At 38.4% G+C, this 72,089-nt stretch overlaps 1 long non-coding RNA gene across 1 annotated transcript; it reads left to right on the top strand.

The window, feature by feature from the left end:
• Positions 1 to 19,357: 19,357 nt before the first annotated feature.
• On the top strand, positions 19,358 to 48,198 carry LOC127528411 (uncharacterized). The gene is made up of 2 exons (XR_007935303.1): positions 19,358 to 19,461; positions 47,572 to 48,198. It is a non-coding gene; the product is annotated as an uncharacterized LOC127528411 (long non-coding RNA).
• Positions 48,199 to 72,089: the final 23,891 nt, after the last annotated feature.

Below are 72,089 nucleotides of genomic sequence, written 5' to 3'. Positions count from 1 at the left end.
TGTATGATCAGCAGCACTGGAGCAAAAGGCAATAAACCACCCTAGAAAGTATGCCAACCTGTCATACAGTATGATACGCTCCCCATGGTCACTTCAAACCCCAATCTTGTGCTCACTTTAACACAGTGAAGACACACTGTTAAAGAAATAGAGTCAAAGCAATATACAGAGAATTATGGGACAAGTGGAAGAAAGGGGAATCTCTTAGTGTGGAGTAAAGAGAATTTCTAGATGTGCAACATGCAGACAGCTGCAGCAATGTGCAAACTCTTCTGTGAAAGTGTGATTAAATTTAAATTAATATCTGAAAGTAAAAATGCATAAACTGCTTTTTACAATTTCATAGAGGATAACATTCCTTCTTTTATATATTATATGTCAGATAGGATTCCTACCCTGGCTTGAGATCAAGTTCTTGTTTTATATTTTCTGTTCATTTTTGAGTTTTTTGTTCATGTTACTGTTACTTTTGTTAATTATTTCCTATTACAGTAATGCCTTAGGTTCCTTGTGCTTTGTGGGTGGGTACCTTGCCATCACCGATAGGGACTACTCTCAGCCCTATCAAGGCATGGACAACCTGGCACTCCCTGGCAGTTCAATTGGCATACAGTTCAACCACCATAGACAGTATTAAAAGACATCTCAACATCAAATACTCAAAGCAGAAACGCAAATGAATATTCATGTATTTGTGATTTTTGTTGAATGAGCAAAGTGCTAAATTGTATTGTACACAAGTAATTGATGTGACTTTATAATAAAGATGACGATGATAGCAAAACAGCATAATGTGCACCCTTTAAATTTGGTCGTAAAAAACAACCAATGGGTTACTTTTCAAAGGAATGTAGCCTTCAGACCAAAGGAAAACTGTAACTGAAATGTTTAGGCTGCATATGCACACACAGTAGCAAAGGTATGCTGAGGACAATGCGGAGTCAAAGGACCTGCCCAAGCAAACTGGAAATAGGCTCATGCCAACAGGCACAAACAAAATGGAACATACACTGAAAAGAAATATTTCCTAGTTAGGCAATTGCACTGAGTATATCATGGAAAATTGGAAAAACTTGACTATAATGACAATGAATTTGCTTTAAACATATTTAATAATACATTTAATTTAAGATTAATAATCTAATTTTTGCACAGTAGCTTTATTTTCTGGGGAAGGAGGGCAATTCCTCTTTTGCCATTAATCCAGAGACACCAATGGTATTACATCACTCCAAATACATTGTGTCTGGAAAAATGGAACAACATACAGTATAATGTGAAGCAGATAAATCAGAGATACATGAAGCCTCTTCTAAAATAGACTGTATGTATTCCCAATTTTTCAACAAATGTTATTCCTTCCAGAGGGCCTCGAAGCATTTCACTCAGTTACAATTTATACCAGTGTGTGGTGACAGTCCATTTTTGCACTGACACATACACTTAATGTGGAGAAGTCATTAAAAGTAACTATACAAGAGAGAAGCAGGGAAACATCTATAGTATTTGTTTACAACATTTTTCCGGGGGGAAAGAATGTATGTATAAAAAAAACACACATGGACAAATGCTGTTGCCTCTTTTAAATGAACATGTAAATCTTGGGGTGAAATTCGAACAAAGTGCTTCTCTCTATACGCAGAACAAAAAAGCACAGTAAGCAGTTTGTCTTCTTTCAGTAACTGATGTTTTATTTTGTCACTTCATCTAGGAAACAAAAGTAATAGTGACCAAATTGTAGCTTGTCAACTTCAAAAACTTGCACATTGCTGCACTTCATTTGTGTTTATATTTGTTTGTCTACAGAATGCTGAATTGATGCTGGCTCAGTTTGTTGAAAAGGGTGTTACATTAAGTCCATTCAGAAAATGGATGGATGAAAATAAATACATTCAGTTTAAATATTCCTTCCCCATGACCCGGCACTGGACAGAAAAAGTTATATAATCGGTTTACTTAATTTATAATCTTAGCAACAGTATAAAAACACATGGACACAAAAAACAAAATAAGTTCACATTCTGAAGTTTCCCTGAAATGAGTTCTCACCCTTTCCTGGGCTGGTCACAGGCTCATGTCCAGTGCTGCCAGGATAGGCTCTAACCTGAAATAGCCTAGAATTGGATCAAGCAGCTTTGAGAATGTTATATTTTTTAGCTCTATTAATACTTGTTTAGAAAATTAACAATATTTAAATACATTTTCTTGTTTGTTAATGGTTCCCAATTTTTGTAGTTGACAGTGCCACATAAGAAATTGGCTGCAGTCTGTTATCTTAATGCAATTAGCACTCACTTTAAAAATGCTTAGGATATAATTTCCCACCCCCCTAAACACCACGTTATTGATTGATCAGTTGATTTAAGTGCTAGGTTCCTCTGCCATGGAGTGTTAAATTATAAGTAATGCTGCCTTAAAAAGGCATTGCTGGGATGCTGGGAATTTTCCTTAACATTTATAAAGAAAGCTTCTCTTCAGTTAAATCAAACAAAAGGTTTTATTTTCTTAAAAACAAAAAAAATCCTGTTCTTAGTTAATTTACTCATGTTTGAGAAACATAAGTGTTAGAGATCCCTCATAATTAAGCAGACAAATGTGTATGCCATGTGCAAAGCAGATGGCTCTGTCACAGGCCTTAAACAGCATTAATGTCTAGGTGTTTGTAAGTTACTTTCATGTAATTTTTTTCTTTTATCCTCTTTTGTCTTAAGCAGGTTTGTCACCTTGAAAGCACACTTGGTACAGCCAGTTGCAGGGGTTCCATTAGTTCACAGTTGTCTGAAGGCACTTTCACACCTAGTTTGCTTGGTGCTTTTTTAACTGTGGTGCAATTTCCTCCAAAGTCTGCTTTGTTTAGGTAGTTGTGAACACGTCAATCACACTCTGATGTAGACCAAAACATTCGTACTGAGACCCTTTGGAAAGTGTGGTCTCAATGCAGTACCAAGAATACCAAATACCTGGAGTGGCTCCCATTAGGTATGAATATGCTCCAAAATGTGACTGAACTACATACTGTGCATTGTGCATCAAACTGTACATAATGTGGTAGTCCCATTAAGCATCTGCTATCAGTAATTAGCAAATCTCATTCACAACATAATGATTCAAGGGCTAACATGGAGCATTAAAAGTATTAAAATGTTAAAAGTAAATATGCACATATGTACAAATGTAACAGAATTCGCATAAAAATATCAAACAATTAGCACTCAGTCAGTGTAAGCATAGCCCCAACATCAGAGCCTCCCTCGCATGTGGGTCTATCAAAATACATATAAAGAGAACCTAATGTTACACCATGAAAGTGATACATACCGGTGGGCCATCCTGTCAATGCACACAAACTTTGACCTCAAACATCAATCAAACATTCCAAAATTAACACATTTTAGTAAGAGTTAAGACAACAGCTAATATGTGATTTGAAAAAAAATAAATAAATTGAGTTTATGTTCATATGGCGGCCACTGGAGAGTAAATACAAAATATATTTAAGTAAAACTCACCTGACACGTATGCTGTCTTAAAACTGACACACATCAGTGTATGCCCTCAGCAGAACTCGCATTTTTCTGTACACTATTCTACTTCAATTATGCCTTTTCGTACCATGGGTAGAAGAGCATGACTTTCAAGTAATCTTCAAGTTCAACAGACATATTGCTCTTAAAGCTGTCTTTGGTAAATATATCACATAATTATGGAAAATTCAGCAGTGTGCAAACACAACTGTTGTCAGTCCTTCATGATATTTTTTTCCCAGGAAAAAAAAAATGTTTCTACCCAATGAAAAGGGTGTTTATTGGTATACTTAGTTCACTTCAAAATTTGCAGTGTGAAACAAGACCAAACTAACCAGAAATTGAAACAGTTTAATGTAACAAAACAAACAAATGTGAAAATGGCTTTAAAGATCAAACACACTTCAGAAAATGTGCACACCATGTGCCAAGGTTATGGTAGTCCTTTCATAGTTTAGTAATTGCCACACTGTTTGCATAAATGCTCTTTAGCTTTAGCTCAAATGTGTTTGTTTGTGGCATTTTTCAGTACATGGAGTTTACTTCCTTAACCTCCATTTACTTTATTATGGACAAACTCACTTACCTGTTCGAAGAAAAAGCACAAGTGATAATTAACAATCACACAGGCTCTGCTCATTTTGGACAACCTGATTAACTACTAAAACTTTCACTTGTACTTGTCTGAGCCAAATTTGAGAAATTCTCCATATGCCAATTTGTGCCCACATAAAAAAAGAATTGTGTATGTTTATTTATTTCCTTCTGGTGAAAATGTACTGCATTACTATCTTAGTGGGTTTACAAGTTTTCATTTTATCTCCCCAATAATAATAATAATAATAATACATTTTATTTATATAGCGCCTTTTCCATGCTCAAGACACTTACAGAATATAAGAAGAACGGCAGGGTATACAGTATATAGCATTGTACAAACCAGATAAATAAATAAAGAAGATTACGACAGTGAATTCAGAGAAAAAAGGCCTAACAGACAACATAATTGATGGTCTAGCACACACACATACAGGTTACATGAGCATCTTGACAGAGAAGTAAACTGAGAGAAGGGTAATAAAGTCAAGTAGAGCTAAAAGCCTTCCTGAACAGATGAGTTTTGAGTTGTTTTTTAAAAGAATTCATGGAGTCAGCTGACATGATTAATTTCGGTAGATCATTCCAGAGTCTGGGCGCTATACAGCTGAAGGGCTTGTCACCCATGGAGTGTAGATTAGCGTGGGGCACAACAAGATTGCCAGAATCAGAGGACCTTAGTGGACGGGCAGGCACATAGTGATGGAGAAGGTCACTGATGTAGTTTGGCGCGAGGTTATTTAAGGCTTTGTAGGTTATTAATAGGATTTTATATTCGAATCTGTAAGACACAGGGAGCCAGTGAAGATGGAGCAGGATGGGTGTGATGTGCTCACTGCTGCTGGTTCGAGTAAGGACTCTTGCAGCTGAGTTTTGAATCAGCTGAAGCTGTGATAGAAGATTAGAAGGGGCACCTGCCAGTAGGGAATTACAATAATCGATGGACAAGTTTCTCAGCATTAGAGAAGGAGAGGAAGGAGTGAACACGGGATATGTTATGGAGGTGAAAGTAAGAAAGTTTCTTAATGTGATTTATGTGGGTGGAATAAGACAGGGAGGAATCAAAAATGACACCAAGATTCTTTACAGTAGAGGCAGGTCTGATGAGATCACCGCCAAGATGGACTGGGAAGGAGCTCATTTTATTAAGTTGCATTTTAGTCCCAATTTAAAGGAGTTCAGTTTTGTTGCAATTTAATTTTAAAGAGTTCTGCTCCATCCAGGTTTTAATTTCACTAAGGCAGGTTGTGAGCTGAGAAAGCTCTGATGAAGTTCCACTTTTAACATTGAAGAAGAGTTGAGTATCATCTGCATAAAAATGATAACCCAATCCATAGCTACGGATAATATGGCCAAGGGGAAGCATGAAAATACAGAAGAGAAGAGGGCTGGGGACAGAGCCCTGAGGAACTCCTTGTGTAACTGGCGCTGAGCTGGATCTGCTGTTGCCAAGACTAACAAACTCTTGCCTATCAGTCAGATAGGACTTGAACCACTGGAAGGCAGTGAAGGAGATAACCAGCATGTTCTCCATTCTGGACAGTAGAATGTCATGTCTGACAGTGTTAAATGCTGCACTGAGGTCTAATAGAATTAATATGCTGGTTTGTCCAGAGTCTGCTGCCATAAGCAAATCATTGTTTACCCGTAGCAGAGCAGTTTCACAGCTGTGCCGTGCCCTTAAACCAGACTGAAAGGGTTCCATCAAGTTATTAGAGGTTAAGTAATTGATGAGTTGGGAAGCTACAACACGCTCAAGAACTTTTGACAGGAACGGTAAGTGGGAAATAGGCCGGAAATTGTCAGCATCAAGACCAGACTTTTTTAACATTGGGGTTACAGAAGCAATTTTAAAAGTGAGCGATATAAACAGATGATGTATATGTTAGTTGAATAATTTAGATCTTTAATTTTGTTATGGAAAAAGTGGAGGAATTCCTCACAGACTTCAGTAGAAGAGGTAGTTGGTAGTTGGGCCAGATGCGGGTTTGAGTAGTTTATTAACTACAGAGAACAAAACCCTTGGGTTATCGTGGCCATTTTCTATTATTCTGCCATAATGGGTGTTCTTGGCAGAAGTTAGTGCTTCTCTGTAAGCTCTTTGGTGGTCAGAGAAAGCCTGGATGTGCATGGTGACATTCTCTCAAGGTGTCGGCCAACTGCTTTCATAGATCTCAATTCTGAATTATACCAAGGAGCTGAATGTTTAAAGGAAACCTCCCTATGTCTTAAAGGAGCTGTTTTGTCTAGTGCTGAATGAAAGGCTGAGTTATAGTGGTCAACAAGACTATCTAGTGTTGACGGAATAGGTGCAGACAGTAAAAGATCAGAAATGGATCCAGAAAGAACAGAGGGACAGATATTTTTAAGGTTTCTGTAAGAAATTTGTCATTTACAGGTAAGGAGGGAAAGGCAGTGAGACAGTGAAAAATACTGCTTTATGGTCAGAGAGTCCCAAATCAGTGCTGTAAATGTTGGCAACAGATAGTCCAGAAGTGCAGATCAGATCCAATATATGACCACCAGAGTGGGTGGGAAAATCAACATGTTCTGTTAAGTCAAAACAGTCCAGTAAGGATAGGAATTAATTTCTCAGTGTGGGGATTTCAATGTGAATGTTGAAATCACCGAGAAGGATAATTCTCTCAGAGTAAGAGCATAGGTGGGTCAAGAGTTCAATCAGATCAGATAAGAAGGATGCATTGTATTTTGAAGGACGATAAAGAACAATGAGTGAGACAGGACCTGATTCCGTTATTAGTTTAAGAGCCAGGCACTCAAAAGACAATGGACAGTCAATTGGGATTTGTTTGATGTTTAAGTCTGCTCTGACAATTACTGCAAGCCCACCGCCTTGCCTTGAGCTGCAAGGCTCTGTATGGAAAGTGAAACCAGGTGGGGTAGCCTCAGTGAGAGACGTAAATTTGTTTGGTTTTTGCCAAGTCTCCGTTAAACACAGAATATAAAGTTTGGTGTCAGTGATGAGTTCTGACAGCACCAATGCCATTAAGAGATCTCGAGTTAAACAGTGCAATATTAGTTAAAGAGACTTCTTTTTGCAGAGAGCCGTGATCAGGGTTTATTTCCACATAATGTAAATTTGGCACACTGACACTTCTATTTCCAGTGCCATGAGGACGGCTTATTCCTGAGCAAATGCTGCCGGTGGTCTTTTCATTCACAGCCCAGTGGTGGCGGCGACCTGACCCGCGATGTACATATTTCGGGTGCTGCAAAATACCGGCATCCTTTAAGATGTTCCAGTCAGACCATTTGATCTGGACAAACTGTTTATTAAGAAGGAGTTTGTCATGAGAGTATTTTATTCTCCAGTTACTTTGCTCCTGTAATTAAAAGTGGCTGACAGTAAATGAGTGTTTTCTAATTTTATCCCCCTGCTTTCCTCACTTGAATTTGTTTGATAGTTATGTGGCAGATGACCGGGGACCTTGCCCCATCAGGATGCCTGGAGAAGGGAAGGACCAGGAGATGGGCAATATCTTCCCCAGGGCACAAGAGGGCAGCCCCCCTGGATTGTATGGGGCCACGGATTTGGAGCTTTGAAGCTCAACCCTGTTGGGGTCCATGGCCACTGCCAGGGGGCACCTGGATGATCCCGGAGCCCAGGACTGCCGCAATTCTGCCTCACCAGGAAGTGCAGCCGGAAGAGAATCTGGGCACACCTGGAGTGCTTCCGGGTGCACATGCAGCACTTCCGCCACACCAAGAAGTGCTGCAGGAAGGTCATCAGGGAGCATCTGGAGCACATCCGGGTGCATTATAAAAGGGGCCACCTCACTCCATTCAGAGAGCTGCAGGAGAGGAGTGGAGGTGGCAGAAGAAAAGAAGGAGAAAAGAAGGAAGGAAAGAAAGAAAAAGAAAAGGACTGTGAGCTTTATTGGTGATTTGTGCACTGTGTGCGTGCCATAAAACAGAGCAGAAATTAAACGTGTGTGTTCTTGGACTTGGGTGTCCTCTGTCTGTCTGTGATCTGGGCTGGTTCTTCACAGTTGATAATAGAGCGTAACACTTTTAATATAACACATGATTAAAAATGCTTGGTGAAGGGTGCTACGTATATTAATCATATATGTGATATTATAATAATTGAAAGACACACTATATCAAAGGTATTGGCTTTTGCCTACTGTACACTGCCATTGTGAATGACTATTTTAAATAATAATTTTGTATAATTTTGCTTTATGGAAAATTATTGTGGTTTCTTTGAAAGTAATACTGTATGAGTCAATAACAGTGAACGCCTGTGGGTGTAAGTATGCCCTGACATTGTACAGAGCCCTTTTTTCTATTGTGACGGGACGCCAACAAAATAGAAAGACCAGGGTAGAGAACATCGATGAGGCAATACCACCCTTGGGACTCTAGAAAGTGGCCCTCCTGGGTGGCTGTGGCACCACAGATTCCCACAGGGCACACTGGGAGCTGGAGTTTGGTACGACCCTGCTAGGTTCCAGGGGGAGCTGCAGAGCCCTATAAAGGACTTCTACCGCACTTAGGAGTGATTCCAGGTAATCTCCCAGGACTTATAAAAGATGGGAGGAAGTCGGCGAAGCTCGTGAGGAGGAGTGGAGGCAGAAGGACTGGCAAAGAGAAGGGACTGTGGTGCTATATGGACTTTGGGGGAGCGAAGAAGAAACGCTTCCCTGACTGTAAATAAATCATGTGCTGTGTGGTGAAACTTGTGTCCTGCCTGTCTGTGTCAGGTTAGGCCAGGTGTACGTGTCCTGGGCTTCATACTATCCAGGGCTAGATTGGCTTTTTATCCTTTACTGGAGTCAAGTAGTTGTGTTGCCTTATATTGGAGTTATGTGGATCAGAAAAAAAGTTAGATAAATTAAAAACACATTGAACTATTGCTGAAATCATTTGTCTCAAATGAAAAAGCATAAATAATGTACTAAGAAACAGAACCGGTTCAGCTATTCATTATCTCAGCAGCATAAGGCACAAGGCAGGAAATGTCCTTGGGACATCACAGCAATATAGCATTGTCAAACCCACTTAATAACTTTAAACGTTGAGGGGGCCCAGACCCTACCTAGAGTGCCGGATTAATTCTGGGTCCATTGATGTAAGTTATCCTAATCAGGTGCATGTCTTTTGATGTCAGGGGAAAACATAAAAACCTGGAAATTAAACCTTGTAATTCGCACAGATATTGGTCATGTGCAGAACTGAAATCCAGGACACTGAATCAGCGAGGGAACAGTAGTGTTGTGAAATTAATGCAGCAGCAATAAAACTGTAACTAATTTTTTTTTCATTTCTGTTTTTCTAGTTGGACAACAAAATAGATAAACATACTTAAAAGTTGAAGCTTAGTCAGGAATACATTTCAGACTATAAAACTTTAAAGTTTAACTTACATAGTACATTTATTTGTGTATAGTGCAGAAGGTTACACCGACCATTCCAAAATATTGTGTAATTTCACAAGTACAAAGCTTTCTTGCCATCAGTATCTGCAAAATAGCAGTTCTGACCCTGGAATGAAGGAGTGAGTTAGAAAATGGATGGTCAGGATTAGCCTAACATGTATGTCTTTAGGATGTGGTAGAAAAAAACACAGAAATAAGCCATAATACAAGGTAATAAAGACAAAATAAGAAATAAACCATGGGCAGATCAGTGATTGGGCTGTGTATTGACCCTTGTTTTCTGAAATTTGAAAGCAGCAGCACTAACACATGTATGATGAATTAGTTAATCAGTTCATGCTCACAAAGCATTTATTTGTTATATATTTAAGTATTTTTTATTTGCTGATCCTGAAAATGTCAAACCAGTGAACTTTCTATCTATTAATCCATCCATCCAAATTTGTCAGAAAAGTATTATATTTTTGTTGAACTGCATGAATTAAAGAAATGCATAATACATTGTGTCCATATATACTGCTGTTGTGCATGTTCTAAGAATCACCTTCCTGGCTCATCCTGGTATGAGAGGGGGTGCTGTCATTAATGGTATTGACTTTTTTTTGTTCCCACAGCACAGAGAATGAAGGCAACTGACTTTGCCCTTTCCAGTCGGGGAACTACATATTCAAAGCACTCGCTGAAGGTGGTGTCTCATTTTAGACTAATGCTTGACAGAGATGGAGCTCTACTCCAGATCTGAGAAAGTTTAAGAAGGCCCTTTGTTTTGCTTTGTATGCTCCATTGCACACTGTTTTTATTACACTTGCCTTTGTTATTTAAAAGTGACGACCCAGCTGGTACTCCAACATTTATTTTAGATCCCATGTTATACCTCGCATGACCACAGTGTATATGCAGTATATACTATATATATATATTGTCACAGGTGGCTGGGGGGGCGACCCGGCCGGGATGTCCCGGAGGAGATCTTACGCTTCCCCCAGACCACGTGGGCGCGACTGCCCTGGTGGCTATGGGGACCATGGGTACAGAGCTTTGAAGCTGAACCCTGTAGGGGCCCGTGGTCAAAGCCAGGGGGCACCCCAATGCCTACGGAGCCCTGGACCTCAGCACTTCTGCCACACCTGGAAGTGCTGGGGGGAAGAGGATCAGGGACACCCAGAGTGCTTCCGGGTGTGGAGCCGGTACTTCCGCCACACTAGGGAGTGCCGGCGGAAGCTCATCGGAAGACACCTGGAGCACATCCGAGTGTGTATAAAAGGGGCCGCCTCCCTCCATTCGATGGCTTGAGTCAGGTGGAAGAGGATGGAGCTCGGGAGGAGAGGAGTGGAGGCGGTCAGAGACAAAGAGGAGGCATTGGATAGAAAGGCCTGGACTTTGGGGGAGTTTTGGAGTTGTGTGGCACCTTGTATACAATAATCCCTCCTCCATCGCGGGGGTTGCGTTCCAGAGCCACCCGCGAAATAAGAAAATCCGCGAAGTAGAAACCATATGTTTATATGGTTATTTTTATATATTTTAAGTCCTTATAAACTCTCCCACATGGTTTATAAATATTCCCCGTACAGTTATACAGCATAAACCCTTTATATTCTCTTGGTTATTAGGTAAGATTCGTTGAAATTATGTATGTAAACACAGTTTATATACTACTCACAAACATACATATCGTATATCATTGAGGAGTTTTATTTAATACGTAATACAGTTTTAAACATATTGTAATTGAGTAGGTAATAAAAAAATACGTGAAAAATCTATAACATGTAAATGCTGTACATAAAACCAAAATGTTATTTTAAAGACACCGTAGAGCGTCTCCGATATCACATTTGTTACAGCCATTACGATAGACAGGCCACCGGCAATAAACACCAACAATGCAAGGAAAAAATTGTATAAAATGTGTGCACAGTTACGATAAACGTACATACATGTACTAAGTACGTAGAAAAATAGTTTTGGGTACTCACCAACTTGTCAGATAACGATGACATTTACTGCACTGTCACAGCTGTTCTAAAGGAGCCTCTTCAGGCGACTGTGTAGCACCGCCGTCGTCTTCTTCCACTGAAGGCGTACTAGGCAGTGTTTTGCGTGTAAGGAACATCGTGATGGGCAGTTGCTGGCGCTGCTTTTTCATTTGTGTAAAGAGGTTCCTATACACTTACGTGGCGCCGTCAAGAGCATTTTTAAATTGCAAAGAACAAATCATTTGCGGGTCCCATTCTTCAACTGATGTCTGGAGATCTTTTGCCATTCGTAGAATGGTCGCGAGACGTTCGAGAGTTAGCACAGCACCCAGGAGCTTAACCGCGTGCTCTGATTGGGTAGCTTCTCAGCCATCCGCCAATAGCGTCCCTTGTTTGAATTCAAATGCGTCCCTTGTTTGAATTCAAATGGGCAAATCAACTGAGGAAGCACACGTACTGTAGACCGCAGATATCCACGAAGCAGTGAAAAATCCGCGATATATATTCACATATGCTTTACATTTAAAATCCGCGATGGAGTGAAGCCGCGAAAGACGAAGCGCGATATAGCGAGGGATCACTGTATAATAGAAAATAATGTACTAAACGTGTGTTGGGTGAACCATCGCTGGCCGCCTGTCTGTGTCCGGGCTGCTTTCCACAACATATTTTTGTATAAGCCTATTTGTATCATACATATTATAGCATCTTGCACCACTAAATCAATAAACAATATGCAATTTAAATTCTATCAACTTTATGGCTCTGCATTATGTACACCTTTCTTACTATAAACATGTTCAAATATTTTTTTCTGTGTTCTCACAGAGCTACATTACAGCTTCTAACAATCAAATGGATACACACAATCAAGCAGGTTTTGCTTCCTGAAAGCCTTCTGGAATATATGTAGAGCCCATATCTGCAACATGAGACAAAAGGTAAGCATCAGTCCTCAGTCCCACAGTCATGCACACTCACTCTTAGCAGTCAATTTACTCAAATACAAAAAGTGTAATCAAATTAGAACTTAAACCTCACCCTATTTCAAATTATTATACAACATATATAGAAAATAAAACTAAACCTATACTTACATATTGATTTGTCTTTTTGTATTGCCTTCTAGATCGTTTCTTTCAATTTGTCACCAGAAAACAAAAATAACACATGTGGGCAGTACTACTGGTTGCAAGCAATACATTTTGAAAATACAGAATCATTTTGTAAAATGGTGCATTTAAAAAAATGAAGTTGTGAAAATAAGCTCCTATAGTATAGATGAAAAATTCAAACTCAGAAGAAAAAAAAATCAGAAGATATGAACCCAGTATGTCTATGCATGTGATCACAATGGGTTTAATAAGAAAAAATTGCTGTCTGGTAGTAGTTTCAGGGACTGAAAAGGTCTTCAAGAAATACTTCAAAGAATTAGGCAGCAGTATGGAATTTCATGGTAAAGAGCAACTAAATTGCTGCATCCTGATGTTGTATTTCTATGAGCTCAAGTGTAGGAAGTGAAGAAAGTATCAGTCACAACTTCCATTGTGGACAATGTGGAAAGGACACACCAATTCTGTTGTGCACTAACTGTCTTGTTCTAATTTCTAATGTCAAAGATAAATAGCAACATATACTTCTTCAGCATTCCTCTGATTAGTTGTACACAAAACAACTAATGGTGAGAAGATAGATTTAAATTAACACAAAGACGGCTATTTTTTAAACTGTTGACATTTGCAACTGTTAAAGGACGCTTTAGCGATCATTAGACAGGAAGCCAGAGCTTATTATTCATTTACGTAATGTGTTGGGTAAAGTTCTCCCATTTTCTGTGTGGCGTTGTCATGTTAACTTTTATTATCCCATATATCTTATGACAATGTTGGTTTTAGGTCAGATTCATTTATGTCTTTAAATCTACTGTCTGAAAAACTGTGTTCTATTCGGTATACTGGCAACCAGCAGTTTACTGAGATTGTGATCATTTTTTTATATTGCAGAAATTTTGTAAGTAGTTTTTGAATATGGCTATTTGGAGTGCCTACTCATGAAAATACATTCCATTCTCTATTAATTTCTTCCTTCCTCCTTCCCTACAGAAAGTTAAAGTCTAAAATCAGCTCTCTCAGAAAACTTCTTAAGGTTTTTTCTTTTATATTATCACACCATCCATTCATAAAATATATTGTAGTTTTTAGAAATATACAGTAAAACATCAAAAATATTAACTAACATTAAGTGTGTAAACACAGTTTGATAGCCAACATTTGTGTGTTTTCTGCTGAAAAATACAGTAAGTAAAAGTAAACTAGCAAACATCTTTGCAATTGAATTTTAAATGTAAAATCACCAGAAAGATGTTAGTGTGTATTATTTAAAGTAAAATCTAAATTATCTCTCACAAAGCTAGATTTTATTATGCAAACATTTCTTGCACTCCACGTATTTAAGTGTTTAAATAACTTTTCTTAATAGAACATTCAATGTTTTTTCAACAGACATTAGGATTAGAAGGAAATGACTGCTGCACATTTATTCTTATAGCAGTCCTTGATTACTGTTTTGATTCTAGCACCACATGATGGAAAAATCAATGAGTCCTTCAAAAAATATCCACAAAAAACAGGCCGGAAACCTAACTGACCTGTCCAAAAATGGTTCCCAACCCAGCAGAGCATAATCCTAGGAATGTGGGAGGCTTACGACTACACGGCCACATACAAGGAGAACTGGAAATAAATGAGTAAATATTTCAAAATATTGTATATGAAGAATATCAAAAAATATCAATAAATATACCTTACAAGAGGAAGAACCGTAAAGCTCTGGCTCAAAGAGACAAGTCCCCCAAGTGATGTTTATATATTAAAATATTTGTTGACATCAAAAAGAAAAAATGAAAGGTTCAAGAAAGGAGCAAAAATGAGTTGCCTAAGAGGCAATTCAGAACAAACAAGTCTCATAACAAAATTCATAAGAATAATCAAGTAAACAGAAAGGGCAAAAACCAAAGAAATAGAAATACTCATACAACCCTCCTCCAATGTGCATTTAATGAACCACAAACAACTCACTTTCCCAACCTCTTTGTAATGGCTTGGGGGGCAGTCCCTTCCTTAATGGTGAGGTAAAGGTGGTCCCAGTCACAGTCACACACATTGACAATAAATAATAAATAAATTACAAATAATTCATAAATATTAAAAACAAAAATAAATTAAATGTATCAACTAAATAAAAAATGGACAAAACAATATTAACAGAAATTACAGTAACAAACAATACTGGAAATTAAATGAAAAAGACGAAAACTATGACTAAAACATAACAGTTGCAGAGTGAATATGATTTTAATATAAACAGATATCTGAAGGTTTGAAATGTAAGAACAGAAAAATTTTACCTTACATAAAATATTGCAGAACACCCAAGAGAAAATGGGTATAAAACTGATCATGTAACCCTCAAGTTCTACTTCCTCCAAGAATGGTGTTGACTGGAGATTTTGTCTTTCTCTGCTCCATTTCTCAATTATGATATTACTAGATTTTAATTGTTCTGATTTGTTTATACAATTGACATTGAAATTACTCTTTTTTACTGCGTTTAACTTGATTTGAATGTTCATGCATTTAAAGAATGTACGTTTTTTATTATTTTCGTCATTGTGGTAGGTATACTGTATGTAGCCTCTATTCAGTGAATAGTGTCATTGTCACAGTAAATAGATAGAATTGAACTAAATAAACAGATTATGATATAAACGTTATTATTAATACTTTTCAGTCATCAAGGATACACAGCTTGTTATGCTAGCACTGAATTTGTAAAAAATCACAGAGATATGAATGAAGTTTGGGGCTCCATGTGGGAAACTCAGGTTATTGTTGGCTTCAATATGAAAACACTTCTGGACATGACCCACTACGGCTTTTTGCAGTGCTTTTATTAAGCATTACTGGAGTCATTACATGACATGGCATGGCAAGTCATGAAATGAAGGGTTTATGTGGAGAAGAGAGATGTAAAGACAGAAATTAGGGCAGAGGCAGGTTAGAATGGTAAGAATTGAATTTGAATCCTGGTCCTATGCGCACCTAGCATGTGTCTGAGTCTCATATCCTTCTGAGCTCATGCTTAAAAAGCTGATGCTGTTATTTTATTATTCGCTATGATAAATGCATTTCTTGTTATTTATATAACCCATTAAGAGAAAATGATGCATTTTACTGCATAATCATTTTCCTGTTTTTTTGCAAATACTAAGTTTCCTGTTTTTGTACCTAGCTTTATCATAAAGAATTAGGTCTTTATCTTATAGTTCAAAACTGGATGTACATGAAGAAACTCACACATCTCCTAAAATAAGAATATAAATAATACAATTAAAATGTCATTTACATCCTAAGCAAACAGGACTATCAATCAAATTGTAGTCACTTAAGGTATCAACATCTGCCATGTCCATTTCAGCTAGGTGTACCCAATCATGTTAAAAGTTTTTTGATTATGTAATGTATTCCTTTTTTGAGTAGTGACCTAATCAATGAATTGTATAAATATAGTGCAGAGGACACTTTTTTCTTTGTAACATGTGGCTAACATGTAATGCACTTGTTACCTCTCGCAAGATTTAGATAAAGAATAATGATTGACACTTTCTCCTGCCTGTGTTTTATTACTTAAATTGGGCCATTCCGGTGAGAGGGGTGTCTGTATTCATAATTTTCTTCCACAGAGTTAATCATCTTCTTTATGGTCAGGGACCTTCAGTCTGGAGAGAAAGCAGGCCAGTGAATTAATGTGCACCTGGAAAAAAACTTTCCTTTAGACTCTGTAAGACCAGCAGAATGGTTGTAACTTAGAATGAGGAACTCTATCAAAGATATGAAATACATGGACAGGTAGGTTGAAGTTTACATTAATGAGCTGAAGGCTATTTTTCCAGCAAGGTAAGGAATTACACCGCTTCTACTCTGTGATTGCTAGTCACTCAGCAGTGCTTATTCTTCAGAGATTACTCACCTTTTCTTTTGTGTTTCAGCCTTCACTCTCATGTACCTTTAAAAAGCCAAAATAAAATTCTCTATAGACCTAGCAAAAGCTGAGCTTAGAATTAAGTACCAAGCTTTCCACAGTACAGAGTTAAAAGAAATGCACTGGCTATTTAACCCAAAGGCTAAAACAGCCAAGAAAATGTAAAGACAGAGGAAGATAATTCTCATTATTTCAGCAATCTATCACTGACTCTAGTTAAAAATTAGTCTCAATGTAATAATTCCAAATAACATGAAGGAGTTAACTTTTAAATAGGGGAAAGAAAGAAGGGAAAAAATTAAAAATAGCAGATCCATTAGGGTAATCGTTTTGAATTTTTATGCATGTATCAAGTGGCATGACCCAAAAAGGGGAGTATAGTTCTCATATTGGATAAAATAAAGGGAAACATGAAGTCATTATTAGTTTCCATGTAATACGTAGATCAACGACCCTCACCAGAAATGTCCTGATAAGGATGGTGTACTGAAAGTGTGATTGTTTGAGATATGAAGGAATGGGTCTCTTTTGAAAATATGGCGTACTTTTTCAATCAATTTACTTTTTGAAAATCTGTGTATCGTGTTAATCAGGTTAACCAGTATACTAGTGGGAATATTCAAATACAGCATTAGAATTTAAACAACATGAAAAATACAAAACAACTTGTTGAATCAGGGGATGGTCTTGTCTTTGATCTGTGTCAGCACCTTTCCTTTTCAATATACAAGGTAGTCCTTGAGCCATGCTGAGTAAGATTTGAGACAAATAGACCATAAATCTCCTAAGACCCTCTCCCTTTCCAATAGCAAACTGTGACCCCTGGTTCTCTTTAGAAAAAAAGCAGGTTCATTTAAAGGAATACTGCACCCCAAAATATATTTTTGCATGTTTCTTACCCCATGTAGATCATAGTAATGACCAAGATATTTTTTTAATCTTGTGTTGTTGTGGAAAAAATCCATAACAATGTATCTTATGAACGAGATCCCGATGGTGCCCAACACTAGGCAACTGCAAATAATCACAGAAAAATATCACATTATTTGTGTTGCATAATCCACACATCAAGATATCCAGTCGTATGCTGACAAATATCGAAAAGCATGTATTTTTTGCTAAAATATAGTTAAATAAATAAACAAAAGTAATCCACAAACTGGAAGCCCCTTCATTCGAGGTTGTGCTTTTGATTTGCAGACCCATCTCTCCACCTCATTCAATAGTCCTGTCTTCAATAAAAATGTGCAACCCTGTGTGAAGGGGCTTCCTGTATGCAAAATGCTTTCATTTTCCAGAGTTATTTAACAGTATTTTAACAAAATAACATTGGTTTTACACTTTGTGAGCTAAACTGGATGACTTGACATGGATGATAAAATATGAGTGAAGTAACAATTTTTTTCAAGGACATTTTTGATTTTGTTTGCCATTGTATATCATCGGTCACTGTTGGGTTCTATTAAATCATTAACTATTTTCTCTCTGTTCTGCATTAAAACATGAGATTAAAAATTTTTCTCAGCCATCACTACAAACAGCTTGGGGTAAGTAACATATACAAAATATAATTTTTGGGTGGAATGTTCCTTTAAAAAACATTATTTGTCGTACGTATGCATTTGGAAGGTTAAAGAAATAAATGGATTTTTCCAAACATTGTGAATATTTTCATCATAAAGAACTATATTTAGAGGATGCAGTAATAATAGAATATGACAAGTTTCATAAAATAAAAAAAAATCTCAGAAGCTATGGCTGGAATAATGAAGAATTTATGTAAAGTGTGCACCATTCAGTGTATATTTCATATTAACTGAACAATTCACACTCAGCTGCAGAGACATTATTTTCAAGGATAAAATTATTGTTTGTATCTGTCTCAGATTTTTCTTTTGATCTACTGCTCTGATCATTCTCTGCACCTATCTAATTGGGTTTCTTATGTTTCTATCTATTTTCTGAAGCCTTTTTTCCCAGTATCATCATATTTTTGCCATGCTGTGCTAATTATTTTTAAAAGAACTGGCATGAATATTTGTTTACTTAAAACAGGAAGTGAATTTTCTTAAATTTAATTCTGGAACTTCCTGCTGCTATCTCAAAATTTGTAAAGGCAATGTGATTATGGATGTGTCTTTCACTGTGATAAAAAACTTTGTAGATTTTAGGAAGTATATCCCATGAGTGATAATCTAACAAGTCAGCTTCACTGAAAACAGACAAAGGACCCCACTTTCATCACAGAGCCCTCATGTAACTGTTTAAAAAATGTAATAGAAACAACCCAACAATTTTGAAAAATAAAATACTCTAATTTAATGTATTAATTTGTAAAGCACATTTAATTATTCAACCTCCGAATAAAGCAGCATAAGATTCTGAAATTTACATAAATTCAGGGTTGTCCCAAATGCAAGGCAGGGTTCAAACAGACAGGTCACCAATCCATTGCAGGACTCTCTCACACAGAAATGACACTTGCCTAACTTAGAGTTGCCAGTTAAATTAACTTGCACATGTGAAATACAAAATGCGAGAGGTTTGGCAGCCCAGTGTGGATGCCAGGAATTCTCCCCTGGCAGAAAAATAAAATAAAAAAAGACTGAGATGTGATTCTAATTCAGTCCTCCAATCCACTTGAGGGTATCTGCATTATGATGTGGCCATAATTAAAACTCCCAAAAGGTTGTCTACAAGCTATAGTCAGTGAATGCAGTGACAGTGATACTTCAGGGAAGTGGCCTTATTGCTGACTCTTTTGGAAATGCAAGTATGACACTTGGAGTATTCCAGGTCAGAGTTTTAAAGAGCCTCTGTACCCTCACAGGGAGGACTTAGAGTTAGGAAGCAGTTATGGACAAGGCCTACCCTGGTGTGATAGAAACAGAAGAGGCTAGAGTGAGAGGTGGACTGTTGGAGGTAAGAAAGAGAATTATAATCATAAGTTTATTGTAGTTTAGAGCAATTTAGACATATATTGAGGTCCAAGGGGCATAATCTTTATTTCTTTCTATTAGTTATTTTAAAAACTGTGTTATGTAGTTAATACATTTTTTTCTGGGACTTTCCTTTGTTTTTTGGGGGGTTTGAATGTCATGGATTATTTTACCTCAGCCACGGAAGGATGCATAAACCAGTGTGATTCTTTGTGCCGGTCCCAAGCCTGGATAAACTGGGAAGGTTACATCAGGAAGGGCATCCAGGGTAAAATTTTGCCAGATCAATATGTGGATAACAATATTGATTTCCATACCGGATCAGTTGAGGCCCAGGTTAACAACAGCTGCCACCAGTACTGTTAGCCAACAGGGTTCTAGCGGAAATTGGGCTACCGTTAGCTGAAGGAGAAGAAGAGGGGGAAGGCATGTACAGAGGCAGGAGGAGAGGAGGGTGAGTATGAGAGTGGAAGTAAGGGCAGGAACTTTGAATGTTGGCAGTATGACTAGTAGGGGAAAGAGTTAGCAGATATGACGGAGAAAAGGAAGGTTGATATATTGTGCGTGCAAGAGACCAGATGAAAGGAGAGTAATGTCAGGTGTTTTGGAGACGGGTTCAAATTATTCTACCATGGTGATGGACAGGAGAAGAAATGGGGTAGGGGTTATCCTGAAGGAATAGAATGTCAAGAGTGTGAAAAGAATGTCAAACAGAGTGATGATTATGAAGTTGGAAACTGAAGGTGTGATGATGAATGTTGTTAGTGCATACGCCCTGCAAGTTGGGTGTGCGATGGATGAGAAAGAAGATTTCTAGAGTGAGTTGGATGAAGTGGTTGAGACTGTCCCCAAGGGAGAGAAAGTGGTGATTGGAACAAACTTCAAAGGACATGTTGGCGAAAGGAACAGAGACTGAAATGCAGGTCAGATGAAAGTGGATTGTGCAAGAAGGGTGGATATGGCTGTGGTGAATATGTATTTTAAGAAGAGGGAGGAACACAGGGTGATGTACAAAAATGGAGAAAGATGTACACAGGTGGATTATATTGTATGCACGAGGGGCAATCTGAAGAAGATTGGAGACTGCAAAGTGGTGGCAGGGGAAAGTGTAGTTAGGCAGCATGGGATAGTGGTCTGTAGAATGACAGTGGAGATCAAGAAGAGGAAAATAACGAGGACAGAGCCAAGGATCAAATGGTGGCAGCTGAAAAAGGAAGACTGCAAGGTGGAATTCAAGAGAGATGAAGAAAATAGACAGTAATACATGTGGATAAGGTGAAAGATGAAAAGAGAGGTGGTGAAGGCTAAAGATAAGGTGTATGATGAGAGATTGGACACTACTAATTAGCTAGACAGAGGGACCAAGCTGGGAAAGATGAGCAGCAGGTTAGGGTGATAAAGGATAATAATGGAAACATACTCACAAGCAAGGAGAGTGTGTTGAATAGATGGAAAGAGTACTTTGAGAGGTTGATGAATGAAGAGAATAAGCGAGAGAAGGTTGGATGATGAGGAGATAGTGAATCAGTAAGTGCAACACATTAACAAGGAGCAAGTAAGGACAGCTATGAAAAGCATGAAGAATGGGAATGCTGTATGTCCAGATTACATACCTGTCGAAGCATGGAGGTGTTTAGAAGAGATGGCAGTGGAGTTTTTAATCAGATTATTTAATTCAATCTTGGAAAGTGAAAGGATGCCTGAGGAGTGGAGAAGAAGTGTACTGGTACTGATTTTTAAGAATAAGGCTGATGTGCAGAACTATAGTAACCATAGAGGAATAAAATTGATCAGCCACAGCATGAAGTTATGGGAAAGAGTAGTGGAAGCTAGGTTAAGAAGGGAGGTGATAATTAGCGAGCAGCAGTGTGGTTTCATGTTGGGAAAGAGCACTACAGATGCAATGTTTTCTCTGAAGGTGTTGATGGAGAAGTATAGAGAAGGCCAGAAAGAGTTGCATTGTGTCTTTGTGGACTTGGAGAAAGCATATGACAGAATGCCTAGAGATGAGTTGTGGTATTGAATGAGGAAGTCAGGAGTGGCAGAGAAGTATGTAAGAGTGGAGAAGAGAAAGAAGAGTGTCAGGAGTGATTTGTGACAGACTGGTACCAATAACAGTGAAAGAGAAAGTCTAGTTTAGGTAGCGAGACCAGCTGTGTTATATGGGTTGGAAATGGTGGCAGTAACAAAATGGCACAAGACAGGGCTGGAAGTAGCAGAGTTAAAGATGTTAGGATTTAGATTAGGTGTGACGAGGAGGGACAGGATTAGTAATGAGCACATTAAAGGGTCAGCTTAGGTTGTATGGTTTGGAGACAAAGCCAGAGAGCAGAAATTGTGTTGGCTTGGACATGTGCAAAGGAGAGATGCTGGGTATATTGGGAGAAGGATGCTAAGGGTACATCTTCCAGGCAAGAGGAATAGAGGAAGGCCTAAGAGGAGATTCATGGATGTGGTGAGAGGGGACGTGCAGGTGGTGGGTGTGATGGAACAAGATGCAGAGGAAAGGAAAATATGGAAACAGATGATCTACTGTGACATCCTCTAATGAGAGCAGCCACAAGACAAACAAGAAGAAGAATGTCATGGATCATTTCTGTTTGTGTATTTTGTTTCTATTTTGTTTCTTGGATTAAAAATATTTTATGATAATTTTGCTTTACCGCAATGCTGTTTTGGTTCTTCCATTGGTAGGACATAACTCCTGGTTGTTTCAAGGCATGGTCCTTGGTCTGTTCATGTGATGTCACAGATACAATGCTTTATAAACCAGTACCACTCATCCTTTATCATCCGAGACTGTCAATTAAAACAACATTTGCTAGTGATTTAATGTGTTTCTGGCATCACAAAATGAGCAGTTCCCATGTTCACTATGAATTTGGTCCAAGTTCCCAGTTAAGAACTTTCCTTTCATTTACAAATTACATTTAATTTCTTGATCCTTCCTGATTAGTAGCTGCTCAGTTCTTGCTCTAGCAGTACACTGCTGTGTACGTTGTGTATTCCCTTCCGCTAACAAGCTCTTCTGTGACCTTTTTTTTAAATAAAGACCTTTTATTTGACGCTTTATTTATTCTCCCAAGAATCCCATATATGTCTGAAATATGGGATAAAATTTAGAATATGCAGACAAACTCTCATAAAGATACAAGGAGAACATGTGCACTTCAAACAGACTGTAGCCCAACTTAGGATTCAAATCTAGAATACTTCATCTGTGATCCCACCCATTCATATTCTCAAAAAGGATGATAAGCCTAAAAAAAATAAAAACAATACCTGTGCTTCACCACAGGTCTGCATCAAAATGGTATAGGCTTCACAACTCCAAAGCAACCTAGCTCAAGTGGTTGGTTTATGGGCTGCACAGGCCCAAACTTGGTATCCAGAAAGCAACAAGAAAAAGAAGCATAAATCCATCTATATAAACTAAAAGTTCATTTAATGTTTAAAATGTTTATTTGCAAAGATTAAAAAGTATAGAGCAAGAGCAAAAACATATTTAGGAGACAAAAAAAGGTTATGTCTAAAATGCAAACGTGTAAGCCGGGGTTGGACAATGTCGATCCTGGAGGGCTACAGTGTCTGCAGGTTTCTTTTCCCAACCAGTTGCTTAATTAAAAACTAATCCTTGCCACTATAAGCTTGTTAGTGTTCTAGCTCAACATTGTCAGGTCATTCTTATATCGTACATGCTTTCCTTTCCAAGCATATCATTCCAATGATTTGAAGCCTAAAACAGATGAGTCCTTCAGTTTTATTCTCTTCAGTTTCCTTCAAAATATTTTATTAAACCAGACAGTTCATAGTGAATACACACAGGTCACTACGGAGACAGGTTATGATGAGTGAGACAACTAAAATTAAACATCAAAATGCTGTTAGAGCAATTAGAGCTTCATCAGCAATAATTGACTCATCATTAAGTAACTGGGATGGAACAAAAACCTGCCGCTACTGCTGCCCTCCAGTACCAAAGTTGCTCACCCCTGCTGTAAGTAAACAAATCCGGTCCATAATCCAGTAAATCTTTAAACTTTAACAAGTCAAAGTTCATAACCAAAAAATCAGAAGAATGATGTACTTACAAAATCGAGAATGAGATTCAAAAGACAGAAGTAGAAACTAAAATGCCAAAGAGCCACCTAGTTGTGGCTGTTGGAATATAAAGGTCAGGGGGGCCATGCCCCTGTAGGCTTAATATTAAGAATACAACCAACATATAAACATGAACTTATAGATATAAAAGCAACATTATACAGTAAAACATAACTAGGAAAACAGTATTCACTGAGAAGAAAACCTTTTCAAAAACAGAACTTTCAAAGAGACAACAAAAGAAATAAATCAATGGAAAAGAGACTTAGCCAGGGATTACCCCCTGGTTAATTTGTAACCTTTGCTATCATACTGCCCAAAATACATGGTGTGTGTATGTTTAAATATATCCCTATATTTAAAACTTAAAACAAAATGGTATGCAATATCCAACCGTCTGTCTATTTTATAACCCACTGAAATATTTTCATGTTTGCAGGACTAGAATCTGTTACTACAGCATTGTACACAAAACAGGACATGATGGCACACTGCCACAATGAATCAAACTGAGCCAATACAAATTGCCAGTTAGCCCAATATGCATATTTTTGGGATGTAGGAGAAAAACTCACACAGACACAAGGAGGAGGCACACACTCAACTTACAGTAAACAGTGCTCAGGATCCTACTAATATTGGGGCAAGCATGCAAGATCATCAGCAGCCACATTCATACATATAGATACCCACTTTCACTACTACTGAGGGAATGATTGAAGAAATCCTGAAGGCACAGAGGTATATGAAAGTGTCACACAGAGACCAGGTAAGGAACTGAAATGAGGTTCTTTAACTAATGTCTGTGCTGCTATGCCCCACATACACACAGATGCAAATGCTTTCCCTTGGCCTCTGTTTATTGCTACTGAGAAACTGGCTTGTACAGAGCAGAGTACAGTCCCCTAGAAAGCTAGAAAGCTTAAACCCGGGTAGTGACAGACCACCAATGTATGCCACTTTGAGAATACTGCAGCCACAAGAGGCTGCCATTTCTGGCACACAGCAAATAGAACCTAGAGCAGGAAAGCGAGAATGTATCCTTCGAGGAACCTGAGGGGATTCACCTTGGATGTAATGGCTGGTGACCCAATAAATTTTAAGGACTGCTTTACTCTTTATTCAGTGAGAGTGAGATGCTGGGATATGGGAAGAATTTCTGGCCAACATATGGAAGCATTGGAACCCTGAACCATGTTATTCCTTTAAGACTGAAACTGATGAGGTCTGTTTAAAAGTCAGTGACACTCCTGCCATACCTTATGCTGTGTCAGAGAAGGGAAGCAGTGTAAAATCTGCTATTAAAAACTCCCACTCTAAAGACTATGCACTGTTTCAGTAATAGAGGCAACCAATCGATGCACAGAAGTGTAGCCTTGGGTTTCTGTGACCTAATAACTTGCCCTGAATGTTGGTTTAAATCTGCCTACAGTTCTGATGAGTCTAGAGCTGGGGTGAGAGTTGGCACTATCATTTGCTGATGGGAAGAAGAGATGCCAGGGTGAATTAAAAAAAGAAATAAAGGATAAAGAGCTTTGGTTCATAACTTGAGAGTAGGGCAAATGAGCTAGCCACTGCTGCACAGGAAAAAAAATGCAAACCTTTGTGATGATCTATCTATCTATCTATCTATCTATCTATCTATCTATCTATCTATCTATCTATCTATCTATCTATCTATCTATCTATCTATCTATCTATCTATCTATCTATCTATCTATCTATCTATCTATCTATCTATCTATCTATCTATCTATCTATTTAGTAACTCCAAGAAAATAGATCCTGTTCCCACAGACTCACTTATGTGGTATTACATAAGTGTAATGCATTTCGTAACAGTTGCACATGATGGGGGCAAGGGCTTACAATTTCTCCCCACATGCGAGGAATTTCCAGTAAGTGAGGGTCATAAGCTCGCACTGACTAAGTCCTTGCCCTTGGCACACACTTCCTGTTGCTAATACCGATTAGATGGTTTGGTGAAGTCCTCGGATTTGTGTTGATGCAGTCACTTACAGCCTCTGGTGGAGCACCTAGAAGATGATCAAACATGACTGTAGAGGAAGTAAAAGTCATAACAAGATTTCAGTAGGCTTGAGAGCTGGTGCATCCACATGAAGTTTGTCTCCTCCTGCCAGTCCTCTGACAGAACCTAGCCCCATTTTTCTAATAAGATCAGTTCTCTGAGGTTTTTCAGAAATGTAATCCCTGCGAATAATCAGAATTGACTGTATTTGTATTTATTATTTTGTAATAGATATGACTATTATTTATGTATTTGTTCATTGTATCTATTGTACCATGTATGAATTGCAGCATATAGATCTATATGTGAATGTATGTTTCTTCTGTCATTATAGTAAATATCATGCATACAAATGTCTTGCTTCAACATTATGTTTTTTCAGTCATATGTTATGTGCTAATAACTACGTACATTAGTTTTCTTTGAGCACATCTTATCTGTAGCATCTTGCAGTTTCATTGAATTAAGCTCTTGAATTTGGCACCCTTTCATCTGGCATTGTTTTATTTTGGGGTCCTGTAGTGCTGGGGTACTCTCCTCATAATATTTGCCTGAGGGAAATATTGTAATAAGATACTGAAATGCTCAATTCTTTGTCTGTGCGTTCCTCAGTAATAAAGTCCACTTGGCTTTACAAAAAAGTACTACTGAAAAAAGTAAAGGAATTTTTCATCTTCCACATTGGCAGCAGTAGAAAAAATAAATAAGGACTTTTCAACTGTGTTTTGTTTTTCCTTTTAGGACGTTTGACATATACAAGGCCCAGTGGAAACATTTACAAGAGTACAAGCTTAGTAAACCTATGCTGCTTTTCCACTGGCATTAGAAAGAACATCTACTATTATTGGCTCAGTGCTGTGATATTCAGATTGCTTTTCCATTTGTGAATGCCAAGCCAGGAGGAGAAGTGATACATCACAACAGTCAATCATGGCTACATGTCTCTCTCCATGCAATAGATCAGCCTTTCCAAACTCTGGCTCTTGAGAACACCTGTCCAGAATATATTATAGTTCTGCCTATCAGTGATTTTGAAAATCTAGAAACATTTATTCAAGTTATTTGTTCATTAAGTCAGTAGCAGCCTCATATAATGGATTGCTGATTACTGAATGCTCCCATTTCTAGTACAAGGCATTAGTAAATTAGTAATTTAGAAGTGCTTTACACTAGAAGGTAAATTAGTCAATATCTTTAGGTAATTTAGAAGTACTTTACAGTAGAAGCAGAGACCCTTAACGAGCATCAATTCTTAATGGAACCTGCTGCTGGCCTAATGAGAGCAAGAATATATTATAAGCATTCCCTGTTTTGAGAAATAGAGGCTGTAGGGTGACTGGATGTACAAATATTTCTTGGCAGGTGCCCTCTAATACCAAGGCTGCAAAATCCTGTGATAGAGGGAAAAATGTAGGCAACAAAATAAAACAAATATGTCCTGCTAATTTTGATATCTGTCTGAGGCAATGGCAAAATGCAATTAGCTTTTAAGATAAAAACACATTACACTTAAAAGAGATTGAATGTCTTAGAACAGCATAATCATTTCAGTCTGTGGGAACTAACACCATGTCCTCTCTGAAGGCATCTCTCCTGGATTACTTTCTTTTAAAAAATGAGCTTTAACTGCTCTCACTTGAAATATTTTTTTTCAGAATTTTGTGTGGCTGCTATTTTCTGCCATGATGCTTTTTTAAAAAGGTCACCTACCTCATTTTAACTAGTTCTATGTTTCAACACGGGCTACACACTTCAAAATAAAAAAAGAAAAAAACAGTTAAAAAAATTCATTACAATTACTACAAATTGTCAGAGAACTGACACCAAACAGTATAACATAAATGGTTTTATTAATGATAAAAACGTGACAAGGGAATTATTCATCCCTAAGTGATGACTCTGAAATGCTTCTGGTTGTTAATCTAGTCTAAGCAGTAAGCGTTTCTGGGTCATCTGGTAAACACCCTGTGACTGTCCCACTAGAGCTCTACTGAATGGCACTTTCTTTTTCAAAACTACAGCTTCTAGCTAACCCTGTAAGACCGGGGTGTCAAATTCAGATCCTGAAAGGTTGCAGAGTGGCTGCAGGTTTTCATTCCAGTCCTTGCTGTCACTAATTGAACTTACTTCTTTTGTGTTAATTGTATTTAACTTGCTCTTTATAATTGCAAAAACTTAGTTTTTTTTCCTGTAACCAAAAGCCAAATAATAATGTCAATGTCAATTTATCACACATATCGCACATTTAAAGCAACATCAGCGATTCTGTAGCCAAAGTGCTTTACATTAAAATATAAAATAAACATAAATAAAACAAGTAGACATAACATACAATAAAACAAAATACAACCAGCAGTTATTTGAAACAAATAAATGTCTAAGAGGAGGGAACCATCAGTATCACTAAAGGTCATGGAAAGCGAGAAAATAGAAATGATCTAGATCTTCAATTGAAGGTGACTGCTTAATGTAATTAGGTAAAGAATTCCACAGATGAGGTGCAGCAGCTGCAAAAGCCCTGTCCCCCTTAGTTTTACACTTAGTGCAAGGGACAACAAGAGACTACTGACTGGTAGATGTAGGCTGTCTGAATGACTGGTGTGACATACAGAATTTGGATAAATAGACAAGAGCATACCCATTGTCACAAAAAGCAGACACAAGAGTCATAAAAAAGTTTGGGGCAGCCACCCATATAATATTCCCTGGCTGCAAATGGGTAAATTGCTAGCCCTCGTGTTGGCAGAACAGAGTCCAAAACAGAACTGATTAGGTTAGTAAAATATGGCGACTTTAAAGGCCAGAAAAGAAAGTGAAGTAATTGAGAACGGTATCAAAGGGTCTTCTTCCATAGGTTCATATCCAGACGTGACATCATCAAAAGGGCTGGAACTGGAAGTCTCTTCAGTCATGGGTTCTTCACTGGATGTGATGTCACCCAAAGGTCCGGAACTGGATGTGACATCATCAGAGATAGGCAGAGTTTCCCGTGAACGGTCTGCAGGAAAGTGAGAAAAAAGGTCAATGCACTCCTCCACCACCTGGTCTGGCATGGAATTACTCTTATTTAGATCCTTTACCTGCCTCCCATGTGCACGTGTGTAACACCATTTAATGATTTAAAACCAGTATCAAGATTTTAAAGTCAATTCTGAACTAACAGGCAGCCAGTGAAAAGTTGCTTTTCTTAGGATCTCTAGGAACTAGAAAAGGCTTAACCTTGGCTAAAAGATGAAGCTGGAAAAAGCAACTCTTGAACACAGAATTAATCTGTTTCTCAAAAGAGAGGTTACTGTGAAAAATAACCCCAAGATTACAAAGCTGAGGTTTGCAAAACTCAGCCAATCTGAGCTTTGGCTGCACGACCAGCTATCAGCACTTCTATTTTATTTTGATGAAGATCGAGAAAATTGTCAGCCATCCAGGATCTAAATTCTACAAGACAAGTGCGCAGCTGATTCATTGCAAGGTTGCACACAGGAATATAAACCTGTGTGTCATCAGAATATCAGTGAAAAGAAATATTAAACTTCCTAAAATAGCTCCAATAGGATGAAGATATATAGAAATAGAATAGGACCCAAAATGGGTCTCTGAGAAACACCACATATAACAGGGGCTAGAGACAAAAAAGAGGAATTGAAATTTACTGAAATGTGTTTGTCAGTTAGCTATCACCTGAACCAGTCAGGAGCAGCCCGTTTGAGCCCCACCAGATGCCCGAGCTGCAAAAGCAACATCTCATGGTCAATAGTGTTAAAAGCTGCAGACAGGTCTAGAAGGACAATGACTGCCGCCCCACCTCAGTCAGTGATAAAAGAGATGTCATTAAATACTTTCAGGAGGACCATCTCAACACCATGATAATGCCTAAAACCAGCAGATCTCAAATAAATTATTGGAGTTAAGATGATCAACTAATTGATTATAAATAATTCTTTCTAATATGTTAGCCAAATGTGAAAATTAGCTAACACTGCAGGAACTAACTCAGATTTTTTAAGACAAGGTTGCACCACCGCACGTTTAAAAAAAGAGGGCACAACTCCCTCACTAATACACCCATTTATAATAACCAACAATATTGGACTCATGACATCAAAAGCTTCCAGTAAGAGTTGTAGTAGAATAACATCAAGAGGACAAAAAGTAGGTCTAAGTATGTCAATGGTACATTTTAGCTGTGAAAGTGAAATAACATCAAGGAGTCCAAAACAATGCCATGATTAACGACAGGAAGTAAATAACCAGTTGGAACAATGCCGGAGTGGATAATACTGATTTTACTGACAAAGAATGAAAGAAACTGCTCACAGGAATGAACAGTACTATTTAATTCCATCTCTGAATAAGGATAAATAGCCTCATTAATTGCATTAAATATGACCCAGGGTTGCTTAGAATGAGAGGATACCAAATCAGAGAAGTAGTCATGTTTAGATTTCTTAACCGCCTCCTGGAAATTAAACTGAGAAATCTTAAAGAATAATGAAATACAACAGATACAGGTTAGTCTCATACTTCTTTCCTTGTAGGCCACCATTTTCTGTCCAGTTTCCAAATTAGAATCCAGTTCTTACTGTTAATGAAACATGTTACTTAATTATGTGGCTTGTTACTGCTCTCATTCTACCACACCAGAGCTTTCCAAAACTGCTAATTTTGTTTTTTGCAAGATCACCATAACATATTTTGTGGATTGGAACAGATCAATATTTCTCAAATCTTCACTTTTTTCTTTTCAAATGTTTTATTGAATCAGTTACTGTATGATGGGCACATTAATGCAGATGAGTTCAAGTTAGCTGATTATCTACTGGTTTGTTTTGTATCCTATTATTATTGGGTTGCTGGTAAAGGAAAAGTATATAATTGGGTTTTCTGAATCTAAGAAAATAAATTAATTCAAATTAGGGCAGCAAGTCTGTTTCATTAGCAGCAGTAATTGGTGACTAATTAAGAAAGTGGCTGGAGTGAAAACCTGCAGCCTCTATGGCCCTCCAGGATCTGAGTTTGACAGCCCTGCTGTAGGAGTTTGTAATACCGCAGCAAACAAAGGCTACTATCCACAATACGCTATCATGAAGGAATGGTTCATTAATGAACCTAGAGCTCCAACCTTGAAACCTTATAATCTTCAGTATCCTGACCAGGTAGCAGATATATAAGCCCAGAGTTAAACACATGTGGAGAAACCTGAAGATAGCAGTCTAATGAAGCTTGAGAGCATCTGCCAGGAGGAATGGGATAAACTGTCCAAATCTAACTGTGCAAAGTATGTAGAGACTTACCCAAGAAGACTGAAAGCTGTAATTGCTGCCAAAGGGGCTTCTACAAAGTAAGGAAGTAAGGGTCTGAATATTTATATGAACGAGAGTGTTTAGTTTTTAAATTTTAAGAAATTTGGACACCATTCTGAACATATGTTGTCATAATAGGATACTGACTGTAAATTAATGGGCAACAACAGCAAATTTATACAATAAAATTAAATCTGCAACACAATAAAGTGTGCAGAAAGTGATGGGGTCTGAATACACACACACACACACGTTAAAGTATATACATATACTGTACCATTCCATTTTCTTAAGCCTAATTAATCCTGAGAAGGATCATGGGAGGCTGGTACCTATTTTACTTTAAAATGATTTCCTCCTAAAAAAATTGCCCAACATTATTTCAAAAAGAGTAAGATATTAGCACTATTTTTTCATTATGTCTATCCTTTTCCTATATATTAGGATGTGAATTTATTTTACATTATTTCATTGTCTGGAAGTATAACAGCATCTTTTGATTTTCTTTACATTTTTAATTGCTGTCTTCTGTTTTCTGCAATTTAAACTACATTTTACGAATGACCCTTAAGAAATCTCTTTCTGTCCCATACTGTACTCTGTTAGTTCACATGACCAGGATGCTGCTACACAATTACTTACCTGAGAATTTAAAAATATACCTCTATTTCATATCAATGCCATTAGCATTATATTCATTAATCATCTCATAAATATACTATAATGGAAACTGTGTAATCAGTTCCACAAAATGATTTGCTGAATGCTGCATGTACACTACCAGTCAAAAGGCTGAACACACCGAGAAATTTTCAAATTTTAGAAAACTAGGGGGCTTTGCCCCCCGCTCGCTTCGCTCACCAACCCCTTACCTGCCAGCGCTATGCACCGTTGTGAAAAGGGGGGCTGAACACACCTCAAGGAGACGCGGTTGCCCCTCCGAAACCCCTCTTAAATAGTGATACAATGGGACACAAACACGGGGTTTTTTTTACCTCCTCTTTGCTCAATCAGCTGCTGGCTTGCTGCTGCACCTGTGCCGCGTGATCTGCATTTTGTGCTGTGCTTCAAACGTTTAAAAGCCTGCACAGCAGCTGTCCTTTTGTCTCACTGCCTTGTCCCCCAGACATCCTCAAACACTATTCAATCTCTTTTCGCTGTTCTGTTATTTCACCGAGTAATATTTTCTGTTTTTTGCACTAATGCGAACTTTACTATCATTTTTTTAGACTTTAGAATTTTCCCACTTCCATTATCTCTAACCAGCTCTGCATGTGTATCACGCCAACGTTTTTGAATTCTTTACAACGTTCTACTTTGTCTTTTTCTGGCCCCGAATTTTTAACAGATGAGAGCACAGGAAGTGTGTCTGCCAAAAGCATTCCAACAACTGAGAAGTTAGATGACGGGACTTGCTTCCAAAGGTTGTAAGTATGACGTGACTTGACCTTCTTGCGGGACATGAAAGTGTCTCTCTGTCTGTCTTCAAAAGATCTCTCTTCACATCTCATCGCAGGAAAAAAAGTCTCGTCTCGTCCCAAGATTTTTTTTTTTAATAGAGAGATATTACTAATGCTTCTAATGAAGTATTAATGCATAAATGACTGAATTTTAATTTATTATTCACATTTCACTACAATGCCCTGTTTTAGTAGTCATTCCTTCAGTGTCCTAATGGTAAACTCCATTAACTTATTCTTAATTAGTCCTTTTAAATGCAAATTAATTACTTACTAGGGAAACCTTTGTAATTGCATTAGCAGTTAAAAAATGGCCAACTTGAAGACATTTGCTTTTTGCAGAATGGCAGTTATTCCATGTGAGAGACTGTTAAATTGTTACCATCCAAATGTGTATATTACGTTATTAAGAGAAGAGAGCAAACTGGATCCAACCAGAACAGGAAAAAAGGGAATGCCCAGATTCATAAGAGACAACAGAGTGTGTAATTTGAGAAACAAATGACTTCAAGGAAGATCACCAGTCATCTTTCCTCATGTGACTGTGTTATTTTGTTCATTTTACACAGTTTTGCTGTGTCACGTAGTTTCTGTAGCACACACAATTTATTGTGATGGTTTGAAAAGCTCCATGAAGGGTACATGAAGCCCTATCTCTTGCATTGAAGTAAGTCTTCATAAGTCTCCATTTTTCTTGGGAAATAAATCTTCCCTGTCTGGGTTTGTGTTGTATAGAACAAACATGGCTTTTGCATCCTGCTACATACATAAAAATAGTTCTGGCAATGACTTTCTTTGAATTTTAATGAATGAGACTATATGTCAACAAAGTGTCCTTGTTCCAGTAGAATTACAAAGCTAACGTTTAAGCTTTTAAGTTACTCTGATGATTGTGCAGTTCTTGTCCAAGCCTGAAATAAAAGTTGAAAGATGTGCCTTTCTGTGTTATCTGTGCAGCATGAAGCCCCTAAACCTTACTATAAAAACTATAAGTAGTCATAAATGTTACGTTTCTGGTATCTTTGTAGAATGCACCATTGTAGAGGGGTGTTTAACCCTGATTGTTGGGTAAAAGTCCATATGCTTGCTTAAACAGATAACTGCTTCAGTCGTCTGGTTAGGTTTAAGGACTTTTACATTTTACCAGGAGCAATGTCAATATGTTCCAACTACAGGGTGTCAAAGGCATTTAACAAGGGTCACTACAATTTTTGTTCCCTGGCAGGCAGACTTGTGCCAGGTCTGGAAGCCAAGATCTTTACAGTGAATTGACATTTAAATGAGGAGTAATGAACTCAGCTTATGGTGTTCCTTCAGTCATTCCTATGTGTTTGATGATCTGTGCTGTTGTTATTGTTCATTCTCCATAAAGTAGGTCTGTTTTAAGTCAGTAGAGTCTTCTATTGCTAAGATGTGGCAATTAAAATACCCATAAAATAAATTATTTTCTTTATCATGTTTAGTATTTAAGAAATACTAAACATAAACACTAATACTAAACTAAATATATGCGTGCTTGCCTGTACTCATTCTTAGGGATCTTATTTTTTTGTTTTACTGTTCTTTTATGTTTTGGACTTTTTACCACTAGCATTTTTGCGTTAAATGTTTGTTGTTGCTGTCTTTTTTGCATGTAGTTATGGAATGCAGAATGTTAAAGTTTAAGTTCAGTTTATTTAAACAAAATGACTGCATCATTATATACTAGACTCAAGCAATGATAGGTGCTATAGAAATGAAAGGAACTGATAACTATGCTAAAGTACAATATTTTGATTTATTTATTGTTTTCATATATAGCAGTAAAATCAAAATACTACCAGTAGTGTCATAATACAGACTTGAAATCACATAAACAGTAATTACCCATTTCAAGTTTAAATGTGAAGAATGATTTGGCTTCTAGATTTTGTTTTGTTTCATAAACCATTTCTGATGCAATTGTACATCAGTGAAGGGTGGATATAAAATACTTCAATAAACTTTTTATTACAATAAAATGTAATAAAGTGTTTGTGCACTTAAAAGTTTAGAGATGAGATGTATTCTTTGACTTGGCAGAAACTGAATTGCACTCCTAACTTACACAGAGAGATCAATCTGTAAAGTTTTAGTAAAACACATAAAACACTTTACAAGGCAGTCACAGAGGTATCAGTCAAATTCTTCTAATTTGTTATTTTATTCGATGTGGGCATGCTGCTCAAAATGATCACTGGAAATGGTTCTCTCAAAATTCTCCTTATCTATCCAGTGCACACTGTGCCTCTCTTTCCTAGCTGATACTTTCAGAGCTTTCAGTTCATGGACGATTAGTGCAGAAGAAGGAACCTCATTATAGCCAGGATGTGCTACTGTTGAATGGAAGGTGCAGGGCACACATCTGTATTTTTGCATATACATTATAATAGAATTACATAGGTAGTGACAATCAGAATAAGAAGAGATCCATAAATCTTCATAATGGCCCATATCCTTTAGATTTTGAATTGCTTTTTAGCTATGAAGTTGTCAAATACAGTATACGTGTGAAGCCTAAGGACGCATATAGCCACCTTAACATGACACAGACAGGTAGAGACACCATTTACAACACATTTTATTTTTCCTTTCTTTCGTGGGAAACGCCTTCCCCGATTTCCCACAAATACAACTCAGTTCCCCAAGCACAGTCACAGTCCTTGCTTGCTTCCTTCTTTCCTTCCTTTTCCAATTCAAAGACCTTCTGCCTTCACTCTTCCCTTGTAAGCTTTGTCCTCCTTCCTCCCAACTCTGGTTCCTGGAGTAGTGTCTGCTAGCCACTTTATAAGGCACCCAGAAGTGCTCCAGGTGCTTGTTGATGCATTTCCGACAGCACTTCTGGGTGAGGCGGAAGAGCTGTCAAGAAGGGCTCAGCAGCAGCTGCAGCACCCCCTGGCGGTGCCCACGAATCCCAATAGGACTGTATCAAACTCCAACTCCCATGGAGCCCTACAGTAGACCGTGGCCCCACTGAAACCCAGGGGGGCTGCCACCTAGCGCTCCAGGGGAGGTAATGCTGTGACCATGCTTCTTCCTCTGGTCTTTCTAATGTGAAGGCGTACCAGCAGGGCAAGGACCCCAGTTGCACGCCACATATGGTATATTAAAAAGTATTATATTTTGACAGATACAGTTCATATAATATTATTGAAGAAAGAAAAAAATAAAGAACAAAGCAGACAAATAAAACTTTTCTGAGGCCTTCACATTTATTGCTACATACATATAAGCTAAAATAAATGAGAATTAACTTTCATTTAATTAATTACATATATTATATTAGCATGCATTTCAATGGATTAGATAGCTGTTACACTGTTTCAGATATCAGTAATGAAATCATCAGTGAAGATCTATATTAACGTGTAAAATGCCTTTTACTTTTGTGATGAGGCAGGGTTTTAACATCTGCAAATGAGATGAATAAAAGACAATTAGGTATAACACAATTCACACGTAAATTAATGCTGGATGGATAGCAAAGCAAACTACCATTAGACAGACATTAGATAGTCATACAAGGTAAGCTACAGTATAATATTGTTATGTGTCTACAGTGAGAAATTCTTAGTAACTTCTTCATTTTTCTTTTTTATAATTTTAACAGAAAACTTATAGCAAAAAAGCTGTCAAGTCCCAGAGTCATTAAAATGGGGTAAAGTTCTTTTGAAAAGTTAGATAGTGAGGCATTTCCTCCCTGAAGTGTAGTCCCAATTCCCTGGATGTAAATAAATCCATGTTTACTATGGGAGTAAATGTAATACATTCATGGTTACTTAATTAGAAATGTAAAAATATATCTACTACACTTACCCATCCATTTTCTAGACTTTAATATGAAGCCATTCCCGATAGTAACAGACAGACATTACAAAAATGTAGGACGATTTGCTTATAGATAAACCCCCCTAACTCATAGCCACCCAAAGAAGGAAGGCTAAAGGTAAAGATATCAAGCCTATAGTAGCAATGTTCATAAATAAAACATGAAAGCTCTCACTCAAATGAGAAAACCTTAAGCAAAATTTGAGGAATCTGAGTTATTAACTTCTGAGAAGAGCCAATCTGACATCAAGAATAATCTGAGGATTGCTGCAATTGTACAAAATGGTCATAAGTAAAATGGAGCCAAGATAGATAGAGTTCAGAGTGCAAACATCAGTTTGGAAATGTATGAAGAGGCAAAGAATGATGCAGTGATGGAAGATAAATTTCATCTTGTGAAAAAGTGCAAAGCATTCCACTGGAAGCTTACTGTTAAAATACAACCTATAAATGATGGAGAAAAAACTGGGCTAGTCCTCGATAGAATGTCACAATGAGTACCAGATTATATATTACAAGATATAAAGGAAGTAACGTTAAACCTGCTACCAATAAAACAAGTAAAGGTAAGGCATGATAAGCCTCTAAATGACGTAAAACCTCTGATGAAGCAAACATCAGGATAGTCTTCTTGCAGTTCAAAAAGCTTTGCAGAAAAGTTTATCTGTAATGGGCATTATGAGATGAGAAGTAAAGGACAAATGGTTAAACAAATTATGTAGAAGGACAAACCAAACTGAATGAAGTAGGGGAAAGTGAAGGAATAAAGCTGCAGCTGGTACATTAATGGCAGTGTGAGATCAGACATACATATGACAACACTTTTACTGTTATTAACACTGCCATAACTGCAATGGCAAATGTGAAATGGTTCCCTTTTTTATGAAAAAACAAGAAAAAGAAAAATGGCATCCAATATTCAGTGTAATGCATAGCAATAAAAACAATTTTATTGAAAATGATGATGTAAAAATGAAAACTTGGTAAAACTAGTTTGATGAATGTGCACACCCAACCAAAACACACTCTTTTAAATGGTGTTTCTAGTCTAGCCATGTGAGATGCCTTTAATAAAGTCTAATCTAATCAAAATACAAAGAATAAAGGTTTACAGCAAAGTAAAATAGCATCCTGGTTTCCCCACTCAACTGAACTGATCTTTGTATAACCTACTTCTAACCTTCAGCTATTATTTCAAACAAGCAGCTCAACAGTATTTATCAATAATGGAGTCTCTCTTGATACTTGGGTATGATGCATATGGCCAGCATACAATACAAATAGAGTCCCATCCCTTGTAGTGGTGTGGTGTTAAAATGCTAGATCCTTTCTTCCCACCCCCCGCCATTACAAGCCACAGTCACATGACCAGAAGAGGTGGATTTCAAAGTGCTTGCGGTGACCTTACTAGGTTGAGTGAACTCCTGGTGACTTCTGGTTGCCCTTTTAGGTGTGTCTTTTATGAGACACTTGTGGTGCTTGCCTCAAGAGCTCTGACTCATGCTATAAATCAAAAAGATGTTTAAAGAAATAAGGCAGTTGCATACATCTATCCAACAGAACCGGCTTAAACCACCTTTTCTCTGTTGCTTTGATGCTCGAACCCTTCATTCTTGTATGTACCAGCAACCCCGCGATTCTCGAAAGAATCGCAAATCCAAGAATGGCAATCACTTTCTGTTCCCTCCGATATTTGTAGGGATGACATGTCATGGAGGGTGGGTGCGTCCATAGTGCCACTCACAGTATGGCGGCGACGTTGACGTTCGATTCTGCTAGTCATGAGGCGTGTTTCAGAAGTGCATTGTAAGCGCCTTCGTGTATTGTTTTTATCCATGCAGTCTCGCATTTGGCAGCGGTGGTAGTGTGAACGACTTGCCTGTTGCCTCTGGCATCTGTGCATATATACTGTACAACCTGGTGTGCACGCTGTACCTCAGGTTTAGTTTACCGGTTGTAGCCATACGGGCTCATTTTTGTATTACTAATAGTTGAGCTCTTTCGTTTTGGAGCCATGACTCCTTATTGTTTTTATCTAAAGTATGTGGTTTCTCATTATCAGCTCTGTGTATTGCTTGTTTTCAGGACGGTTCATTCGTTGATAAACTGCGTCATCTAGATCTAACACGTACATCTGGGCAAATTTGCGGTGGTGATTTGGCTCAGGGTGCACTGTTCCAGTCCAATGCAATATTTGTCCACACACGCAAAAGCAGTATGGGCCATTCCCAGGTGGTGGCTTGATATTTACCCCGGTAGATGCAAAAGCAAATGAACTATTGTAGGATCTAATGCATTCCATAAAGCTTTTACTTTCGGGTTCATTGTTAGTCAAAAGCTTCCGTAAATATTCAGGATATTCATCCAAAGGAGGCAGCTTAACTTGACCTTTTTGACAACAACGTGTAAACTCATCAGTTGTACTGCCAGTTTTTTCTTCAAGGAAGTTAAGTGAATGACAATGACTGCAAATGACACTCGTTAATCCCAATGAATTTTCATGAACAGTGGACTCATTATAGAATGCGTTCTCAGCTAACTGACGGAATTGTTCAGCGTCTGTCCGTCGTTCCTGTCTTTGGCTGTTTCTTTGTTGGAATACTGAACGTCTTAAACCTTTTAAACGACTTTGTAGCCCTTCTGCAGTTTCTTTTTGGATCCGTGCCTCTATTGCATGTAGTGTTTCAGAAGCGCATTGTAGGCGCCTTCGTTCATTGTTTTCATCCCTACGGGCTCGGTTTTGTATTTGTAATCGTTGAGCTCTTTGTTCTTGGAGCCGTGAGTCCTTTGCATCTGCTGTTTCACAGGCGCGTTGTAGGCGCCTTCGTTCATTGTTTTTATCCATACGGGCTCATTTTTATATTTCCGTTACTTGAGGTGTTTCGTTTTGGAGCCGTGACTTCTTTGCTTCTGGTGTTTGTAAAGCGCGTTGTAGGAGCCTCCGTTTATTGTTTTTATCCATGCCGTCTCGTTTTTGTTTCTCTGTTACTGAATTACCGTTATGTGATTCAAACATGCTACACAGACTGCTGGCACAGTGGATTAGAGCAAGTTTAGTTTACAGGTTGTGTTGTTTGGGTGCCACCTACTGACTCTGGGAAGCCGCTGCGTTTGACTCTGGGGTGCTGCGGTGCAGTGCGCATGTGCTTCGGTGCGTCCGCTGTGCATAAATTAAACTGTCGTTTAATAAGATAGATAATAATGTGGCTTTGTAAGTCACATGGGCAAAGATAACTGCTAAATAAATAACAATAATATTAATTTAAAGGGGAAAGTCAGCTGAAAATATCCCAGCCACAGGAACCAACACTGAATGGGGATGTCTGTCAGCTGGAAGCAGTATAACAGAACTGAGCCATCCAGGATCAATAAACTGACATGTCATCCTGTCTTTATGTGTACATCTGCAGCTTTTAATAGTCAAATAAACAGAGACTCTAACAATAATCCAGAAGAAGGTGTCACAGAAATCTATAGGAATAAATGCACCTAAAGCCACATTTTATATGCATCTAATTGCTTTTATTGAAGAGCACTCATATGAAGAATTGATTAAAAATACTTCTTATTGAAGATAAAAAAAAAAATTAAAGAACAAATGAAAATGCAACAGGACTCACTGATGTCTGCCTTTCATGAAACCAGAAAGAAGCTTGCAGTTTTCATGCTGTGGGAAAGGCAAGAAGTGTGCTTAGATTGTGAATGATGATGGTGCAATGGGTGTGAAATGACCTATAACACTGAAAAATGTTTAAGATGAAGTGTTCAGGAGTATGAGTAGTGTATCTGAATTTCAAAACAGGGGGAAGACAAAAGTTTCTCTTAAAATGATTTGGCCATGCAGGCATATGTCACATTTGCTAAATAATTTGACTGCTATACGCATAAATCTTTAACTAGAATGATTGTTTTGCATTTTATTTTTAAGGCCAATTAAAAACTTTGACCTTTGTTATAGTTACTACCATATCATGACAGAAAGTGGTCACATATATGTTGCCAGCTTTGGCCTTGTTCAAAATGAATCCCATAGAGGCAAAGTGATTTGATAATTAAGGTTGAGCAAAGACTGGGAAAGGTACATGCAAAAAGTAAAAAAGAGAGGATGTAAGGGTAAGGAAAATCCCACTCCTTATCCCTTGATTGTGGCCTTGAGCACATATAAAGGTCCCGATAATGTGATATAAGCAATTTCTCATTTCATCTTTAAAAAAATCAATTATTAATTCAAGAAATGGCTGTGGGAAATGGAATGACTAACTAGACTGCTGAGATTATGCATAGGCAAGAGGGCTAAAGAACACAATAGAACAATGGAGCACAACAAATACAAAAAAAAATATCAGGCCAAGAGGCATGAGGCGTACAAACATACAAAGGAGCAGAGGCAATAGAAACATTTATCCATGCTGCTTCAGGTAAAGGGGGTAAAAAATGGAATTGCTTCTTCTTTCTGCTCGGCTCCTTTCTAGTTCTTGACAGGGTGGCACCTGGTGGACCTCTGGATCAATCCCAGTTGAATACATTTCTTAAGAAATAGAAGATAATTGAACAAGTATTACTGTACTCTTCACATTGACTTTATCTATCTTTAAATGTAGCCCAAGATCTAAAAAATCATAAAGTGAATACAGAATAAATTAAAAGACCTATATCACAATTCAAAAAAGGGTATTATTCAGTTTTAATTACACTTACATGCAGAACATCAACAAGGACCATATTACTAAATAACAACATCAGTGCTTAAATGATGGAAGTGAATGAAATCATGCTCTTAAAGGGCAGTAGACTAAAGGTGAAGGTTTATAGACAAGGGATTCCACCACTCATGCTTTTTTCACTTACTGTCCACAGCCAGAAAGACCAGGACCTGGAAGAAGAACACTGACCTTGCATTGTTCATTCCCATAAAGATAAAAGTCCACCACATCCTCAATGTCACATCAGTCTTTAGATGACCCAGGAGGAAGGCACACTGGTACTGCCTGACTCTAAAATTTCAACAGATATCTGTTTCCCAACTGCCTATGACATTTAAATGCAGTTACTTTTGTACCTCAACTATTTTTTATGTTGTCTGTTGTTTTCTGTTTTTGTAAAGGAAAAATGATGACAAAAACTGAACACATCTAAAAATGAAATTTGTATATCCTTCATTTTCCAACCTATTTAATGTAAATTATGTAGCAGCATCCCAAACCTCCAGACACAACTACACAACTCAGTCCTGGGTTGAAAAACAGATGATATATTTTATTTTAAAATACTTCCAAATCCTTTCCACAACAGTATACTACAAAATCCTGTGGCTTCCTTCTACACTTCACACTTCTTTTATGCCGTATCTGTGAGTATTTTCGGTGCCACAGTATTGCACATACTGGAAACACTTAGGGGTCAGACAGTAGCCCTTCAGAGAGGGTTTAATGATCCCCCGTAGCTCCCCAGGCAGTATTCCAACAGGGTTGTTCCAGGGGACTAAAATTCCCAGCCTTCCCTGCAGATATCCATATGGAAGTACCACCAGTGGGATGCTGGCATCATGTGCACAGGGTGGAAAACATAACTCCCATGAGCAGCCACCTTCTGTCCTTTCATTACGGCCTCCCACCCTGGCAAAGAACTTTTCTCCATGCTGATCAGGATGCCAGTCCATCCAACATAACACTCCTCAATTATATAATATATATTAGCTGTGTAAGCCTGTGCTGTAAAAAGCATGAGGTCCTAGAAACTATTGAAATCGTCAGAAAAAAAATTGAAATGTAGAGCATCTCTCTTCTAGGAAGTTTTGTTTTGCTGACGTGCTCACATCGCTTGAGTATTAATCGACTAAGCAACTTTGTCTTTCTTCCTAGGTTTCAATTTGCCAAAGTGCTCCATTCACTTGAGTATTAGCGGTGAGAGGAAAATTAAAAGGATACCGTTTTACCGATGCCCTCGCCTCATTTCTGTATTAGCGGCTAAGTGAGTGACTTTGTTCGGAGGTTTTTTTTTGCCAACGTGCTGACCTCACTTGTGTATCCTCAGAGGTGGAGCCCTTACCCCGACTCCACCTCTCACTTCTGTGCTGGACAGGCACACACACTTCAACACGTAGACATTTATATATAAGAAAAGGTCATTTTAAGTTTCTATGAAAAGACTCAAGAACAACATTAAGTAAATTGTAAATTCCCATGAACTGATTTTGTTCAAAATTATTATGGAACCAGTGTTTCTGTTTCAAGGTTATAAGAGGAGTGCCAAATGTCATTCTTATTATTTAATCTGTTCATAGGATATGTATGCCACAGACAGATAGACACATAAACAAAGACTGAAGGACAACTTGCCAGAAATGGTCAAATCATGTTCAGTGATGTCCATAACATAGAAATCCACTGAAAACTCAATACTGGAATTTGTTCTGTGGTACAATAATTCTACTAAGAATATAGAAACTAAAATGATCACAGCAATTGTCAATATTATTTAAACAGTAAAGAACCTGGACAACATTCTGAAACTCATTTAAAAGACTGCAAACTACTAATTCCTTCTTGGACCAAAAAAGAAAATGACGATAAGCCATTATTGACAGTGACAGCCAAAAAAGTTTTCCCACTACAATATTCTCCAATTCACAGTTCTGTTAGTTTTACTTGTTAATAACTGATTATGCTAATTAACACTTTTAATTGGAATTAGTGAATGTTGAAGTTTTTCTTAAGGACTAGCACGTCTTATTAATGATTTTTAATTACTAGGCAAAACAGGGCAAAAATAGTAGGGCAGCAGCCAAGGAAAAGAGAGTACAAAAGTACTAGCATGAGAAGACAGGATTCATACATCAGACGAGTGCAGAAAGTGAAAAAGAAAATACCTAGCAATCGATTACACCTCCAGGAAAGCATTAAAATATAACAAAAGTAGACAAAAAAGAACGACAATAACCAGAAAGTACAGAGGGTGTCAAACAATGAAATACATTTAGACAAGATTTTACTATATGTTTCAGTTCCAGTTTTACTTCTAAAATTTTATCAAATTTTCTAAATGTAATTGTTTTAATATACCTGAGTGCTGCTCTTAGTAAATGTTTATACTTCAAAACTACTGTCCTTATGAAATTTCAAAGTGGGTTAATTGCTTTGATGAGTGCTAGCGTTGTACAGATTAACACCAGATAGTTGGTTCCAGCTTTGTACTCACTGCTCCTTGACAGGCTCTGGCAATCTTGCAATTTAGGAAGTTTCATTGGTTTTTGTGTTTTCCCATATTGCCGAGTGATTGCCAGGAAAGAACAGAAAGAATAGATTCCATTGTTGCTAAAAAAAAAAGAAAAATCCATACTACAGTAACTTTAATGCAGTAGATATCCCACAGTACCGACTGAAACAAAAGTAGATCTCCATAAATAAATGACTGCCTCTTCAGAGCTATTTATTTTGTGACATTCTCAGCTTCACATTACAGTTTTTAAAGTTAGTTCAGTAGAAAAAAAATCAGTTTCAACATTTCATTTTCTCAGAGTGTCATCTACAAGTTGGAGTGGGTGGAACAGATAATTAGTTGGATGTCATTTTCATTACCACATAATGGGTAGTGTGAAGCATATAGAAATCAGCATAATGTAAGTGTAAGATGCTTCTCTGATCATCTACCTTATAAACTCAAAAAGAAACTGATAATTAATCTAATTAACATCAGAAATCATGTTTCAAGTCACACAGTGAAGAACTTTGATTAAGCTATGCAAAAACACAACACGAATAGCCTTCTGTCAAAAAATGAACACCAATTAGAAAACTAATTGTAATTAACTGACTTCTGCTCACTAGACATAATGCTTATTGCTTCATTAAAACAAGATACAACTTTATTTTATTTTTAACATACTGCATGTATTACACTGCTATTAGTAATTTATTAATTCATTTTCTATTACTTATCTGAGAATGGGTTGCAGGGCCTACACTCTTAGCAGTGAGGCCCATATGTCTCTTTTCCCAGCTGCACTTGCTAACTCATACTGTGGGATCCCAAGGCGTTCCCAGAACATCTAAGAGATATAATCCTCCCAGCGGGCCCTGGTTCTTCCCTGGGGTTTCCTCTCACCTGGTCATGCCTGTAAAACCTCTGCCGGGAAGCATCCATTATCAGATGCTTAAACAACCTCAATTGGCTCCTCCCAATATGGCGGGTCAGCAGCTCTACTCTGAGCCTTTCCTGGATATCTGTGCTTCTCTACTCTATCTCCAAGGGAGAGTTCAGCCACCCTGCTAAGAAAGTTCAATTCATCTATTGCTATTATGAAATCAATTGTTTGATTAAAAAAATACAGTAGAACACTGGAAGGAGTACATCTAGTCTTGTGTACAAAAACTAAAGTGAAATGCTAAATATTCTTAGGTTTTCAATGTTTAGCTTCACTCTTAATCAGAGTAATGATTAAGAGGAAATTGAAAGAAATAAACAATAGAAAAATATCTTCGAAAGTATATAAAGGGAAATTTACTTGATTTCAAGTAGTTAAAGACATGCAATATTCAGTAACAGCAGTAACACCTGTCTGCACACCCACACTCAATACTTGTCCTTTACAAGCAGCTGTCAGTGTTTCGAAGTTGCCACAGTATATCAGGAACTCTCAAATGAAATATGCACACATGTTAAACAGTTAGATAAAACTTCAGAAAATAAAGTCAAGTAATAATTAATTATATTTTAGGTGATAGATTAGCACAGTGGTTAGCAGTGTCCCTTGGAAGCTTCAGATGCCTAAATTCAGTTCTTAGTTGAGGTTCTGTCTTTACTGGAGCTTACACATTCTTCTCTGTCCACTTGGGCTTTTACAGGAGACTCTGTTTTTTTCTCCATTCCAAATTGGACAGCTTATGTTGACTGTTGACCTAATTGGATTGCTGTGAATGAGTATGGATGTGTCAATGACTGTGTTCAGTGATGGAGTGACATCTTACCCATTGCAGGTTGGTTCCAGAATCTCATTTGTCTTCTAGTGGGACTTATATTCAGAAAATGTATGGTTGAGTAAACTAGTCTGATTTTCAAATAAATATTACATAAAAACATATAAACCATACACCAGTCCATTATCTGAGCTAACCTAGTTCTTTACGAGGTCATGGACAGCTAAATATATCTCAGAAGAACCAGACATAAGCCAAGAATCATCTTGAAGTGAAGAGCTGGGGCTCATGAAAAAAGGCAAACATCAGAAGAATGCTTGAAGTAAATGTTGCAATTGATAAAGCTGTTATTGCTCAGATTGGACTGAAGAAATGTTCGGTTGTGTGGATGCTATTTTATGGAGTGACAGAGATGTGCTAATGTCAAAGTCATAGAAAGCACCTGTTGCACTTGTAACTGTCACAAGTGTCTATCTTTTTCTATCTTCCTGTAGATGCAACATAGTCGTAAATTATGTTTATGTAAGTACTTAATTATAGGCATTAAACAGGTGACAGGGAGGCCTGGCCCACCCTAACAGATGCACTATGTTACTAAAATAAATCTCAAATACAGCACATTTCTCCCTCATAACAATGTATATATTTAAATAATAATCATAGAATACTATAATTAAATCCATCCTGACCTAAGCAACTCTCTCTTACTCATTGCCTTATCCTTAAAATAGAGCAGACCCATTATTCTGGGCAAGTCTTAGGAGGCCATGAACCCATCTGGCCTGTCAATTTTTTATGATAAAAAGGACTCTTCTGTGTTTAAAAAAATAATGTTAAAAATGTATATACATTTACTTGTGAATTTACAAAGAAAGCAACATGTATATTTTATTTTGATGGAAAGGTTCCTTCTAACAATAAAGATTTAATTTCTTGCCCAGGTTAGTTTTTAGGTGCTGGCGGTAACTTACCATTAATTTAGGTGGGAGCTTGTGCAGACATAGATTAATGTAGCTTGTTTATCATTACACAGCAGAGGTCAATACATTATGGGTATTACAAAGTGCATAAAATAACTCCTGCAACTTTTATACAAGACAAGATTGGAAATTGCTCTGCCTCCTAATCTGTTATTATAATAGAAGACCCCCACACTAATGACGATTGGAGACAGAATGCAGTTTACAAATGGTAGGAACTGAGCCTGAGCTAGTTTTATCTGTGAAGGAAGTGCCAAGCAAAATCATTCATACATGTTTTGTCTGCCTTGGTGATGCTCTATTCTGGTGTGGAGTGTGTAATTATTAGAGATGATGGAATTCAATTAATATAATATTTGATCAATACATTTTTATATTATGCCTACAGTATCTGCTATGTTTCTGAACATTTAATGCATTTATTGTCTGGTTGAATTTAAGTTAAATTTAATTTAGGTCAGATTATCTCAGGGCACAACGTGAGCTACCACAGCTATGCTAATAACACACAGCTGTATTTATCAATAGCGCCTGATGACCCCGAATCTCTTGATTCACTAACATAATGTCTGACTTGTATTTCAGAATGGATGAATAATAACTTTCTCAAGTTAAATAAAGAGAAAACTGAAATCTTGGTAATTGGCAATAATGGATACAATGAGGCTATTAGAAATAAACTGGAAGCATTAGGATTAAAAGTCAAAACGGAGGTAAAAAACTTAGGGGTAACTGTTGACTGTAATCTAAATTTTAAATCGCATATTAATCAGATCACTAGGACAGCATTTTTTCACTTAAGAAACATAGCAAAAGTTAGACCTCTTATATCATTGAAAGATGCTGAGAAATTAGTTCATGCGTTTGTTTTCAGTCGACTAGATTACTGTAACGCACTCCTCTCAGTACTACCCAAAAAAGACATAAATCATTTGCAACTAGTGCAGAATGCAGCTGCTAGAATCCTTACCAGGAAAAAGAAAATCCGAGCACATTTCTCCAGTTTTGATGTCACTACACTGGTTACCTGTGTCATTCAGGATTGACTTTAAAATTCTGCTTATGGTTTATAAAGCCTTAAATAATCTCGCCCCATCCTATATATCGGAATGTCTGACATCTTATATTTCCAATCGCAACCTCAGATCCTCAACTGAGTGTCTCCTTAGAATTCCAAGAGCAAAACTTAAAAGAAGTGGTGAGGCGGCCTTCTGCTGTTATGCACCTAAAATCTGGAATAGCCTGCCAGTAGGAATTCGTCAGGCTAATACAGTGGAGCACTTCAAAAAACTGCTGAAAACACATTACTTTAACATGGCCTTCTCATAACTTCACTGTAATTTAATCCTGATACTCTGTATATCCAGTTCATTATAATAACCATTCATGGTGGCTCTAAAATCTGTACTAACCCCTACTCTCTCTTCTGTTTCCTTTTCCGGTGTCCTTTTGGTGGTGGAAGCCACCACCATCTACTCTAAGTACCATGATGTTCCAAAAATGATGGATGGATTAAAAGCCAGAAGTCTGTATGACCATCAGCATCAAGTGACTCCGTGAGAACCCTAACTACAAAGAGGACTATTTCATTTATGTTAGGTAGAATGCCCAGAGGGGACTGGGCGGTCTCGTGGCCTGGAACCCCTACAGATTTTATTTTTTTTCTCCAGCTTTCTGGAGTTTTTTTTTTGTTTTTTCTGTCCACCCTGGCCATCGGACCTTACTCCTTTTCTATGTTAACTAATGTTGCCTTATTTTAATTTCTTATTTTGTCTTTTATTTTTATTTTCTTCATTATGTAAAGCACTTTGAGCTACTTTTTGTATGAAAATGTGCTATATAAATAGATGTTGTTGTTGTTGTTGTTGTTGCTGCTCTTTGGTTAACTATGGTATGAGTTCTAAGTAAAAGATTTATTCAATTGATGTTAGTTTGTCTGCTGGAGCATAGGACATCTGCCCACAGTGGCGATGACTTCTTGTTATGATCTATTTCTTTAACTTAGTGCTTAATTATGTTACTGTTGCTTTATTTAATTTAGATTAAATTCTTTTGACATCAATGTTCTATTAAAATATTTCTCAGCTTCTTTTAGTCTGTGTATAGTATGTTTCTCAATGGCTACAGCTTATGCCTGAATGAATGTGAAATCTGTTTCTTTGATTAAGTAAATAAAAAAACAAAAAATGCTCCAAATTTCAAACAGTTAACCCAGTTCCAAAATACAACTGAAAGTTATGCCATACATACAGTACATTTTCCAGCTTATTAAAAAAAAAATAAGCAAGTGATCATTTTGACACAATCACAATAAGTAGGTAAAAAAAACTAATACAGCAATGTTTACTATCATTTAAATATTGTTAATGGTACTTGTGTACTTTTTCATTATTTCAAAGTGTTAAAGTGTAAATGTAAGCAAGGTTTACTTATTTTGTAACTTTAACTTATGAACAATACAAAATAATGCAATCATGTTTTATAGTTTGTGTGGACCCACCAGCCTAACAGTCAAATTGCACCCATACACTTCATGTACATGCTTATAATTCAAATGAGTGTTTTAAGTGGATTTTGGACAAGAATGGACCAATGTAAAAATGTCAAATTGTAGAAGAGGTTGAATCACCTTTAAAAGATGAGAGAAAAAGAAAAGAAATGGGAAAGGCAATGAGATTAGCAGCATGGAAAGGAGGAGCATGAAGAAGAGATAAGTGATTGAGCAACCTATCTCATGTAAGATGGACGCTATATAGCGCCCGACCCGACACAGACTGGACATGGGAGGCACGTGTAAAATCAAAGAAACTTTTATTTTTCTTCATATGTGGGCTACGCCTTCCCCGTACCCACAGACACAACACAGTCTCAAGCACACAAGTAACAAAAGCACTTTCTTTTCCCCTTTGGCACCACCACCACTCCTCCCAGGCAACCTTGTCCTCCTCCACCCGACTCTGGCCGCTGAGTGGTGGTTGCTGGCTCCTTTTATAGTTCACCCGGAAGTGCTGCAGGTGCTTGATCACCGAGTTCCAGCTGCACTTTTGGGTGTGACGAATATGCTGCCCCCACGTCCTCAGGAGTCCCAAACATAGCACCCCCTGGCGGTGCCTGCGGGACCCAACAGGGCTGCACCCAACTCCAATTCCCAGGGAGCCCTGTGGGAACCCGAGGCACTGCTCCACCCCAGGGGGGTGGCTATCTAGTGTCCAGGGGGAGGTATTGCGCTGTCCAGGGCTGCTCCCCCTGAATATAGTGTGCAGGGGCGTCCCGGATGGGCATGGATGCCAGCCACCTGCCACACCCATCAGAACCTTCAGTGAAGCTCAAATTAATATTATATTCAGTGTTACACATGCACATCTGAAGATAACCCTCCAAGCTCATCCCAGGTATGTGATTCCACCCCAGGCCGAGAGGGGGTACTGCCGCTAACAGTCTTGTCATTTTGTTCCTCCACAGTCTTGCGAAACCGCACAGTGAGGGCAATTGATCTCACTCCTTTTGGGCTTGGAGCTTCAAAGGGATGATCACCTATAAGAAGGTGTCATTGATTATGGAGGTGACCTAATTAGAGGAGCTCCAAGTCTGAAGACCCATTGGCACAGCCAACATGTGTTATGTTTCAGTCAGTATTTCCCCCCTAGCTGGGGTTCAGAGTTGTGTGTTTTATTTGTATTGTCTAATTTTATGTCATTTATTTGAATTTCTTTGTTTTCAATTGTAAGTGGTAATGATTTATGTCCCTTGTGTTTTGTGGGTGGTTCACCATGGGGCCTGGAACGGCCCTCCACCCTGTTTATTGGAAGGCCTTCCATTGTTCCTGGTGGTTTATTTCAAACACAATAGGGAGTGGAGTGCTTCTTACTTTTGCCTTGTTATTTCCATGATTTTTGAACCTGTGCTCTGTTTCTCGATGACATCTTTGGATTCTTGATTTTTGAACCTATGCTCTGTTTTTGACTATGACTTTGGATTCTGATTTGGGACTTGTTTTCTGTGTTTGCCTTGCCTTTCAGGCAACTCATATGAGCTCTTCAGAGTTCTGTTTTGCAGGTCCAGTTCATTAAAATTAACCTTTTATTTTTAAAGATTTTTCAAGGCCCTTCTTGTCGGGGTTTGCTGGTATTCTCTCCTATCATGACAAAATGTTTAGACACCACTTGGCTACGTGGCACTTACCTTTGTTTATCTTGTCACATGCTATCAAGCAGAGTTTTTTGTTTTGGACTGTATTAGTTAACGGGGAAGGTCATATTGGCAACCCAAAATATTCCAGTTTTTGTTGACCTTTCTTCACTCGAGTGACCACATCAGTCTTGGTAGAGGGCATTGCAAGGCTGAAGGCACCTATGGGTTGGAGAAACAGTCAGTTTTGGCAATCTACTTTGGAAGAGTGTTTTCCTCCACTCTTTCCATCCAGTATTTGAGATTGTTACTAAAACCAAAGCTAACCAAATCATAAGATGATGTTATCAACTATATATAGAAGGTACAAGGCCATACCAAAAAGTATTTTTTTAAAAGGGATCACATTTCAGACCAAAATCAAAATCCAATACAAAATCCAAAACTGAAAGTCAATAATCCAGCACCTAAATTTAACCTCCACAATAATGAAACACACTTTCTTTTGTTTATATTCCCAAACTTGGACTTTACAAATGAGTTCCCAGAAAAGAGAACACTTAAAAAACTTCACAAAATAATGTTAAGCAAAGTGTTTTATCACAGTGGGAAATTTCACAGACAAAATATCACAACAATCATGACAAAAAACTAGCATTCTTAAAAAGAAACATTTGCCAAAATATATGTATTTTTATTTGCTTCAGTTTATGTTTTATGTGGCTGAATAAGGTTTTGCTTCATTTCCTAAATTACTCAAATAATAATTCCCCTGCCCTTCATCTTACGTTCCTGGGGCACTGCCACCATTGTCACTGTGTGTTACAAAAACTCATTTGATTTCTACTGTTTATATTGCTATATCACATTGACTCACGCTGATTGAATACCAACATCCAATTACGTGACTGCAATGAATAGGAAACATCTGCAATAAACAGAAAAGAAAATTGGATAGCTACTGTGAAATATGATTTGTTATACAGCACCTGTAGACTACAGACATAGGTGGCCTTTCAGTATGCAGGGCGACTTCCTCTTTTTAATCAAGCACTGTACAGTACTCCACAGATATAACAATAATAATTATATCAATACATGAACACACATATTCATTTAGCTAAATAATTTTATTTCATGTCATTTTCATTTGCTATTTGGGATCTTTCAATGCTGAATGCAAACAAGGCTGTTCTCTGTGTGAGGATAAATATTCATCTTCCTGAAGCTGTGAAATTGTATGGCTTTATATTTTGAATTTTTCTAGGATGTTTCATCTTTATGCTTCTCTGTCTCTATGTAAGTGCAATTTTTCCTTATTAAAATTAAAATCCAAACATTGCCTTTTTAAAATTGTTTTTATATCTGTCATAATATGATTTAGTAAGTATAATGTATTAGTATTGAAATAACAGGCAGGGACAATGAAAGGTTTGGGGAAGTTATACCTCATATACTTGAAAATATGCAAAAGAAAAATGATTTCTTTTCAGACAACGAGTTTGAAACGGAACTGACATAGATAGGCAAGATGGTGGATAAAGTATATAGGTTGGAGACAGGAAGAGGTAGGAGCTGGTGGGGCCAGAACCAGAAATGAGGAGGGATCTTGAAAGGTGGAAGTGTCATCATTAGGAGGTAGATTCTGTTGCGGGTCTGCAGAGGGAAAAAAAGGAGAGAGTATTACTGGAGTGAGCCACCCTGTGGCTCAGCTGAGAAACACATATTTTCGAGCCTGTAAACTGTCTCCTAATCATATGTGCGTCACAGTATACACAGTGTTTCCCATTTGCTTCCCTCCTGGAACTTCTGTACTAAGTAGCAGTTTTAAAAAGAAACAAGTGAACTCATGAATAGTATGAAAACAGCAAGTGCTCCTTTAACTTCAGTCACCTGTTCATTCCTGCCATTGCGCTGGTTTAAGACACTAGGGCAAGATCCAACCTGTGAACGCTGCAACCAAGCTCCTGCCTCACTGGGTCACATGTTTTGGGCCTGCACCAAATTAACATCATTTTGGACCAAAATTTTTAAGTGCCTTTCAGACAGCCTTGGGGTCACAATCCCTCCTAACCCATTAACAGCTGTGTTCGGTGTTCTTCCAGACGGACTTGAAGTGGAGAAGGACAAGCAAACGGTGATTGCATTCACTACACTTTTGGCACGCACACTTATTTTGTTAAATTGGAAGAATCCTAACTCTCCTCTGATAAGTCAGTGGGAAACCGATGTTTTATATTATTTGAAATTGGAAAAAATCAAATTCTCAGTTAGAGGATCTGTACAGAATTTTTTCAAAACCTGGCAGGATCTAATCAATGATATTTTAGGATAAGAAGAAATAATTATTTCTGCATTTCTTTCCCTTCTCCATTTTTTATTTACCTATATATATTTTTTCCTTTCTTTTGTTTATTTTTGCCCTATTAAAAAGCCCTAAGCAATTCTCCTTTGGCCATGCTCTCTTTCTCAGGGGTGGGGTTTGATTTGTCTTCAATTCTTTTTTGTATAAATTGATCTATTTGTATGGAATGATTACAATAAAATATAAAAATAAAATTAAAAAAAAAAAAAAAAGACACTATGTCTTTGGCATGGCAGGTGAGATTTTCGCTGCAGTTGCAGACCTGAGCTGAAGCCCTTGACTATAGTTTAACATCAAATGCCCGCCAACTAAGACTTTGTTTTGAACAAAATAAATGAATGTTTCTCTTTGGAACTGAGGGTGGGTCTCCTAGTTTGATATTATGAAGAAAAGTAAGCCACTATAATGATTAAAAATGGAAGTAATTTCTTGACTCTTACAGCAAGTGAAGTAGTATTTGTCTATGGTTCCTCATGAAATAGAATTCACTTGTATGCTGTTCTCATAGAAACATCCTGGCGTACATGACATCACTGAATCCTGATGCAATGTAAAACTTGTATCCTATTTTCCAGTTTGTTAAAAAATAGAGACCCTTCAAACTTTATCAACAGAACCATAAGGCAAGTAGACAGCTGTCCTGCTTTTCACCTAAAAGAAAACTTTTAAAACAATAAGCATGTTAGAGAACTCAATAAAAGTTCAACATCAAGATACAGTGCCTATAAAAAGTATTCACCCCCTGGAACTTTTCACATCAGGTTTTCCTCCAGGATCTCTCTCTGTTTTGCAGCATTCATTGTCCCCTCTACCCTCGCAAGTCTTCCAGGGCCCACTGCAAAGGACCATCCCCACAGTGTGATGCTGCCACCACCATGGTTCACAGCTGGGATGGTCTGTTTTTGGTTTATGCCAAACATAGCATTTAGTCAGAAGGCTGAAAAACTCAGTTTCTTTCAGCAGACATTAACGTCTTCCATGTTCCATCTGCCGAACTCTAGCTTGGATGTCATAAGCATTTTCTGTAACAGTTACTTTTTCTTTGCTACTCTCCCATAAAGCTGCAACTGGTGAAGCACCTGGACAACAGTTCTTTTATGAACAGTCTTGCTAATCTCAAGTCTGTAGCTTGTCATAGAGGTCTTAGTGGCACAATCACTCAGTTTTTGTGGATGGTCTGCTCTAGGCAGATTTGCATCTGCGCCATTCACTTTGAATTTCTGAATTAACTTTTCTCTAAGGGGTATTCAGTGACTTGGATATTTTCTTGTCTCCATCCACTGATTTGTGTTTTTCAACCACCTTTCATTGGAGTTGTTTGCAGTCTTGGTTTGTCAGCATTGTGTAGATGAGACCATGATACTGACTCACCACAAGCTGGACTTTTAAGTCACTGGTCCATTAATGCTACAATCAACTGAAACCCTTTGACTGCAGACAGGTCATCTCCACTGAACTGATTATGTGGCTTTGTGATTAATTTAGACCACTATGCAGAGATTTTTTTCTGCTTTGTCATTAAAGAGTCTTTTTCTGTTGATCAATATCAAAAAAGCCAGATTAAGTCCAATGTGATTCAATGCTGTATAACAAAAAATATGGCACTGTAAATATTAGTTAATAAGAATTACATTATCATACGTAAATTGTGAAATGACACTCTTTTTGGTGTATACATTGTCACACACGTGCGATTGGGAGACAGCTGAAGGGCCCAAACCAGGGGGTGGCGAGGTGCACCGACTGTCTCTCTCAATCTCTTGCAGACTGTCCACAGGAAATCCCGTAGGGTACCCACGTCACTGATGACATCGTGTCTGGTTTCCGATGCCGACGTCACTTCTGGTCCCGCCCAGATGACATCATTTCCTTGACTGGTCTTTAAAACCACCATGTTGTCTCAATAACTTCAGTTTTGTTTTTGACTTGCATCTGTGAACATCTCTGTTCAATTTAAACCTCATTTTTGAAGTCCTTGTACAATATACTGGTAGCTGCCTTAAATCTTCATGATGTCTAAGACTCATTCTTGTGACAACATATATGGGGATGTTTCAGTTTTGCACTGTCTATCACCTTGGTTAGAGAGATTAATGGCCATTACTCAATATTGCCAATTGTGATGGACAAACCTGCACACCATATATCTCTGAAAAGTCTGAGTTTATGTGCGTTTATGTAAACAATAGCAAACTCCTACCTTTATAACACAGTGTCAGCAATAGGTCCCTGCTTTCTCTTCATCAGCTCTGGGTTGGTTCAGTTCTGCTTTTCTTAGCAGACCCATATTGTCTAGAGAAGTGTTTCTCAACTCAGGTTGGCATCACTGGGTGATTGAGTGGGTCATGGGGGGTCATATAAGCAGTTAACTGTACTGGTGTGGACTCTTCAGGAATCCACGCCAACCCCCCCATTCTTCCATTTGTAGATGTTTCAACAAGAGGGAACCCCTGTCAGACTCTTACATTAGCGCTAGTTTCACCGGGGGGCTGGGGGGGGGGGGGGGTTCCATTAAATGATGAATCTATGGAGAGACAGTAAAGGTTGAAAAACACAGATCTAAAGTTTGGTCCACACACAAAAGGCTGGTGTGGCCCTTCTACTCAAAGGATTATCCCATGTTGGACTACAAAAGTGGGAGACAGCTTATAATGAGAGCTGGGCTTAGGTGCCCCACTGAGTCAAGTCTCGTTAAAGGACAGAAAGGGCGCACTAGCAGGGGATATCATCTCATTGAAGAAAAAAGTTAATTATCTGCTCACTCATTCCAGGGGTATCTTATGTTAGAAAGAGAGGATTATAGTGTGAAACCTTAAACATTATAACTGTAATATAACCAATTTCCACAAGGGGAGACTGAACTGAGAAAAATAAATTAGGACAAATAGTGCACTCCTCTTCCTTTTCATCATCTTCTTCTTATCTTTCCAAGTGTGCCAGTAAAAATCTTCCTATGTACTTTGAAGACTCCAAGACAAGGCATCACCTTCTTTGAAGACACCAGGACAAGGCATCACATTGATCTCTTGAGACAAAAGGAACAGAACAAAGAATAAGTATTTTATTGCTTTATAACTCTAATTCTGAGACTATTATTATTTCTAACCATGTAGATGCATTAAGGACAGTGAATGTATTAACATATGTATTTCTGGATATTGTCATGACTGTAATTGAGAGAAACATCATGTGTGAAGGGTACATCTTTAGTTTTTATTAGATAATCTCTATGAAAATTAGGCTAAACTCATGAGGGGTATTAAACCAGGAGGTGGCCTCAAACTGTGTACGACATACAGAAACAAACATACAGTGTGAAACAGCCAAATGGCTGAGCACTGGTAGATGAAACTTTTAATGGAACATACACAAACTCACCTCTCTATTGGAGCTGTCGGGTAGATTAGATTGTCTTTGTGCCAAACAGACAGATAAGGCATCAACACTTTGCCTCTATCTGGTCCTGTCTTGAGCTACAGTATGTGTTCTGCTTCACCCCTCATTTATCACAGTTCTCCACCAGGTTGTTTTAGGCTGGCCTTGTTTGCACTTTCCAGGTGGTATCTATCTCAGAGCAACCTTAGATATACTGTTCTGGTTCATTCTGAGGACAAGGCCAAGCCATCTTAAATATATGTACTTGATCTCCAACACTCTGGCTTGTAAAGGTCTTCATTAGAGATCTTCTCAGGCCAGAATATACGAAAGATGTTTCTGAGATATCCATTGTGGCAGGCTTCCATCTTATTCATGTCTCCATTTACAACAAACCAACATTCAGAGCTATACAAAAGAACAGGTTTGACATTTCTGTTATAAAGTCTGACCGTTGTTCTCAGGCCGGTTTGCTTTGACTTCCAAATGTACTGAAGTCTTGCAAATGTACTGCATGCTTTCCCAAGTCTTGCTCTGATGTCTTTTTGTGCTGCATTGACCTTACTAATAAGACTGCCAAGATATGTAAACTGGGCGGCACGGTAGTGCAGTGGGTAGCGCTGCTGCCTCGCAGTTGGGAGACCTGGGGACCTGGGTTTGCTTCCTGGGTCCTCTCTGCGTGGAGTTTGCATGTTCTCCCCGTGTCTGCGTGGGTTTCCTCCGGGTGCTCCGGTTTCCTCCCACAGTCCAAAGACATGCAGGTTAGGTGGATTGGCGATTCTAAATTGGCCCTAGTGTGTGCTTGGTGTGTGGGTGTGTTTGTGTGTGTCCTGTGGTGGGTTGGCACCTTGCCCAGGATTGGTTCCTGCCTTGTGCCCTGTGTTGGCTGGGATTGGCTCCAGCAGACCCCCGTGACCCTGTGTTCGGATTCAGCGGGTTGGATAATGGATGGATGGATGGATATGTAAACTCCTCAACGTATTTGAATGCAGCATACTTTATTGTGATTGTTGCACTAGGCATTTATGCACATCACTTGTGTTTTAGAAGAACTGATGTTGAAGCCTGTTTGCTTGGCAAAGGTGTCCAGTCTGTCAGAGTTCTCCTGCAAATGGTGTAACTTTGAGGAGAGGGCAGCTAGGCCCTCAAGTTCTCAAGTTTAAAGGAACACACACATACACACTTCTCTAGAGGAGCTGTCAGGGAAGGGATCCTAAATGAGCTATAAAATGAATCAACACCCATTGCACCAAATTAAGCCTCCAATGAGAAGCTTGCAAACTAGAAAAAGATATATCCATTTAACCAGCAATTTGAACATAAATCTTACAAATGTTCTTGAAGTATGGTTCAGAATAAATAATTCTTAGGACAATTCTTTAGAAAAATTAGGAAGTCAAAAATATAATTAATTTGTTTTCCTCTACTTCAAAAGAAAATAAGAAAGAAACCAAGCTTGCTTAAATTTATGTTTTGTGTTGTTGTTTATTGTCCTTCATCTGTATATATAGTGCATTTATACTGTATATTCATCTTATATTATCCTTATATTATGAATAGAATGTATTATTTTCTTTATTACAGTGAGCGTGTTTGAGTAAAATTCTGTCACAATGTCCAAACCACAAATCAGAAAGTAACATATTTGTGTGCACCTACTGTACATCAATTTATTAACTTTGTGCATAAACTGAAATTCATTTCTGCTTTAGCATAATTTTGTTATTCCTGCTTAGATGTGATTGAGAGACCCCACATCAGTTTGGTTCAATAGTTTTTCTATGGTACAATACACAAGGAAAGGTCCTATACTCACATAAAAGGAGTATCTAGTATATAAAGCTGAATATGTGTTTGTGTTGTATGGAATAAAATACATCATTGGCTTTTGACCATTACTGTTTTTTCACCCCAAGTTTGTCATCTTTTCATTTTTTAATCACTTTGTCACCACACACATTTGCATGTTCTCCCCATGACTGTGTGGGCTTCCTCCCATAGTCCAAAGAGATGCAGTTTAAGTGGATTGGCAATACTAAACTTGCACTGCCTGTCAAAGGGTTTGATCTTGTCTTGCACCCTATGGTGGCTTAGATAGGCTCCGGTACCCCCTGCAACCCTGTTCAGGACTAAGCCGGTTAGAAAATGACTGACTGACATTGTCACCACCCACCAATTCTACATAGTAGGGCAATCCGTAGGTGTAAGAAAGCCCTTTGTGAAAGATTATGAAGTTCAGAATGGAAGATGAGGATGAGTACTGTACTTGCAGGCAAAGCAGTCATTTGGGAGAAAGGTGATCCTGGTTAATATCGTTGTTTTTCGTTCTCTGAATAAAGGACATAACACATCCTGGTCCTATTTGGGAATGATTAAGGTGAGGGTACCAATCATACAGTATATCAGACACATGTGCATGGGATGCAGCTAAAGGGCTCAAAAGACTGTAATTCCTTGCCAAACCAAAGGATGGCAGAATGCACTAATCCTTGCTCTTTTTCATTGACAGACTGACCATGGGAGCTTTTGCTTGAATCCTATGAAGTCACTGCCAAAGATGTCACTTCCGGTCCCACTATAAAACCACCATGTTTGCCTGATTACTTTGTTCTTGTTTTGGACTCAAATTTGTTACAATTGGGAACCTTCATTTCTTCAGTTTGTAGCCAATTCAAATATATGGGCAGCTGCCCCCAAACCTCTCTCTGTGTCTGGTGAATTATTCCACACAAATAAAATTTTCTAATGCTTAGTGTAATTAAGCTGGTCCCATTTACAATGAGAGGTCACTTTTTTAGTAAGCTGGACATCCATTTGCCCTCAGAATAGAATTTTCTTGGGCAACAGGGCGTGATATAGCACAGGAAGCTTTCTCATGTCACTTTCATTTTGTTCCAGATATCTTGTAAGTTGGTGTTGCCTTTGCTGGGACTCTTTACTAAATAGCTCATTCCACTTCATCTCCGAGTTGGTTGATTGACATTGATACCTTGGGATTGATGAGGTAATTGCATTATGCTAAATTTGCCAGTACTTTGCAGGACGCGATCATTTGCACTCCTACACTCACATATACCAAACAAATGTAGAGCTGACAATATTATATAACATGCACGGTTTTGAAGTGTGGGAATCCATGTACACAAAGAGTGAATATGCAAATTTGACATACACAAACCAGGCATTTATTTTGTGAAAATACAAGATGCTATATAAGCTGCAGAACAAGTTCTTTTGAAATGTGAAATTACAGGAAAAACAACCTAGGAAACAAAATTACAGCTGTAGGCCTTGAAATCATTAGATTTTTGACTAAGTGAAAAAAGAGACGTGTTGAAGCTGTGTCATTTAGTGGGCAGATGCTGTCAATAACATTTGAGTATAAATGTTTAAAAAACTTTTTCTTCATGAGCTAACATATCTGAGTCCAGGAAACCCCTGTCACTGTTCTTAATGTAGTGGTGACACTTATTTGATGATGTTGATGTACTGCCTTCACAGCTGTTTGTTTCAAAAAGTTAAATTAGTATTAAAATGTAAGTTAAGTGCTACCTTTTCACTTAATGTTCGTCCTCTACTGTCTGCTTTGACATTTGTGTAGGTGTTTTGGAATAGCATTAGGCTCAAGATAAAACACCCTCGTTTTCAGTGATTGTGTGACTCCTACAAAACAGGAGAAGAACACAAAAATAAACAAGTCCCACTGTTACGAAATTTGCAGACGGTTGTGTCATGGAAGAAGGACAAGCATCCTGGGCAGGATGGAAGATGATGTCTTGCCCAGCCAGGAGGTCATAATGGAAGGACGGGGGAAGTGGAGATTAAACCCATCCAGAACACCTGACAATCTTCATCCCAATTGCAACAGCAGAATAATGGATGGACTGGATGAACATGGGTGCCAGGAGCAGTTCATTCCCCCACACGGCAGGTGGCGACAGTGTTCCTCAGGGCTAAACCCAGTTAGGACACCCATAGGGTAGCATGGGAATTGGAGTCCGGAAATGCAGCCTTGTTGGGGCCCTTGCGTGCTGCCAGATGGTGCTGCGAGGGCAGGAATGCCCTGGTTTCCACACAACCCAGAAGTGCTTCAGACAGCCTTTGCCGTGCAGTCCTGAGTCTAATTTAAAAGAAGCCTGCAGCCTCACCTTGGGGAGTAAGAGTCAGGTGGCAGCGGGAGACACTCATTTGGAGGAAGGCAGGAGAGAATAAATTGATTGCTATTTTCTGGTGGTAATTTTGTCTGATGATTAATTGGAACATGGTGGTAACAAATAAATACCATTTATTTGAGCTTGGAATTGTGTTGGGTGACATTATGTTTGTGATTTGGGGCTCAGCTGAGTCCCCTTGTGGTTACAGTCTAGGTTTGGATGTATACCAGAGACCATTGTTTAATTACCGAGCCTATCTCCTGAATTCATTAGATCTTTTACAGTCATTTTACAAATAAGTTGTGTTACTTATAAATGAGTTCTTCTAGATATCACTAATAAATCCATTGATCTTTTCAGGCTTCATGGTTGAAGCCAGTATATAATAGTGTATATACTTGCACCGTCTACCCACACCTCCTGTTATGGTCGACAGGCAACTGGAAAATGTGATCGAGAAGACGATGGATTCTTGCTATCTTTGATGTAACAGACAGAATCTGTCTCACTGGTGTGAATATACTCTAGAAGAACACTTTTAGGTGTCTGCCAGGGCTTTTACAGACTCGTAGGTTGCTATGACAGTTTTGTTAAAGGCATCCCATGAAACCTAATGGGCTCAATTGGAGTATACATCTTGTGGCGGGTGGTCGGAATTCTTACCCGGCCAGGAGTGTGGAAGGACCGGGGGAGAGAGTATTTTTGTGACAGTTTCTCCCCCAGGCCAACAGAGGGCAGCGCCCCTGGTTTCCAGCAGGGCCACGGGTCGTGAGCATGGGAGCTCAATCCTGTTGGAACTCGTGGTCACTGCCAGGGGGAGCATGGACCTTTCCAGGGCCTTATTTGGCCACACTTCTGCCACATCTGGAAGTGTGGCCGGAAGAGGCTTGTTAGGCACCCGGAGTCCTTCCAGGTGCACTATAAAAAGGGGCCAGTCCCACAATTCAGGGCCAGGGTTGGGAGGAAGGAGTGGACAAAGCCTGAGGAAGAGTGGAGGTGAAAGGACTGGCGGCAAGGAAGGGAATGGACTGTGTATTGGGGTGTTGGTGATTGGTGCACAAACTGTAAATAAACACGAGTGTTGAGTTGAACCTGTGTCCTGCCTGTCTGTGTCAGGGGTTATGGCGGCAGGACACCCCCTAGTGGCTTACAATCTTAAAAGAAGAACTCTTGGTAATGAATTTATTTATTTTTTTAATCATACTTTTACTGTTTTTTTAGGAACTTTTTGATGTGCCACTGTCATTTATATCTGCACCGTATCAAGCATTCTTGCTATGACCGTGTAGTAAATCTGGGCTTTGTTCAGTTTCAGCTGACTTGGTTTGTTTTTCTAGTCTTTGAATTTTTTCATCATTACAATGGTGATGTCAATTCTAGAGAGTTCACTATATTGCACTCATTATGTCAATTCTGTGCCATTTTTGAACTGTTTTTTCTACAGAGTTCATTATATTGCACTCATTATTGCTGGGCCACAGCACTGCTGGTGATGGCAATAATGCACATTGGTGCTCATGTGACCTTGGGTGTCATCATGTGTGCCATTAACACATGATCTCTATAAAAGATGGTGAAAAATGGGTAACACTAACATCTGACTATTGGAATCACTTAAAAAGAAAGTGTTTTTATTGCCAGGTAGGATTAACTCATTTAAAGTAGTGTAATGACCTTTTGTCTATGTTTTCTTGATTTTGAGTTAACTTAGCATTCCTGGTTATGTTGCTTTTGTTTTTCTCAGTATTATACTGACTCCAAATTAAGATAAGAATGGAATCAAGAGACAGATCAGAATTGTATTAACAGGCAAAAGGTGGTAAAGGGACAGACAATACTCTAATAAACAAGGCCAAAATCACAAATCAAAGAATGTTGTGGAGGAGTTAAAAACAAAATAACTACATGTAAGCATGTCAAAACATAAAATAACCGATAGTCAGTTAACAAAAATAAATCACTGGCAAAAGTAAGATTGAAACACTAATGAGAATGCTGGTGTTTTCTTTGTTGTCTCAAAAAATTGGCAACCAGACCAAACCAAATGCACAAAATAGTTTTGCTAATATCAGAAAAAAAACGGCGGCACTGCAAAATGTATTGTGAAAACTCAAGGAGAAAGAACACTCGGAAAACTGCTGGAAAGCCCAATGACTTTATTGCAAAGATTTCTTACTTCAAGCATTTCCTCTACCGATTTCCACTGTCTGGCCTGCAATACTCCTATCTCAATTCTTCCTCCTAGATCTTTCTTGCACTAGCTATCATGACTAGCATTCATCTCCAGTACCAAACACAATATTTTCTGTGAAAGGGTTGTTACAGTATGTATTGTGACGCTTTTCCTCTGCATCCTTCAAGTAGCTCATTACCACATCACAGTATTTACTTTTGACATTACTAAGAAAGAATCCAAAAAGTGAATTAACCCATTCTGTTCCTTGGCCTTCTAAACCCTAAAATAATGGCTGGTTATTTATAAAAAGCCAGGGAACTCCATTTTTTTTACATACTCAGATCATGACAGATACAGACCCCTAATTTTTACATGCTGCCTGTTTAGTTTTCTTCTCCTTGTCACATTTTACCATCTCTGCTACCGGGTCTCTTCTCTTGAAATCACAACAGATGGCACCCATCACTAGGGCATGAGTCGTCTGTCCATGTGTGCATATGATGTTGTTGGGGTGTGGTCATGTGGTTTTGGCAGCCATCTTATTTAACAGTGAGCCATATGCTTTGTATTGTCTATAGTTTACTCTAAAGAAATGTTTGTTGGCAAAACCAGATCCTCAAGAAATTTTAATATTTTGTTTTATGTTTTGGTTTTAACTTATTGTCTGTTTACTGATTTCACATTAGATTTGCCCAATTTTTGTGGTTACTAATCATTTTTCCTGTTCAGTGTTACTAGATTTACTGTTTTCTTTGCAATTGCCAATAACAAATCTCTCCTCCTTGTACATCTTCTCTTCTGTACCAATGCCCATACCTTATATGAAAAGATGAAAAGGTTCCAACAGTCAGCATAAGCGTACCCTGTAAAGGACCAGCATCTCTTTCAGAACTCATTTTTGCCCTTGCCCAGTGCTGCAAAGACAGAATATGGTTCTCCACTACACTACCATTAAAATATGGAGTTTTGTAAAATGGACTGATATAAAATATATATATATAATTATGCTACTGTAAATAACATTTTTATCTTCCGGTTCATTGTAGTTTTAAATATACCAAAGTCCTACTGCCACAAACCTAGTGCCATTTTAAAAGTGAAAAATATTTTTAGATATCTTCTTTTCCTTTTAAATTGTTTGTCTTGTTTTGATAGAATCCATCTGCAGCAAAAAGATAAAAAGTCTTCACCCATAATACAATTGCAGGAAGCTGCTTGGCCAGATAAACATTGAAAATACAGTTAAAGAGAAATTTGGGATTAGTTACTGGGAAAATACTTTTTCTTAAAACATACTGTTGTACTTATAGAGATTTCTTTGTAGCTCACATTTTCTTTTAATGAGTCTCCAACTGATGGCTAAAAATAAATATTTTATTCACAAAAATATTAAAATGCGCCCTAGAAAATATTTTTGTAATGTCTTTCATAGCAAATAAACAAAGGAGAAGTTTCTTATAAGAAAAATAAAAATAAGTAACAAGTATGTGTTTAACAGTTTGGGTGGCTGGTAATGGATTACTTTGGGTACAAGGATCACTAAAAAGGTACAAAATGGCAAAGGCGGTAATTTCAAAAGAAAGGAGTGACAACACTCACAGGCCGAGAGCTCCTCTGTCTGCCAATGTGGACAGACAGTGGCTGCCTTTGGGCTGTAAACTCAGTGTTGATTTTTGGAATTTGGCTGACATCTTTATTCAAGACAGATTACAAATTTAAGATGTACTACAATTGTTAATCCACTTTTTTCAAATATGACAATTAAGTGATTTGAAGGAGTTGGAGGTAACCTATATTGTAATTTCTACAAGATCCGCTGAGTGAGGAAAAAAATAGTAATGGAAGACTGGCAGGAGGCTAGCACAATTGGTATAACAGCACCAAAGGTCGTAAGGCACCATACTTCATGTTGTCGAGAGCAAGCAGCCTAAAGCTGCCACGCAAGTGTGGCTCTTTAATAGAAAATATTGGATGAAACATTTAGGGACAATAGTTATGTTCAGGGCGGCATGGTGGCGCAGTGGTAGCGCTGCTGCCTTGCAGTTAGGAGACCCGGGTTTGCTTCCCGGGTCCTCCCTGCATGGAGTTTGCATGTTCTCCCCGTGTCTGCGTGGATTTCCTCCCACAGTCCAAAGACATGCAAGTTAGGTGCATTGGCAATTCTAAATTGGCCTTGGTGTGTGGGCATGTTTGTGTGTGTCCTGCGGTGGGTTGGCACCCTGCCCGGGATTGGTTCCTGCCTTGTGCCCTGTGTTGGCTGGGATTGGCTCCAGCAGACCCCCGTGACCCTGTGTTCGGATTCAACGGGTTGGAAAATGGATGGATAGTTATGTTCATAAGGATCTCTCTAGTGATGGCTGCAGAAAGTTTTAAGTTTTATTAGTGATCCTTCCAATAATGTTATGGATTCCTTAGAAGTAATGTCTTGTGGAGTTTAGAGACACATTTGTACCACAGCTCTAATGAGTCCAGAGTCAGAAAGTAAGCTGGGATGAAAGTTCTCTGGCAATAAGAATGAGTATCTACAATGTTACAGAAAGACAGAGAAAGATGGGAGTGGGGCAACAGAGGATATTTGATGAAAAATGTAAGGTTTGTAGTCATTCCAAATAAACAGATAGATTGAAGTCCACTGGAGCTACAGTATTTTAATTTGTCTTATTTTTATATTGTACTGTACATTGTGCCCTCCCTCTGATAACGCTTTGGTTATAAATAACCTATTATTTTGACATTTTTGCCAGGATGGGGTAACACCATGGGGTCAATTTCTTGTTACAAGACCTTCAAGGTTCAAGGTTGCTTTATTTAGTCATGTTTACACAAGAACACATAACATTTGCCTTCTCAGTTGCATCTAATAAAAAGACAGAACAAAATAAAACAAAACAAATCATTCAAACCTTCATTATGTGTCCTTACTTTTCAAGAGACAACACACCAAGAAAAATCCCACATAACAGGACTGAATGAGTATAGGCCTGTTGCTGTGGCATCTGTGGCTATGGAAACCTTTGAGTGACTGGTGTAAGCTCTCCTAAGGGACATCACAGTTCTCCTGTTGGATCCCTTCAGTTTGCGTGCCGAGCAAACAAATAATAATAATAATAATAATAGGTTACATTTATTGAGCGCCTTTCACAAACCCAAGGTCGCTTTACATACAGAGTAAAAAAAAAAATTACACAGATGACAGAAGTTTGTAGAAGAGGAAAGTTTTCAGTTGCAATTTAAAAGTGCAGAAACAGAAGCAATCTCAGAGAGACTGAGGAAGAGAGTTCCAGAGTTAAGGTACTATAGCACTGAAGGACCTGCCTCTCAAGGTGGAGAGTCTTGTGCGTGGGACAGCATTAAGTTTGAGAAAGTTATTTTCCATCCATAGCTTAAGATCAGTGATGCATTCCATGAGTGTGCTGGGAGGTGAATCTGTAGGGGAGTCTGTACTAAGATATAACTGTATATCGTCTGCATAACAGTGGAAGTTAAGGCCATGTCTGCGAATAATGTGACCCAAAGGAAGGATATAAAGTAGAAAAAGTAATGGCCCAAGGACTGAACCCTGAGGGATACCATGCGACACAGGTGAGGTGGAGGATTTATATCGGCTGAGTGTGACAAACTGTTGCCTATTAGAAAGATAAGATGTGAGCCATTGAAGGGCTAAGCCAGAGATGCCTACAGCAGAGAGACGTGACAGGAGGATTTCATGGTTAACAGTGTCAAATGCTGCTCTTAAGTCAAGAAGGAAGAGAATATTAAGGGAATCTTCAGACCCATGAAGATCATTGACTACACGGAGAAGAGCTGTCTCAGTGCTATGCTGTGTACAAAAGCCAGACTGAAAAGGCTCATAGAGTGTATTATCTAGAAGAAAAGCATGAAGTGGTGTAGCAACCTCACGTTCCATCACCTTAGCCAAAAACCGGAGATTAGAGATAGGCCTGTAACTGGAGAGAGAAGAAGGATCCAGGTCAGGTTTTTTAAGGATTGGGGTAACTACAGCAGTTTTGAGGGCAGTAGGGACAAAACCTGAAATGAAACATGAATTTACCAATGAGGCAATAGGAATACTAATTATGGATTAGCATGTCTTAAGCAGAGAAGTGGGGACAGGATCAAGCAGACAGGAGGAGGCATTAGACTTATTAATAAGTTCAGAGATGGCAAGAGAGTCTTGATGATGGAGATGGCAGATCAAAATGAGTGAGTGACTGTGGAGTGGAGGGGAAACAGTGATAGATTTGATCAATTTTGGTATTAAAGAAATGTAAGAAAGCCTGACACTGTTCAGCTGTATTGGGGCATGCTAGAGGAGGGGGTTGAAGGTGTTTATTAATAAGAGAATGATGCAGACAATATAGGTCTGCACAGCTTCCTGCAACATTTTGACAACCCAGGGACCTATACAAGGAGTCTGTTTGTGGACTTCAACTTAGTATTTAATAACACAATCATCCCTGAACTCTTCCACTCCAAACTCACACAGCTTTCTGTCTCTGCCTCCACCTGTTAGTGGATTACAAATTTCCTGACAAATAGGAAACAGCAGGTGAAACTGGAGAAACTCACCTCTAGCTCCTGTGTAATCAGCACTGGTACCACCCAAGGATGTATGCTCTTCTGACTCCTCTTCTTCCCTCATAGTAATGACTGCACCTCTGAGGACCTTTTTGTGTCAAACTTTTTAAATATGCAGATGACACAAACAATATTGAACTCATCTGAAATTATAACAAATCTAAATACATATAGGAGGTGGAGTAGCTGGTCCTTTGGTGTGCTCAGAACAATATGGTGCTAAACACAGTCAAAACAGTGGAGATGACAGTGGACTTGAAAAGAGGCATCTGATATTACCACCTTGCAACATATTTAACAGTAATGTGTCAGTAGTGGAAACCTTCATGTTTCTGGGATCAATAATCACCTGTGACTTGTCACAGATGACAAACACAGATTCCATCATAAAAAGGCGCAACAGCACAGGAATTGCTGATTCAGTTGTACACAGCAATCATTGAGCCTGTGTTCATTCATTACAGTGTGGTTTGTATCAGCAACTAAACATGACTCTAACTGGCTAAAATTAATAGTCAGATCTGCAAAAAGATCACTGGCCCAATCTTCTCACTTTACTTGGTCTGTACTACTCCATAGTCATGAAGCAAGCAGGGAAAATCGTCATCGACCCCTCACATCCAGGCCACAACCTATTTACTTCCGTCTGTCAAGAGTTATGGACTAAACTAAAGCAAAACAAATAAATGAAAGAACAGTTTCATTCCATTTTTCATTAAGCTCTCAAAAAGTTAATTTGGTTGATCGTGCTCAGTTTGGGCCACCCCCCAATATCCACCTTAATAAAAGAACAAGTGTCTGTGTGTCTGTCCGTGCTCTGTCCTGTTGCTATGTCTCTGCTGTTCCAAAATATGGTGCATCACAAACATTTTTAGTAATAAAATGCGTTGCATTTGTCATTCCAATAGACGGAACATCACAAATATTTTTAGTAATAAAATGTGTTGCATTTGTCATTCCAATAGATGGCACATCACAAACATTAATGCTTCTTTTATGAATCCCATTCCAAATGGCATATAACAGACATATGCATTGTGTGGTGCACTGAAAGCATTAACGTTAAAGTCTACATTGGTTATTTAGATTTCAGCCTGTCTTAGACAGGCAGTACAGCTAGTCTTGTAATATTCTTATATAAAGTGAATGCTTAATTCAGCATTTATTTCATTATATATTGCACTGCCTTGCACTTTGTATGCATTTGTTTAGATTTTTTGTCATGTATGTATCTCAGGTGTGTATCTTGGTGTGTATTGATCAAGTGTGTGTACTGAATATCATACTGTTAGGGTCTCCAAAAAACAGAACCAAATTTGTTGTATTCTGATTCTTATCATAGACTGAAAGCTAACATTGTCACACTCAGTAATTAGCATGCTTGTTGATCTCACATTCTCTCTACAACCATACACTTTAAAATGCAATGTATAGTGAAAATTTCACCTAAAATGTATTTTAGACATTTAGGTATAAAGCATATGCTGATTAAGATGTGGAAGGAAGTCTTGAGGCAGCTCTAGAAATGTTACAGGCAAAGAGGGAACGTGCAAACTCCACATAAGTAAAAATGAGGCCAAGAGTTGAAATCAGGCCATGACTACCAAGTTACCATAGTCAAAATATGCACTTCCAATTATTATATTTGATACCTTTGTAGCAACTCTTATCAACCACAAATACAGTATATGAAATGTTTATTTGTTTATTTTCTTCAAAAAGACACAGGTTAGAGGTAGTGGTGATACAGCAGCACAGCAGTGTTGCCACCTCATAGAGCTTAAAGCCCTCTTCAGTTTCTGGCTGGTGTGCCTTCTGTGTTAATTCACATGATTTTTGGAGTCTTTTGCTTTCCTTTCACAATTCAGGGACAGAAAATTCTTCTGACTGGAGATTTCAAACTAACCACTGGATTAATGAGTCCTAAAACAGACTCATGGTCTAGGGTGGGTTCCTGCCTTGTCTCATTGTTATTTGGATAGCCTACAAATCCCCTAGTAGATAGCTATGCAAAGTGACAAACATAATATGATTTAGTAGTGATTACAATTTTATTTTATATGTGCACGTGTTATTGATTAACTTGTAAGCATTGTTAAATATTGGTTCAATAAATAATGGATGGGCGGCACGGTGGCGCAGTGGGTAGCACTGCTGCCTCGCAGTTGGGAGATCTGGGGACCTGGTTTCGCTTCCCGCGTCCTCCCTGCGTGGAGTTTGAATGTTCTCCCCATGTCTGCGTGGGTTTCCTCCGGGCGCTCCGGTTTCCTCCCACAGTCCAAAGACATGCAGGTTAGGTGGATTGGCGATTCTAAATTGCCCCTAGTGTGTGCTTGGTGTGTGGGTGTGTTAGTGTGTGTCCTGCGGTGGGTTGGCACCCTGCCCGGGATTGGTTCCTGCCTTGTGCCCTGTGTTGGCTGGGATTGGCTCCAGCAGACCCCCGTGACCCTGTGTTTGGATTCAGCGGGTTGGAAAATGGATGGATGGATGATTGTCAATGTAATTGTGTTGTCATTGTTATGAGTGTTGCTGTTTTTTATATATATAATATATACACACATACACATATATACATACATATATATACACACATACATACACACACATATCTATATATATATACACAGACACATATATATACATATATATTTACATATCTACATATATATACACATATATATACATCCATCCATCCATCCATTTTCCAACCCGCTGAATCCGAACACAGGGTCACGGGGGTCTGCTGGAGCCAATCCCAGCCAACACAGGGCACAAGGCAGGGAACCAATCCCGGGCAGGGTGCCAACCCACCGCAGGACACACACAAACACACCCACACACCAAACACACACTAGGGCTAATTTAGAATCACCAATCCACCTAACCTGCATGTCTTTGGACTGTGGGAGGAAACCGGAGCGCCCGGAGGAAACCCACACAGACACGGGGAGAACATGCAAACTCCACGCAGGGTGGACCCGGGAAGCGAACCCAGGTCTCCTAACTGTGAGGCAGCAGCACTACCACTGCGCCACCGTGCCGCCCTATATATACATATCTACATATATATATATATATATAGCAAAATACCCGCACTTCGCAGCGGAGAAGTAGTGTGTTAAAGAGGTTATGAAAAAGTAAAGGAAACATTTTAAAAATAACGTAACATGATTGTCAATGTAATTGTGTTGTCATTGTTATGAGTGTTGCTGTCTTTTATATATATAATATACACACACACACACACACATAAACATATATATATAGATATATATACACATATATATACATATGTACATATATATATATATATATATCTAGACATACATACATAGATAGATTGACACATATATATATACATATGTACATATATATATATGTAATTGTGTTGTCATTGTTATGAGTGTTGCTGTCATATATATATATATATATATATATATATATATATATATATATAGCAAAATACCCGCGCTTCGCAGCAGAGAAGTAGTGTGTTAAAGAGGTTATGTAAACATATATATATATACATATACATATATATACATATCTACATATACAGATCCATATTACTAACCGAGAATGCTAAACCGGATGATGGACGCAGGCACATCCGGCAATGGGCCGTAGCTGCAAAAAGACGTACTGCGCAGGCGCAAAAAGAGTCCGCGAGGGTCGGCTGAGGAGCCGAGAAAGGCGGATAGAAGAGGGCGAGAGAGGCGGATGAGGGGCCGCGAGAGGCGGACAAGACCACAGAAAAAAGGAGTGAGCACAGGAAAAATTGAGAAATGAGGCGCAAAGAGCACCGAAAAAAGGAAACGGCACATAAAAAAGTATTCAAACGCAAGCAAAGCACGAAACACATTGCACACGAAACTAGACCCAAAAAAAAAAAAAAAAAAGAGGCTCGCGCACAACAGCAAGTCACCCCCCCCCACCCCCTACAGGCACCGGACGGGACACACACCAAGAGGGGGATTCAACAAGCCCATGGAACACAAAAAAAGAACACAAAACCACCCCACAGACCCTTCAAGCAAGGGACAGGACACACACAAAGAGGGGGATTCAACAAGACACAGGAACACAAAAAGAAAGAAGACGCTCGCGCGACAACAATCCTCAACCCCCCCATCCCCCCACCCCCCACACACAAACACAACCATAAGAAGTGACACCCAAAGCCACATATTCTAAAGTGAACATCAACACCTTCACACTAGACAGCATAGGTGTCAGCATTGGTGGATCTCCTTACAATAAAGCACTATTAACCGTTCAACTGCAGAAAAAGAAACATATTAACAGTGACTGCGATCCTTCTTATTACTTATCCATATTTCGCATGCTGAGAAAGAAACAAGTCATGAATACACGGTCACGGGTACAAAACGAAAAGGAAAGGATAACAGGAACAAACACACGAAAACGAAAGAAACAACAAAATAGACGGCTATGCAGCATAGGTGGATCTCATTACAATAAGGCACTATTAACCGTTCAACCGCAGAAAAGGCTCCATATTAACAGTGAGTGCAATACTCCTTATTACTTATCCATATTTCTAAAAGAAAAAATGTCTCAACTCCATAAACGCAAAGCTCAACTAAAGCTTCTAACTAACGATGTACCTAAAAGTAAAAACTTTATGAACTGCATTAGATCCTACAATGGTTCATTTGCTTTTGCATATACCGGAGTAAATATCAGGCCACCAAAAGGCAATGGCCCATACTACTTTCGCATATGTGCACAAATACTGCATCGCATTGGAACAGTGCACCCTGAAACAAATCAACAACGCAAATATGCACAAATCTACATCCTAGATCCACATTACGCAAACTATCAATCAAAGTGCTGCATCGCAACAGGCACGGATTCAAAACGAAACACCTCCCGTCTCAGACATACGTTAATGGCAGCGAAGGCTACAACGGGCTTCTCACACACCACAGGCAAATCGATTACAGCTCCAAAACAACACGTCCCAAATACTACACATGCAACAACGCGCCTCTCAAACGGCACAAGAAAAACATACACCAGTAAAATTCATTCGGATTAATGAATGTCATTTGCAATCATTGTCATTCAGTTCACTTCTCTGAAGAAACAACTGGAAATACAAGTTATACATTTACACGTTGTTGTCAAAAGGGTCAAATTAGACTGCCTTCTTTACATTCATATACTGAATATCTACA

Source organism: Erpetoichthys calabaricus, chromosome 6 (assembly GCF_900747795.2).
Source record: "Erpetoichthys calabaricus chromosome 6, fErpCal1.3, whole genome shotgun sequence".
Lineage (NCBI taxonomy): Eukaryota > Metazoa > Chordata > Cladistia > Polypteriformes > Polypteridae > Erpetoichthys > Erpetoichthys calabaricus.
This window is presented reverse-complemented; position numbering and strand designations above follow the sequence as displayed.